Genomic DNA, 71,524 nt, shown 5'->3' with positions numbered 1-71,524 from the left:
GGGCACCTGGGTATCTCAGTCGGTTAAGGGTACAACTCTTAATTTGGGCTCAGGTCATGATCCCATGGCTCGGGAGTTTGAACCCACATAGGGCTCTGGGCTGACAGCTCAGAGCCTGCTTGAGATTCTCTCTCTCCATCTCTCTCTGCCCCTCCCCTGCTTGTGCTCTCTCTCGAAATAAACATTTAAAAAATTTAGTAAATAAAAAACAGGGGCGCCTGGGTGGCTCAGTTGGTTGGGCGACTTCAGCTTAGGTCATGATCTTACAGTTTGTGAGCTCGAGCCCTGCATCGGGCTCTGTGCTGACAGCTCAGAGCCTGGAGCCTGCTTCCGATTCTGTGTCTCCCCCTCTCTCTACCCCTTCCCTGCTCACACTCTGTGTCTCTCTGTCTCTCAATAATAAATCAAAAAATGTTACAAAAAATCAACATAAATTTTTTTAATTTAATAAATAAAAAATAAAAATAAGTAAATTGGCTACTGATACTGACATGAGTACAACTTATGTATGTACAAAGATAAGCATAAACCTATTAATACTTAGCATATCAATACTTTAATGATTAAATCAACACTATTATATCAGGTGCTTTGTTATTTTAATGTATTAATACTTACAAAACAGATATTTATAAACTAAATTTCTACTATTAAAACATCTGCCTTTCAGTTCTACATGATATTTAAATATTTAAAAGAAATAATTTTATTGTTCAAAATGACTGAAAACCACAGGATCATGAAGGTCTACTCCAATCCAATGTGGGGCAGGACCAAGTTCCCCTCCTGTTTACATCTTTTATTTCTCCCCGTGCTCACTCCTGGTGTAAAAGGGCCTTTTAGTGATGCTTATGTTCATTACCTTGACTGAAGTAATCACCTCAAAGTGTATACATATGCCAAAATGATAAAAGTATATACCTTATTTTTTAATTTTTTGAGGAGAGAGAGAACATGTGCACGCGAGTAGGGAGAGACAGAGGGAGAAGGAGAGGGAGAGGGAGGGAGAGGGGGGAGAGAGAGAGAGAGAGAGAGAGAGAGAGAGAGAGAGAGAGAGAGAGAATCTCAAGTAGGCTCTAAGCTCAGCATGGAGCCAGACTCGGGACTTGATCCCACGATCCTGGGATCATGACCTGAGCCAAAATCAAGAGTCTGATGCTTAACCAACTGAGCCACCCAGGCACCCCGAAAATTATATACTTTAAATATGTGCAGTTTATTGCATGTCAGTTATAATGCAATAAAGCAGCTAGAAATTTTTAAAAAGATAAAATACTACACACTCCTTAAAATACTTTAGGCAAAAAAAAAAAAAAAAAAAAAAACACACACATATTAAACCTGAATCTGATAAAGCCTCTCAACTTCTCCATTTACAGGAACAGCAAGAGACAGTAGAATATGTTAACTGACACTGTTCAGCAAAATCTAGACTGTAGGAGATGCTCTAAGACAAATGACTCTATTCCTTCAGCAAATTAACTGCAAAAACTGATTAAAAGAGATGCAAGAGGGGCGCCTGGGTGGCTCAGACAGTTAAGCGTCTGACTCTTGATTTCAGCTCCAGTCGTGATCCCACCCTTCGTGAGTTCTAGCCCTGCATCAGGCTCCACACTATCAGCAGGGAGCCTGCTTGGGATTCTCTCTCTCTCCCTATCTCTCTGCCCTTCCCACACTTGCAATCTCTCTCAAAATAAATAAATAAACTTTGAAAAAAAGAGAGAGATGCAAGAGACATAATTAATTTCAACGTATAGACTTAGATCCGGATTTAAATAGTCTTAAAAATTTTACAAGACAATCATGATAACTTGACATTTATCTAGATATTTGACAATACGAAGAAATTATGATTTTTTTAGGTGCAACAATGGTATCATAGTTACCCTTATTTAACAGTCCTTCTCTTTTCTTCATTCACAGTGAAATGCTTATGGAAAAAATGATAATGATGCCTCAGATTTCATTAAATCCAAGTGTAGAATATCAAAAAAAGGGTTGGCCGTGAATTGATAACTCTTGAACATGGGTGACAGGTACAAGGGGGCTCATTATACTATTCTCTTTAATATGTGTCTACCTTTTTCTGTAACAAAGCTTTAAAAGTTCTTTAAATTTTAGGGGCACCTGGGTGGCTCAGTCAGTGAGGCAACCAACTCTTGATGTCAGCTCAGGTCATGATCTCACAGTTCGTGAATCTAGTCTGGCTTGGAGCTCTGCACTGACACTGTGGAGGCTGCTTGGGACTCTCTTCCCCTCTCTCTTCCCCTCCCCTGCTTACGAGCACATGCACGTGCACTTGCTCTCTCAAAATAATTAAATTTTTTTTATGGAACCAGAAAAGACCCCGAATAGCCAAAGAAATCTTGAAAAAGAAAACCAAATCGGGAGGCATCATAATCCCAGACTTCAAGCTATACTACAAAGCTATAATCATCAAGACAGTATGGTACTGGCACAAGAACAGACACTCAGATCAATGGAACAGAATAGAGAACCCAGAAATGGACCCACAAACGTATGGCCAACTCATCTTTGACAAAGCAGGAAAGAATATCCAATGGAATAAAGACAGTCTCTTCAGAAAATGGCGCTGGGAAAACTGGACAGCGACATGTAGAAGAATGAACCTGGACCACTTTCTTAAACCATACACAAAAATAAACTCAAAGTGGATGAAAGACCTCAATGTAAGACAGGAAGCCATCAAAATCCTTGAGGAGAAAGCAGGCAAAAACTTCTTTGATCTTGGCCGCAGCAACTTCTTACTCAACACGTCTCCGGAGACAAGGGAAACAAAAGCAAAAATGAACTACTGGGACCTCATCAAAATAAAAAGCTTCTGCACAGTGAAGGAAAAAATCATCAAAACTAAAAGACAAACAACAGAATGGGAGAAAATATTTGCAAATGACATATCAGATAAAGGGTTAGTATCCAAAATATATAAAGAACTTATCAAACTCAACACCCAAAAAACAAATAATCCAGTGAAGAAATGGGCAAAAGACACTTCTCCAAGGAAGACATCCAGATGGCCAACTGACACATGAAAAAATGCTCAACATCACTCATCATCAGGGAAATACAAATCAAAACCACAATGAGATACCACCTGACACCTGTGAGAACGGCTAACATGAACAACTCAGGCAACAACAGATGGTGGCGAGGATGCGGAGAAAGAGGATCTCTTTTGCATCGTTGGTGGGAATGCAAGCTGGTGCAGCCACTCTGGAAAACAGTATGGAGGTTCCTCAAAAAACTAAAAATAGAACTACCCTACGACCCAGCAATGGCAGGCACTACTAGGCATTTATCCACGGGATACAGGTGTGCTGTTTCGAAGGGACACATGCACCCCCATGTTTAGAGCAGCACTATTCACAACAGCCAAGTATGGAAAGAGCCCAAATGTCCATCGAGGGATGAATGGATAAAGAAGATGTGGTATATATATATATATATATATATATATATATATATATGTATACACATACATACAATGGAGTATTACTTGGCAATCAAAAAGAATGAAATCTTGCCATTTGCAACTACGTGGATGGAACTGGAGGGCATTATGCTAAGTGAAATCAGTCAGAGAAAGACAAAAATCATATGACTTCACTCATATGAGGACTTTAAGAGACAAAACAGATGAACCTAAGGGAAGGGAAACAAAAATAATATAAAAACAGGGAGGGGGACACAACAGAAGAGACTCATAAATATGGAGAACAAACAGAGGGTTGCTGGAGGGGTGTGGGAGGGGGGATGGGCTCAATGGGTCAGGGGAACTAAGGAATCTACTCCTGAAATCATTGTTTCACTATATGCTAACTAATTTGGATGTAAATTTTAAAAAATAAAAAATAAAATTAAATAAATAAATAAATTTTTTAAAACTTCTCTAAATTTTAAACATTTAAAATGATAACATATAAAACAGAAACTACTAAATGACTAATTTCATTATATATATATATGTGTATATATATATATATGTATATAGTATTCACATCTGCATACATACATAAAAATCAAAACTATACACTATATATGCTCAATTAAAAAGCATTCCACCTGTTTTACAATGTGGAGTTTGCTCCCAAAAATGACTTTGTCAAACTTAAATATATAAGCTCTTATGGATATGGATGAAAATAGCCAAAAACTATTCATAGTATTATATTCATTCCTTATTTATTATACATACCTAACATCACATTTAATATAAACCAAATATTAATTTAGAAATACTGCTTTTATCCCCACTTCATGTTACACAAAAACAATTTTCTTGACATTCTTCACATGCTTGTGATCACCAGAACCATGTTTTGAATCTTCTCACAGTGAGACATTAGAATCTATACTAGATTCTAGAGCCTGAATCTTCAAGCTCAGTTATGCATAGACCCAGGAGTATGCTAAGAGCTCTTCAAGTGGCACATGGTGACAGACAGTTTTAAAAGAATCAATTTCCAGATCCTCAAATTTCTATACTCTTTGAAAACTGAGCTCCTACAAGCGTATCTATGGTAGAGGAACAGGTTTTCTGTTTGTACACCCCCTTTGACAATCCCCTATTTCTAAATTTACTATGGCACATTGCTCCAAGGTGCCAAACAAATGGACAACTCCAAACACAGTACAGGCAGTGGCATTAAGACAATGGAAGACGTTCGTGGCTAGATAACAAATTCTCTTGCAAGTATAGTGGTTTCCAAAGCTTCATTCTCAACAAAATTGAAGGAGGGTCAAATGGAGCTGTCAGCCACTAGATGATTTAAAATTAGTTTGGATGACAGAATGCCACGTGATTCTTAGCATCTAAGTAGGAGAGAATTCAGAGAATTAAGCGGCATGGCTATAAACAAAAACTGCTTCCATCCCAACCTTTTTATTTACATGCACAAGTTTTCTCAGAGCCTAAGCCTATAAAAAATGAAAACTGATAATATAATTGATGTCAAACCCTGTCTCATTCTTGCAAAATTAATATTTTTAATTTATAAATTGAGGAGAAAAAGTCTCATCTACCTCAACGAGAGATTCTTCTCCAATATAATCTTGTAAGTTTGATAAGCATTTACCAAAATGTGTCAAATATCTGTGATTTTGACAATTGTATAACTCTATCTAGAATCAACCTGCTAACACATATAGCCTCATGGTCATGAGAGCATTTTTTTAACATTTCAAATATACTCATACACACACACACACACACACACACACACACACACACACAATTCATTTCCAAGAAATATGACAGAAGTCAATATAATACTTTCACACATAAAATGTGTTACATTAGGATAAAATTCTGTGGGGAAAATTGAATGCAATTATTACTTCATAGTGAATGTGTAACAATATAAATTTTTAAAGTAATTTTTTAGTGGAAGATGGGATTATCAAATCACTATAGAATTGAGATTTCATTAAATGCATTTAAAGGAATGATATAAAATAGTTTTATTCTAAAATGTCAATATTTATAGTATGCTAGAATTGCATCCTTTGTAACCAATTAGACTTACAATTAAAAATTTTAAATGTTAATTTTAAATTATTAGGAAGTATACTGTTTCCAATATTCTTTTAGAGGCTTGACGAGTAAGCAAGTTTGAAGACCACAATTCTAGAGGCCTCATCTCCATCAAATCCATTCTGTTTCAGACAAATAATTATTTGAGCCTTTGTATGATGTCTGCACTGGAAATTTTATCCCAGTTGATTGAAAGTGTCCATTTCTTTTTTTTTATGTTTATTTATTTTTGAGAGAGACAGAGAGAGCACGCACAGGGGAGGGGCAGAGAGAGAGGGAGACACAGAATCTGAAGCAGGCTCCAGGCTCTGAGCTGTCAGCCCAGAGCATGATGTGGGGCTCAAACCCACGAACCATGAGATCGTGACCTGAGCCCAAGTGGGGTGCTTAACCAACTGAGCCACCCAGGCACCCAAGAAAGTGTCCATTTCTATAACACAGGGATGTTGAATTTTTTCATTCATCTTGTGAGAGCATACTTATGCCTTATACAAAAAAAAAAAGTTGATCTTTAACAACATCTAATATATGCTAATTTGAATTCATACACCCAGGCCTAATTACTCAATCTGTGCTCAATTTCTTTGGTTCCATTAAACCAATTCTATTAGATGACTTCTAAACACATCCAAGACTATCAGTAGTTAAGATCATTTCAAACTGATGTATCTTCCTCAAATAGAAGTCATCCCATAATGAAGAGGTTTTATAAGAACTCACAAATAAGGTGATACCTTCCTTTCTGAGGAATAATTTTAAGAGAAAAACCTCATTTATATTTGGGTGTACATGGTACAACAAAATATAAATATTGACGGTCTCTATGTTATTTGTGGTATCTTCCAAAATCTTCACTTATACAATGAAAACATATTATCTTTCTCATTGGAAAAAAGAATGTACTATTAAGAAGGATGGATGCTGGGGCGCCTGGGTGGCGCAGTCGGTTAAGCGTCCGACTTCAGCCAGGTCACGATCTCGCAGTCTGTGAGTTCGAGCCCCGCATCGGGCTCTGGGCTGATGGCTCAGAGCCTGGAGCCTGTTTCCGATTCTGTGTCTCCCTCTCTCTCTGCCCCTCCCCCGTTCATGCTCTGTCTCTCTCTGTCCCAAAAATAAATAAACGTTGAAAAAAAAAATTAAAAAAAAAAAAAAAGAAGGATGGATGCACCCAATAATAATGAGCATCCCAGGAACCAGAATGTAATCTCTAAATACCATTTTCCATTAAAAAAGAAATAGCAAGGTCAGGAAATGTACAACAGGAGCCTGCATCATCTTATATCAGGAATCAAGGAAACTATAATAATTCTGGTGTTGTGTCAAAAATACCAGGGCACCAGCGCACTTGGGTGGCTCAGTCAGTTGGGCGTACAACTTTGGCTCAAGTCATGATCTCGCTATTGAGTTTGAGCCCAAGGTCAGGCTTGCTGTTATGGGCACCGAGCCTGCTTCAGATCCTCTGTCCCCCACTCTCTCTATCCCCCCTCGCTTGCAAGCTCTCTCTCTCTCAAAAATAAACATTAAAAAAAAAAAAAAAAACTAGGGCACCAACTTAAAGAGTCTCCTATTGACCAAGGAGGAGATCATTTCAAAATCACTAACAATGAGGGGCACCTGGCTGGCTCACTCAGTGGAGCATGTGACTCTTGATCTTGGGGTTGTAAGTTCAAGCCCCATATTGGGCCTAGAGAATACTTAAAAATAAAATCTTTTTAAAAATTATTAACAATGGACTGTATTTACATACATCAAATACTTGAAAATCCATTGGTTCATAAAATTACTCAAATAAGGGGCGCCTGGGTGGCTTGGTCAGTTAAGCGTCCGACTTCGACTCAGGTCATGATCTCACGGTCTGTGAGTTTGAGCCCCACGTCGGGCTCTGTGCTGACAGCTCAGAGCCTGGAGCCTGTTTTGGATTCTGTGTCTCCCTCTCTCTCTGCCCCTCCCCTGTTCATGCTTTGTCTCTCTCTGTCTCAAAAATAAATAAACGTTTAAAAAACCTACTCAAATAAAAAGTATACAATATATATAGAATGCAATATTACACAGTCATAAAAAATGAGATCATGTCATTTCTAACAACATAGACAGACCTAAAGGGTATTGTGCTAAGTGAAATAAGTCAGGCTGAGAAAGGCAAATACCAAATGATTTCACTCATAAATGGAATCTAAAAAAATGAATAAACAAGCGAAAAGCAGAATCAGACTTATAAATACAGAGAACAAACAGATGGTTGTCAGAGGGGAGGGAGGTGGGTAGTTGGGCAAAATAAGCGAAGGGAAGTGGGAGACACAGGCTTCCAGTTATTGAAGGAATAAGTCATGGGAATAAGAGGTACAGCATAAGGAATACAGTCAATGATATTATAATAGCAATGTATCAGGAAAGATAGTAGCTACACTTGTGGTAAGCACAGCATAATGTATAAACTTGTGGAATCACCATGTTGTACACCTGGAATTAATGTGGCATTGTGTGTCAACTATACACACACACACAATTTTAAATTTTTTTTTTTTAACATTTATTTATTTTTGAGACAGAGAGAGACAGAACATGACCGGGGGAGGGGCAGAGAGAGAGGGAGACACAGAATCGGAAGCAGGCTCCAGGCTCTGAGCCATCAGCCCAGAGCCCGACGCGGGGCTCGAACTCACGGACCGCGAGATCGTGACCTGAGCTGAAGTCGGACTTTGACCGACTGAGCCACCCAGGCGCCCCACACACACACAATTTTAAATCCGAATGATCACCTTTGGTGAATGCAAGAGAAACAATTCATTTGCATGAAAACTGGTAAATAAAGCAAAAGAAACAAGCATTTATTTTGCCTTTCTTTACAAAGACTACCTCAGAGTCACCAAACAGTGAATGAGGGGAAGTTTCTCTTCATGGAAGTACTTCAGCTAATAAGCAAAGAAGAAATGACAGAAATACCCCCTTATTAATTAGTGGACCTTAACAATGACCATTAGTTGCTGGTAACATCACTGAAAGAGAAACCAACAGATATCATGTGCCTCTTGGATCCAACTCTATTTATGAAATATTCTTGCCAAAGAATCAAACCTGAATCTCAGCAAGCCTCTATATCTAACTACCAATTTACCAATTTACAGGAAACACAGGGGACATAGAAGATGTTAAATGACACTGTGGAGATGCAATTGGTAAAATCTAGACTCTGAAGACTTCTACAGGTCAAAAACCCAGATTCTTCAACAAATAAGAAATTCAGAAAAATAAACGGATTTGTGGATTAAAAGAGAAAGAAGATGTATCAATGAATGGATCTTATTTGAATCCTGTTTCAAACAAATAGACTGTTTAAAAAAAGATGTGTATGGCACAGTTAGAGAAATTTAAACACTGAATATTTGATGATTTTAAGAAATTACTGTTTTGTAGGTATGATTATAGCAATGTGCTTATGCTTTAAAAAGAATCTTTGCGGGGCACCTGTGTGACTCAGTTGGTTAAGCGTCCGACTTCGGCTCAGGTCATGATCTCACACTCCTTGAGTTCAAGCCCCGCATCAGGCTCTGCACTGACAGCTCAGAGCCTGGAGCCTACTTCAGATTCTGTGTCTCCCTCTCTCTCTGCTGCTCCTTGATTCGTTCTCTCTCTCTCTCTCTCTCTCTCTCTCTCTCAAAAAAAAACATTAAAGATTTTAAAGCAACAAAAAAAGAATCCCTATATTATAGAGATGCATAGTGATGTCTGTGATCTGCTTAAAAATATTCAGGGTGGGGAAGCAAATGACGGTAAAGATTAAACAAGAATTAGTAACTCTTGAATCTAAGTAATGGGTTCGTGAAAATGTATTATTCTAGTTTCTCTACATTTATTTTTTTAAGATTTTAGGTTTAAGCAACCTCTACACCCAAAGTGGGGCTTGAACTCACAACCCCGAGATCAAGAGTCACGTGCTCTATCAACTGAGCCAGCCATGTGCCCCCAGTTTCTCTACTTTTAGATGTGCTTGAAAATTTCCATTTAAAAAAAAAAGAAAGAGGAAGAAGAGAAGGAGGAAGAGAAGATTGATGCACATTCTGCCATACGATGTCCAGGTTAGCCCAATAAGGCCCTTCACTTTGAGTCACTCAGCCAGTAACTCTGCCAATCCTGGCTGGGGCTGAAAGTCTATGGGGGCATCAGGATCCTAAGGAAATAAGGCCTGGAATTATGCATGCAGCTATCACGCCAGGATCCAGAGTAACTCTGGTAATAACTGGACACACCCAGCTCTAAGGATAGTCCTTCCCTAATCCCTGCAGAATCATCCATACAGAGGTACCTGTAATCTCATTTTCTTGCTATCCTAGCTCTCACCCGGAATAGAAGCCTATTCTGAAGCTTTACCTACCTGAGACCTTCCCACGCTTTCTCATTCCTACCTTCTCCCTTATAATCCCAGCCTCTGGGGTCACCCGGGTGGCTCAGTCGGTTAAGTGTTCAACTTCGGCTCAGGTCATGATCTCACAGTTACTGAGTTAGAGCCCCGCGTTGGGCCCTCTGCTCTCAACGCAGAGCCAGCTTCAGATTTTCTCTCTCCCTGTCCCCTTCCCCCACTGGTGTTCTCTCTCTCTCCCTCCCTCCCTCTCTCTCTCTCTCTCTCTCTCTCTCTCTCTGTCTCTCGCTCTCACCCTCTCAAAATAAACTTTAAAAAAAACTTATAATCCCAGCCTTTGTGTTCAATTTCTCCAAGAGCTAATAATAATAGTAACACTGAAAGAGTACTCGTTGTGTGGCAGGAAGTCTCAAATGCATTATCTACTGGGTGTTTCATCTTCACAACAGCCCTATGATTTTAGTTCCATTTTAAACTCCACTTTGCAGATGAGGACACTGAGGCATTCACTGGGTTAAGTCATACACCCGAGCTGGTGCTGCTAAGGGAGGGGTGAGGTCGGGATTCAGATCCCCATACTGAAGACCCAAATTCCTTGGTTTTCCCCCATATTGGTGACCTGTATTTCTCACAAATAAAACATTCAAGGGGTGCCTGGGTGGCTCAGTCGGTTAATCATCCCACTTCAGCTCAGGTCATGATCTCGTAGTTCATGGGTTCGAGCCTCACGTCGGACTCTGTGCTGACAGCTCGGAGCCTGGAGCCTGCTTCGGATTCTGTGTCTCCCTTCCTCTTGGCCCCTCCCCTGCTCATGCTCTGTCTCTCTCTCAAAAATAAATAAACATTAAACAATTAAGAAAACATTTCATATCACTTTCTAACAAATCCAGCTTAACCCACCCTTGGTAAATTCCTAGGGCTCCTGAGGGCTTTATTCAAAGTCAAGGGCCCTGCTGGTCAAACAGCTGGAATTAGAAAACCGACAGCCAGAGAAGCTCTGCTATTGATGACAGAAACCCTGGCTCCCTCAGAGGGTTCTGCACCTGTGCTGTGATATCCCCAGCCCTTGACCTATGAGCAACAGGGTGCATGAGCTGGGAAGGCCATTCTGAACTGCACACCAAAGGGTACAGAGAACAGCTGATACACCTGCAGAGTTCGCTGTAATGCGACTTGACCGGGGCTAAAAGTGTCCCACCGGAAGTAAGAATGAATATGGGTATGCTGAGGGCGACACAGAAAAGGTACATGATAGTGTGACAGATGGAAATGGATTTACGGAGACATTAATAGTATCTAGACAAGTTTTCCGGCACACCTGGGAATATATTACTGACACATTACGAGAATACACCGACACACTTTTATTCCCAAAGCATACCGAACAACACTTTAACTTTACAATCCAAAAGAAAACTGCACTCCAATGACACCCAAATCTTTTAATTTTGTCCTCTGGACTAAAACTAAATTTTTGCCAGTTTGGGGCATCATTGGTAAAGGGAAAGTATTTTTGACAAGAATTCACCAAGATCAAGTCTTTCTTTTGCTATCATTTCAATGTCATGTGGCTTATTAGTAACTTGCTAATCCTTCCCCTAAATAATATACGTTTATGTGTGCACTTGACCCTTGAACAACATGGGTTTGAACTGCACAGGGCCAGTTATACGGAGATTTTGTTAAATAAATACAGTGTTGTAAATATATTCTCTCTTCCTTGGGATTTTCTCAATATTTTCTTTTCTCTGGCTTGCTTTAAGAATACGATACAATATATGGGCGCCTGGGTGCCTCAGTCAGCTGAGCATCCAGCTTAGGCTCAGGTCATGACCTCATGATTCATGAGTTCGAGCCCCGCATCAGGCTTGCTGCTGTCAGCTCGGAATCTGTTTCGGTTCCTGTCTCCCTCTCTCTCTGCCACTCCCCATGCTGTGCTTTTTCTCTGTCTCAAAAATAAATAAAACCATCAAAAAAACCTTTCTTAAAGAATACAATACAATATATAATACATATAACCTACAAAGTATGTGTTAATCGACTATTCATGTTATCGGTAAGGCTTCTGGTCAACAGTACGCTACGTGTAGTTAAACGTTTGGGGAATCGAAAGTTATATAGGGATTTTAAGATTTTATTTTTAAGTAATCTCTACACTCAACATGGGTCTCAAACTTATATCCCTGAGATCAAGAGTTGCATGCTCCACCGACTGAGCATATAACCCCAAAAGTTGCATGGGGATTTTTGACTGAGTAGGGGGTTGGCACCTATAACTTCCATCACATTCAAGGGTCAACTGTACACATATATATTTATCTAACCATTAAAATGTTAAATCCATGCAAATGTATTATACACGCCCCACATTTTTACATATATTTACATATACAGTTAATACAATCCCAATCAGAATCCTAAGCAACTATGTTGGGAATGCTGGAAAATGACTTTAAAATTTATACGGAAGAATAAATGGCTATAAACTGATTGCCAGGTCATTTTCAAGAGGAAAATTAGTGAAGGACTTATCTTACCCAATATTAAAAATTACTGGAAAAACAAGAAAATAAAAATAGTCTGGTATGAATACAGTAATAGATATATAGGTCTGTGGAGCATAAATGGATCCAAACATATATAGGAACTCACCACACAAGCAGAAATCCCCTAAACGTAGATTTCCACACACTTCAATTTCCACAAAGATGGAATTTCAAATATTTGCCAAAAGGGTGGATTTAATATATGGTACTGCTAACTAACCAAAAGGAAGCAAAACTAAACCTTTACCTCATATCATGTAATAAACACAAGTCAGAATAATAATAAAAGAAAATTTAACATAGTTTTATATTATCTTAGGTAGAGAAGACCTTCTAAAGCAGATCGGTAACTCAGGACCCATAAAGAAAAAATTAGACATAACTACATTTTGTAAATCTTACTTTTTTTTTTAATTTTTTTTTTCAACGTTTATTTATTTTTGGGGGGACAGAGAGAGACAGAGCATGAACGGGGGAGGGGCAGAGAGAGAGGGAGACACAGAATCGGAAACAGGCTCCAGGCTCTGAGCCATCAGCCCAGAGCCTGACGCGGGGCTCAAACTCACGGACCGCGAGATCGTGACCTGGCTGAAGTCGGACGCTTAACCGACTGCGCCACCCAGGCGCCCCTAAATCTTACTTTTTTAAATGTTTTAAGTTTATTTATTTTGAGAGAGAGAGAGTGCACGCAAGCAGGGGAGGGGCAGAGAGAGAGGAGACAGTGAGAATCCCAAGCAAGCTACGCACTGCCAGCGCGAAGCCCGATACGGGGCTCAAACCCATGAACCATGAGATCATGACCTGAGCCAAAGTTGGATGCTTAACTGACTGAGCCACACAGGCGCCCCTGTAACTCTTAATTTTTTATATAGCAAATGAGACCATAGACAAGGTGAAATATTGGGAGGAATGGGCAAAGAATAGGAATAGGACATTTAAATAGCCAAAAATTACATAACAGGTTGCAAAGACTCATTAGTAGTCACAGAAATGCAAAATACAATGCGTTTTTACTCATCAGATTGGGGGGCAGGGTGGAGATTAAAAAGTATTTATATCTGGTAACACTGAAGATTTGGAGAAACAGGCACTCATATATTGTTGGTGGAAACATGTTACAAATTTTTTGGAAAGCGTGCAATGGTAAAAAATATTTTGGGGCACCTGGCTGGCTCAGTCGGTGGAGCAGGCAACTCTTGATCTCAAATCAATGCTGTAAGTTCAAGTCCCACAGTGAGTGTAGACTATTTAAAAATAAAATCTTTAAGAAAGTGTTTTAAATGTCAAATAAATGTCAGTAACCAAATGTCAAATAAGTAAAAAAAAAAAAATGTCAAAATTAAAAATATACAGCCTTCTCAATCTACGTCGGGCAATCTATTCGTCAGAAATAAAAGCATCAGGGGCACCTGGCTGGCTCAGTCAGAAGACCACGTGACTCTTCACCTCAGGGTCGTGAGCTGAAGCCTCGTGTTGGGTGTAGAGGTGACTTAGATAAGTAAATAAATAAACAAACTTTAGAAAGAAAGAAAGGGAGGGAGGGAGGAAGAAAAGTATCAGTATTTCAGAATACTTAAAACACAAGAATGCTCATTGAGACATTTCTTTTTTTTTTTTTATTTTTTTTGAACATTTATTTATTTTTGAGACAGAGAGAGAGAGAGAGAGCATGAACAGGGGAGGGTCAGAGAAAGAGGGAGACACAGAATCTGAAACAGGCTCCAGGCTCTGAGCTGTCATCACAGAGCCCGATGCAGGGCTCGAACCCACAGACCACGAGATCATGACCTGAGCCTAAGTAGGATACTTAACCAACTGAGCCACTCAGGCGCCCCTCATTGAGACATTTCAATGGCAAAAGAACAGAAACAAATTGAATCGCCACCAACTAAGGAATGCTTGAATAAACCCTAGTTCTTTATCCACATAAGCAGGCTATCCAATGTAACATTACACCTTTTTTTAAATGAACACAAAGAAAAAAGCCTACTTTGATTCGGTGGTCACTACTTTAACCAAGTTATCAAATTATTTAAGAGTGGGTCAGTCTGATGTTATACAATAGAAACACACAGAATCATCTGCAAACTATTCTTACCAAATATGGAGGAGTTTTTCTACTTACAGTCATTGCCAAATTTGGGGCCAATGTTTTGGCCAAAAAACAAATTCCAAGACACACAGGGAACAGAAGAACAAGTTACACAACACTCCAAGGAAAATCACTCAAATACAGAATGTGGTATATTCTGCAAGACAACTGATCTAGTCTTTTCCAAAGGTCAGGATTAAGTTTAAAAAAAAAGGGGGGGAACTATTCTAAGTTAAAAAAGACTCAAGAGGCATAAAACTAATTGTAATGTGTGACGTTTGATTGGAATCTGGTTCTAAAATAACTAGCTATAAAGAGATTTTAGGCAGGGGCGCCTGGGTGGCTCGGTCGGCTAAGCATCTGACTCTTGATTTCGGCTCAGGTCGTGATCTCACAGTTTGGGAGTTCAAGCCCCGCACTCTGCACTGACAGAGTGGACCCTGTTTGGGATTCTCTCTCTCTCTCCCTCTCTGTGCCCTTATGTCATCTGCTCTGTCTCTCTCTCTCAAAATAAATAAACTTTAAAAATATTTTAAAAAACAGATTTTAGGCATAATTGGGGAAATGTGAATATAAACTAAATATTAGAAGATAGTGAATTGATTTTTTAATTTATTTACTTATTTAAATTCAAGTTAGTTAACATACAGTGTAGTGTTGGTTTCAGGAGTAGAACCCAGTGATTCATCACTTAAATATAACACCCAGCACTCATCCCAGCAAGTGGTCTCCTTAATGCCCATCACCCATTTAGCTCATCACCTGACGCAGCTCCCCTCCCCAGCAATCCTCGGTTTGTTCTCTGTATTTAAGAGTCTCTTGTGGATTGCCTCCCTCTCTGTTTTTATCTTAGTTTTTCCTTCTCTTCCCCTATGTTAATCTGTTACGTTTCTTAAATTCCACACATGAGTAAAATCATGTTATCTTTCTCTGCCTGACTTATTTCGCTTAGCATAATACACTCTAGTTCCATCTACATTGTTGCAAATGGCAAGATTTCATTCTTTTTGATGGCCAAGTAGTACTCCATTGTGTATATATATCACATCTTCTTTCTCCATTCATTAGTTGATGGGCATTTGCCCTCATTCCATAATTTGGCTGTTGTTGATAGCACTGGTATAAACAATGGGGTGCATGTGCCCCTTCGAAACAGGACTCCTGTTTCCTTTGGATAAACACCTAGCAGTGCAATTGCTCGGTCATAGGATAGTTCTATTTTTAATTTTTTGAGGAACCTCCGCACTGTTTTCCAGAGTGGCTGCACCAGTTTGCATTCCCACCAACAGTGCAAGAGGGTTCCCCTTTCTCCTCATCCTTGCCAACAGCTGTTGTTTCTTGTATTGTTAATGTTAGCCATTCTGACAGGTATGAGGTGGTATCTCACTATAGTTTTGATTTGTATTTCCCTGATGATGAGTGATATTGAGCATCTTTTCACATGTCTGTTACCCATCTGGATATCTTCTTTGGAAAAGTGTCTATGCATATCTTCTGCCCATTTCTTCACTGGATTGTTTTTTGGGTGTTGAGTTTCATAAGTTCTTTATGGATTTTGGATACTAACCCCTTATCAGATATTTTGGATACTAACCCCTTATCAGATATTACTTTTGTTGACTGTTTCCTTTGTTGTGCAGAAGCTTTTTACCTTGATGAGGTCCCAATGGTTCATTTTTGCTTTTGTTTCCCTTGCCTTCGGAGACATGTCAAGTAAGAAGTTGCTGCAGCCAAGGTCAAAGAGGCTGCTGCCTGTTCTCTCCTCTAGGATTTTGATGGTTTCCTGTCTCACATTTAGGTCTTCCATCCATTTTGAGTCTATTTTTGTGTATGTTGTAAGAAAGTGGTCCAGTTTCATTCTTCTTCATGTTTCTGTCCAGTTGTCCCAGCACCATTTGCTAAAGAGACTGTCTTTATTCCATTGGATATTCTTCCCTGCTTTGTCAAAGATTAGTTGGTCATACATTTGTGGGTCCATTTCTGGGTTCTCTATTCTGTTGCATTGATCTATGTGCCTGTTTTTGTGCCAGTGCCACACTGTCTGGATGAATACAGCTTTGTAATACAGCTTGAAGTCCAGAATTGTGGTGCCTCCCACTTTGGTTTTCTTTTTCAACATTACTTTGGCTATTCAGGGTCTGTTCTGGTTCCATACAAATTGTAGGATTGTTTGTTCTAACTCTGTGAAGAATGCTGGTGTTATTTTGATTGGGATTGCATTGAATGTGTAGATTGCTTTGGGTAGTATAGACATTTTAACAATATTTATTCTTCCAATTCATGAGCATGGAATGTTTTTTTCCATTGATTTATATTTTCTTCAATTTCTTTCATAAGCTTTCTATAGTTTTCAGCATACAGATCTTTAACCTCTTTGATTAGGATTATTCCTAGGTATCTTATGGCTTTTGGTGCAATTGTAAATAGGATTGATTCCTTGATTTCTCTTTCTGCTGCTTCACTATTGGTGTATAGAAATGCAACCGAATGAAGCACCTGGTTGGCTCAGTCAGTTAAGCGTCCGACTTTGGCTCAGGTCATGATCTCGCGGTTCATGGGTTCAAACCCCACGTCAGGCTCTGTACTGACAGCTCAGAGCCTGGAGCCTGCTATGGATTCTGTCTCCCTCTCTCTCTGTCCCTCCCCCACTCGTGCTCTATCAAAAATAAATAAATGTTAAAAAAAAAAAAGAAATGCAACCAATTTCTATACATTAACTTTATATCTTTCGAGTTTGCTGAACTCATGTATCAGTTCTAGCAGTTTTTTGGTGGAGTCTTTTGGGTTTTCCATGTAGAGTATAATCTCATCTGTGAAGAGTTAAAGTTTGACTACTTCTTTGCCAATTTGTATGCCTCTTATTTCTTTTTGTTGTCTGACTGCTGAGGCTAGGACTTCCAGTACTACGTTGAACAACAGTGGTGGGTGTGGACATCCCTGTCATGTTCCTGATCTTAGGGGGAAAGCTCCATTTTTCCCCATTAAGGATGATATTAGCTGTGGGCTTTTCATATATGACTTTTAGGATGTTGAGGTATGTTCCTTCTATCCCTACTTTCTTGACAGTTTTTATCAAGAAAGGATGCTGTATTTTGTCAAATGCTTTTTCTGCATCTATTGAAAGGATCATATGGTTCTTCTTTCTTTTATTAATGCAGTAAATCATATTGATTGATTTGCCAATACTGAACCAGCCCTGATGCCCAGGAATAAACCCCACTTGATCATGGTGAATGATTCTTTTGATGTGCTGTTGACTTTGATTTGCTAGTATGTTGGTGAGAATTTTTGCATTCAGATTCAACAGGGATACTGGCCTGTAATTCTCCTTCTTAGTGGAGTCATTGGTTTTGGAATCAAGGTAATGCTGACTTCATAGAATGAGTTTGGAAGCTTTCCTTCCATTTCTATTTTTTGGAACAGTTTGAGAAGAATAGGTATTAACCCTTCTTTAAGCATCTGGTAGAATTCCTCTGGGAAGCCATCTGGCCCAGGACTCTCTTGGCCTGTTCAAATTTTGTATTTCTTCCTATTTGAGTTTTAGTAGTATGTGAGTGTCTAGGAACCTGTCCGTTTCTTCTAGATTATCCAGTTTGTTAGCATATAATTTTCATAGTATTCTCTTATAATTGTTTGTATTTCTGTGGCGTTAGTTGTGACCTCTTCCATTTCATTTGTGATTCTATATATTTGGGTCTTCACTCTTCTTTTTGAGAAGTCTGGCTAGGGGTTTATCAATTTTGTTTATTCTTTCAAAAAACAAGCTTTTAGTTTCATTGATCTGTTGAACTGTTCATTTTGTTTCTGTATCATTTATTTCTGCTCTAATCTTTGTTATTTTCCCTTCTTCTGTTGGCTTTGGGATTTATTTGCTGCTCCTTTTCTAGCTCCTTTAGGTGGAAGCTTAGACTGTGTATTTGGGACCTTGATTGCTTCTTGACAAAGGTCTGAACTGCAATGTATTTTCCTCTTAGGACTCCCTTTGCTGCATCCCAAAGGGTTTGGACTATTCGTGTTTTCATTTTCATTTGTTTCCATATTTTTTTTAATTTCTTCTTTAATTTCCTGGTTAACCCATTCATTCTTCAGTAGGATGTTCTTAAACCTCCATGTATTTGAGGGCTTTCCAAATTTTTTCTTGTGGTTAATTTCAAGTTTCATTAACATTGTGATCTGAAAATATGCATGGTATGATCTCGATATTTTTGTACATGTTGAGGGCTGATTTGTGACCCAATATGTCATCTATTCTGGAGAATGTTTCGTGTGCACTCAAGAAATATGTGTATTCTTCTGCTTCAGAATAAAGTGTTCTGAATATATCTGTTACGTCCATCTGGTCCAGTGTATCATTCAAAGTTGAGTTGTTACATTTATGCTTAGATGATATGTCCATTGTTGTAAGTAGAGTATTTTTTAAATGTTTATTTATTTTTGAGAGAGAGCAAGTGAGCAAGGGAGGGACAGAGAGAGAGCATCCAAAGAAGTCTCCAGGCTCTGAGCTGTTAGCACAGAGACCAATGCAGGGCTGAACTCACAAACCATGAGATCATGACCTGAGCCAAAGTCAGATGCTTAACCAACTGAGCCATCCAGGAGCCCCTGTAAGTGGGGTATTAAAGTCTCCTACTATAATGGCATTATTATCAATGAGTTTCTTTACATTTGTGATTAATTGATTTATACATATGGGTGTTCCAAGTTGGGAGCATAAATATTTATAATTGTTAGATCTTCTTGATGGATAGACTCCTTAATTATGGTATAATGCCCTTCTTCATCTCGTTACAGTCTTCGTTTTAAAATGTAGTTTGTCTGATTTAAGTATGGCTACTCTAGCTTTCTTTTGACCTCCATTAGCATCATAAATGGTTCTCCATCCCCTTTCTTTTTTTTAATATTTTTAATGTTTATTTATTTTTGAGAGAGAGCAAGGAAGGGGCTGAGAGAGTGGGACAGAGGATCCAAGGTGGGCTCTGTCTAACAGCAGTGAGCCTGATGTGGAGCTTGAACTCCCGAACCACGAGATCATGACCTGAGCTGAAGTCAGACGTTTAACTGACTGAGCCACCCAGGTGCCCCTCCATCCCCTCACTTTCAATCTGCAAGTGTCTTCAGGTCTAAAATGAGTCTCTTATTGGCAGCGTATAGACAGATCTTGTTTTTTTATCCTTTCTGATACCCAATGTCTTTTGATTAAAACATTTAGTCCATTTACATTCAGAGTGATTACTGAAAGATATGGATTTAGTGCCATTGTGTTATCTGTAGATCTAGTGTTTCTGGTGATGGTCTTTGGTCCTTTATAGTCTCTGTTGCTTTGGTCTTTTTTAGTGGTCATGAATTCCTTTAGTTTTTGTCTGTCTGAGAAAGTATTTATCTCTCCTTCTATTCTAAATGACAGCCTTGCTGGATAAAGGATTCTTAACTACATATTTTTCCTATTCAAAACATTAAATATTTCCTGCCACTCCCTTCTGGCCTGCCAACTTTCAGTGGACAGGTCTGCTACTAACCTTATGTGTCTACCCTTGTAGGTTAAGGACCTTTTGTCCCTGGCTGCTTTCAGAATTCTCTTTATCTTTGTATTTTGCCAATTTGACTATGATTTGTCCTGGTGTTGACCTGCTTTTGTTGATTTTCAAGGGAGTTCTCTGTGCCTCTTGGACTTGGATGCCTATTTCCTTCTCCAGATAAAGGAAGTTCTCAGCCATAATTTGTTGCAATAGACCTTCAGCCCCTTTTTCTCACTCTTCTTCTTCTGGGAGTCCTATGCTACAGATATTGTTTAGTTTCATGGAATCACTTAGTTCTCTAAGTCTCCTCTCATGATCCAGTAATTTCCTTTCCCTTTTTAAGCTTCATTATTTTAGATTGTTTTAGCTTCTATTTCTCCTATTCTTTCCTCTGCTTCTTCAATCCTCACTGTCACTGTATCTATTTTATTTTGCATCTCTGTTATAGCATTTTTAAATGCATCCTGAGTAGTTTTTAGGTCTTTGATCTCTGCAGCGAGGGTTTTTCTGGTGTCTTCTATGCTCTTTTCAAGGCCAGCTAGTCATCTTATGACTGTTCTAAATTCTTGTTCAGATATATTGTCTATATCTGTGTTGAGCAAGTCCCTGGCTGTGATTTCTTCTTGACCTTTCTTCTGGGGAGAATTCCTCCATCTTGTCCTTTGGCTAATTTTCTGTCTTTTGAGTGTTTTGAAAGTCTGTTATGTTTCCTGCACCTGAGAGAAATGCTATATCAGAAAGGAGTCATACACTGTCCAGGGCCTGGCATTCCAGGAAGTGTTTCTGGTGTATGCTGTGTGCACTCTACAGCTGCGTTTTGGCTGCTCTTTCCCACTGGTCAGTCCTCTGCAGAGGACTGTGGGGGGATATTTGAGAAGGTACTTTCTTTTGAAAGTGCATACTGAAGTATTTATGGGGGAAATGCCATAATGTTCAATTTATTCTGTCTCAGATGATATAGAAAAATATAAATATTAGGTTCCACTATATCAAACTGCCATTTTTTGTATGTCAAAGCAGTTAAGTATTGGCAACTTTACACAGCTCAACCTAACACTGGGGGTAGGAGGGAGCATGAACACAAATATAGTCAAATGTTAACAATGCATGAAGCTAGACAGAGGTTAGATAAGCATTCATTACTATTATTTCACCTTCTCATAATAAAAATTGAAGGGAAAAAACAGATCTATGTCTATTGGCCTGGATGGATAGGAAATATATTATCTAGGGTTTTTTTTAAGGCTAGGAAACATGTATAGAAGAGGCTCAACAATGAGTAGAGAAACAATTTATGTTTTCATAGATCTGTCCATCAAAAAAAGTGTTCGTGAGAATTAAGCTATTAATATTGTCCATCTGATGGTAGTTAAAATGGAGGAAGTGGCGGAAAGATTAAGAACACTGTCACTATATATCTCAGAACTGTTTCACTTGCCAAATTAAGAAGGTTTTACTTGCATAATTTTTGACAATCTAATTTAAAATACACACACACAGGGGCACCTGGGTGACTCAGTAAAGCGTCCAACTCTTAATTTCAGCTCAGGTTATGATCTCACCATTTGTGAAATCGAGCCCCTGCATAGGGCTCTGTGCTGACAGCATGGAGCCTGCTTGGGATTCTCTCTCTCTCCCTCTCTGTCCCTACCTCACAAAATAAATAAATAAATTTTAAAAACCACACACACCCTAAAGAATCTCCCAGAGGGGGCACCTGAGTCACTCCAGGTGGTTAAGCATCCAACTTTGGTTCAGGTCATGATCTCACGATTCCTGGGTTCAAGCCTTGCATCAGACTCTTTTCTGACAGCTCAGAGCCTGCTTCGGATTGTGTGTCTATCTGTCCCTCCCCTACTCACACTCTCTCTCTCAAAAATAAATGAATAAGCCTTTAAAAAAATTTTTTAAGAAAAAATTCTCCCAGAAACGTGGGGTATAATTGTTTTTCAAATGGAAGTCTGCAAAGACAGCCCAAGAATTTTTCACGCTGTATTTTCATTTAGATCAGGGATTAGCAAACTACATCCATCGGCCAAATGCCACCTTCCATCCACTTTTGTAAATAAAGTTTTACTGAAACATAGCTAAACTCATTCTCTTATACGTCTATGGCTAATTTCACAATACAATAGCAATAGTTGAGGAGTTGTAAGAGATCGTTTGGCCATCAAAGCTTAAAATATTTACTGTCAGATACTTCACAGAAACAGTTTACTGATCCTTGATTTAGACGATCATCCAAACAAATGCCCTGGACAGTCTGCCTTATAGGAAAGGCTATTATTCTTTTTTAAGTACACTAGATTTCAGATGAACTTCTAGTCATTTCAGCCAGAATAAGACTGTCTGAATTATAAACTAGTGAATAAAGAATACCTAAAAAGTAGTTTCAGAAAAACATCATTCTTGTACGGAAACCAGTTTGACAATAAATTTCATACGGAAAAAAAAAGAAAAACATCATTCTTTACTTTAAATCGCTGTTGTTATTTTAAATTTTTTTTTTCAACGTTTATTTATTTTTGGGACAGAGAGAGACAGAGCATGAACCGGGGAGGGGCAGAGAGAGAGGGAGACACAGAATCGGAAACAGGCTCCAGGCTCCGAGCCATCAGCCCAGAGCCTGATGCGGGGCTCGAACTCACTGACCGCGAGATCGTGACCTGGCTGAAGTCGGACGCTTAACCGACTGCGCCACCCAGGCGCCCCCGCTGTTGTTATTTTAAATGTTATAGGGGAAAATGTTATGGGAATACAACTGCTAGTGTTTCATGTATGTTGCTTATTTTGCTTTATACTTGTATAAGAGGTAAAAGCAGGAGTTAACAACTAATAGTGTGATAGCATATAACCAAAATTATTTAAGTCAACACTAGAATCCAAGAGAATATTTTTGTTTTCTTAAGTAGGCTTCACACCCAGCATAGAGCCCAATGCAGGGCTTGAACTCACAACCCTGAGATCAAGACCTTGAAATCAAGACCTGAACTAAGATCAAAAATCAGACCCTTAACCGGCTGAGCCACCCAGGTGCCCTGATAACTTTTTCTTTTAAAAAGGTCTGACTGGAGCACCTGGCTGGCTTAGTCAGAAGAGTTTGAAACTCTTGATCTAGGGGTCCTGAGTTCAAGCCCCACGTTGGGTATAGAGATTACATAAATAAATAAAACTTTAAAATAAAATAGCATAACATAAAATAAAAGGGACTGACTATGTATATCTGAAAGCTTCCATAATAAAAAGTATATAACTGATTACATAACAAAAGGAACTATAATTTACTCACATTTGAGAATTATTTCCTCTTAGTATTGAAACCACAGCCAAGAAAACTGAAGGAAATAAAACTCTCTGTCTAGGCCTAATTATGCAGGATGAAGTACTGATTGAACGTAGTTGTTCGGGGGTACCTGGGTGGCTCAGTCAGTTAAGCGTTTGAATCTCGATTTTGGCTCAGGTCATGATCGCAGGGTCATGGGATCGAGCCCCGCACTGGACTCGATGTAGAGCATGGAGCCTGCTTCAGATTCTCTCTCACTTCCTCTGCCCCTCTTCTCTGCTTGTGTGCTCTCTAAAATAAAAATAATAATTTAAAAAATTATTTTTAAAAAGGTGTTGTTGGGGTGCCTGGGTGGCTCGGTGGGTTGAGTGTTCGACTCTTGATTTCAGCTCAGGTCATGATCCCACGGTTGTGGGATCGAGCCTTGGTCGGGCTCCACGCTGAGCGTGAAATCTGATTGAGATTCTCTAATTCTCTCTCTCTCCCCCACTTGTACACTCTCTCTCTAAAATAAGAAAAAGAAAGAAAAAGAAAATTGTTGTATTTGTTATATATTTAAATAATATACTAGAGTATAAAATGAAATTTCCTTCTTTGAATTTCTTTTTCTTTATTTTATTTCATTTTTTAATGTGTATTTATTTTTGAGAGCGAGAGCGAGAGAGAGAGAGAGAGAGAGAGAGAGAGAGTGCCAGTGGGGGAGGGGTCGAGAGAGAGAGGAAGACACAGAATCCGAAGCAGGCTCCAGGCTCCAAGCTGTCAGCACAGAGCCAGGCGCAGGGCTCGAACTCACGAACAGCGAGATCATGACCTGAGCTGAAATCAGACGCCTATCTGACTGAGCCACCCAGGCGCCCCAAATTTCTTTTTCTTTTCCTTTTTCTAACAGGAAAATCAAAACTGCTTTGAAAGTTTAGCCCATCTTCCCCTCTGATTCAGGAAGTGGCCTATGCTAAATCATTTCCAGACTCTCACCCACATTTTTGAATTTATGACTGAGAAATAAATTCTTTTTACCTTCACGCACAATCCAAACACTTCACACGCAATTCACGAACACCAAATTCAACTGATGTTCTAAACTCAATGAACACAAATGCTTTGAGCTTCTAGCAGAGATATTTTAAGGCTTAGCTTCTTCTCAAACCAAAAGGCAGTATTTTTTAAGGCCATGATACCTGAGCATATTTTAAACACTTGTGAAATGAGCACTGGCAAAAATTAACTTCCAAAATGACCTTGTAACAAACACACCCTGCAAAATGCAGCCGAATTGCCCCGGCTCTGACTCTCAGCACACTGCTCGGCTGGAGAAGCCAGAATGATGCGAAAGCAAGATGAAGATACAAGTCTGCAAGGAAGATGATGCAATAATCATGTGTCTACAATGCCATTATGGTGTAATTAATCTTAATTACACATTAAATTCTGCCTGAATTAAAAGACTCACATGGCTTGAATCTTGTTTGTGTTGCCTGTAATTTTACTGTGTTATTTTGAGAAATGTAAAATAATAAACCTAAAAAAACCGGTTAACTTCCAGGACCCTGTTCTTAGGGGCTGTTACCGCTTGGCTGTAGTCAGCCCAGCCCACTGTTCCCATGTGCACAACACCAGGAGAGAAGAGAGCGTTTTGTGTCCTTTCTCCCATCCCCACGTAGGAAGCAGTCAGTGCGTGGGAAAGGAAGCGGGGAGTACACAGCCAGTCACCTGACAGCAGGGGGCGTCACCCACACCTCTCCCTGTGCTTGTGTTTCTCCACATTGTTCTAAAGGCAGACTAGAGACTTGGCGCTTGCCTCCTTTTCCGCACACCATTGTGAGAATTTCCTGGGTTCTCTTTCAATCTTCCTTCTCTTACTACCACAGGCACTTATTAACCTTTTTGGAGCTTCTCCAGGCACACCCAGCAATTCCTCTGCGAGCAAAGGATCTTCTGAGAAGGCGGAAAGCTGCACCTACAGCAGCACCTTTATTATGGTACAATTCAGACACAGCCTGTATTATCTGTGAGGCCACTATCATGAGATCATTCTTCCACTTGTACCTATTGAGCCATGGTGCAAATGAGGACCTTTTTTTCCCCATGGAGATAGGAATTCCAGGGTTCTACATCTTGCTCTGGGGAAAGAAAAATATCTGGAACTGCTAGAAAAACTTGGTCTCTACAAACATAAAAACCAAAGCATGCTTTGTACCTTTTAGCAGGGCACAGTTTGACCCTGAGAAGGACAAATTTTGCTTCCCTTTGGAACAAGAAGAAAACGTTCGCTAAGAGCCCTGCACCTTAAGTGGAAGGCTATAAAAGGCACGGTGCTTTGTGTTATACTGAAAACTCTCCACACGAGAACTGGAGCAAAAGTGGCAAGAAATGATAGCCAAAGTACCTGTGGAAGAAGACCTGGAACACCTGCAGACACAGGGTGAGGAAAGCATGCAGTGCCTAGAAAACTGGAGGCTCCACATGAAAGCTTCACCACTCCATGAAGTCCAGCAGCACACCCACATCTTTCCCAGGCAGTATGGTGTAGTGGGACATCTACTCCATGCAGGGACCACCAAAATTCCAGAGAAATGTATGAACTTAGTCTCTCTTTTCTTGATTTTCCTGTGTTTTCCCGGGAGGCTAATGAATCATAAAGTTTCCCTTTATAAAAGATATACCATGTTCATAGATTTAAGTACTCAGTATTGTAGAGATGTCAATTCTCCCCAAGACAGGCCAGAAACAGACCCACACATATACTGTCATCTGACTTATGAAAAACACAGGGGCTACTGGAGTACCGTTAAGGTGCTGTTCCTTGATCTGGGTCCTGGTTGCATCAGAGTGACAAGTCTGTGAAACTTTAACAAGCTGTGTGTTTATGCTACGTGCACTTCTCTGTTTATATATCATACGTTCAACTACAAGTTTGTTTTCAATTCCTTTGTTAAGAGTTTGAATGACATTTTTCAAGAATTTAACAGTTGTTTAAAAAAATAAAGAAACTGACTCTTCAAAGCAGAAAAATAAAAGAAAATTCAAAATCTGGAGGAATTCAATGGTGATTTGGTTCATGGTTTCTCTTTTGAAGAGTTCTCAACACTTGGCCTCTTTTAAATATCTAGATACTGTGCAATACGCTGGTCTCGTTTCTTGGGCTGTGTATCTTCCCTATTCTTTTTCCTACCCATATATTTTAAGGCAAATGGAGAGCTATTGATTAACACGTCTTTTGTATCACACAATTAAACCTAGTGCCCCGGGATCCTTTGCTCCAGCCACTGTATCAAGCTTCTTCACAGAAAACTAGAACAACTGCACTGAAGGAAAAATATAATTCAGTAAGTGTTAAAAAGCCTCACCTCAAATGTTTCCTCTTTGCCAGATGAGAAGAGAAGTTCTTCCCTTATTTTCACAGGGAGCACAGAGTTCTTCCTAAAGGCCCCTGGTACTAGACCTGTGATACTTTCAGTGGTGAAGTTACTTATCTTTAGCTGAATGCCTTCATGGATAACAATTAGGTTTGCAGGGCACCTTGTAAGCAAGTAATGATCACTTATTACTCAGCTCCATTTGGAAATCTGCAACCCAAGACTCACTGAAGTCAATAAATAGTGGAAAAAAAGGGCATTCTGGCATGAAGACTGTTTATATGTTACACTGGATTTGTGCTCATATTCCATTAAACTTAGTGGAGAGACTTGGAAATCTGATTGTTTTCTATTTCTGAAATTCTACTCACCTAGAGAACCATCTGCAAACAGCAAGATGCGTGGCTCTACATATCATGTGTGCCTCTGTAAAATGAGGGGCACAGACAATGGCAACACAAAGATATATTAAAAAATACATAATGTAACTTGTCTTAATATACTTTTCTGAGTCTAAAAATATGCCAGACCAAAAGAAACATATTTACATAAAAAGCAGACAAGGTCAAATAACAAAGAAAGCCCTTAATTAGTTGTAATCAACTTTAATTTGCATACCGTATATAATTCCTAAATGATTGTTAATAATAACTTTATATAATGGACTTCCAATTTTCATGAAAATGGCACATTTTGATAAGCAGACACAAAACCCTAGTACTAATAAGGTTTAATTTGCATACATTAGACTGATTATCCAAACAAAAGGATTACAGTATTACTTCTCCATACCTTTATGTCCTTATTATGCACATTTATTAACTTCACAAAAGCTAGCTGTTAGTGACAAACAATAGCCACGGTTGAAAGAGAAATCTAAGGAATGAATAAGGTACATTTTAATGCTAAGGAGCAAAGTTTATACATCATAAATGCCAAATTTAACTGTTTGTTGGCTGAAAGGGCTAGAATTCCAGAAAGGGTGCCTCATCATCTGAAAAAAGCAGCTTGCATTTGTTACCTGAAAAAAGAAATGCCCTAACACACTTTATCACTCAAATTTCATAATGGATTTATCTCAAGCTGGGAAGCCCCAACACTGTAGTGTGCTGAGAATTCATGAACAGCCACAGAATTAAGCTTTAAATGTGTATGTAGTTCGAGGGTGCAGTGTTAATAAATATATTTCAACAAGCTTAGTTTTCAGCCGAGTAAATAATAATATAGGTGGCATTAGTATTGATATCGGTTCCTAATGGTATCATTTATACCCTGCAATTAAAGTTTAAGCACTAAATAAAACATTATTAGGAGATCTGGGTTGGCTTTTCTTATATGTGAACACAAATGAAGCTCACGAGCGTTTGGATAAGAGCCAAAAAACTTGAAACTTCACCACAAGCTACTTCCGGGGTTTTCCTCCCAGCTTTCACTCCTTGGCAAGATACAGAATTAGAACACCAGGAAACGGTTTCTAAAGAAGGCAAGAGAAAGTGGAAGCCCCAGGAATTGAACCGAACACCACCGGGGTTAACTCTGACCCTTCCACACATAGTATCAAATGAAGAGCCACCTGGTAGAAATTTGGACACGTCAATATCCGGTCAGATTCGTGCTGGTGTTGTGCTGAGTGTTCTGCGCTTCAAGTAAAAGAGCAGAACACTTCGCTGCTGAAGGACAAAAGGCTCTAAACCTTCCCGTGCTTCCCAAGAGCGGATGCTCCCTTCACAGAGCTCCAAAGCACTACCAAGGACCAGGTTAGAAAGTAGGTGCCTTTTACCTAACAAGCCTGTATGGAACCAGGACTCACCAGCTTTCCCCCTTGGCCTTGCAGAGCCTACAAAACACCTGATTCAATGGATGAATGAGTTCAATGCCCACTTGTCAAATGACTGAACGCTGTGCAGGAAACGCTGGCCCTGAGATGCCCTGCCCCGCTCCCCACCCCAGATGTGGCTTCGCCAATACATGACCATCATCTTTATCTGATCAAGTGTTCTAGGAGCTGCCTGAAACTGCTACAAGTATTTGAGGGGAACCATCTTTAAGACTGGAAGGCTAATAGAAAGTGATGCTCGTTAAAGTGAACAAAGGAGTTCCAATGAATTTTGGTTTTCCCAACATAACCCTTCAAATCGATTTCAAACTCAACAAATAGTAGCAAAAAACTCTCTGCCGTTTGGTATAAGAACCACCATACAGGACCCAGAACAAAAGAATGAAAAAATGCTACTGCTCTGAACAGAGCCATTATCACGATGCCAAATTAGGGTAGTTAGAAAAATTTCAAAATATCACAATGAAACAAGAATTAATTGCTTTTACGTCTCAGTTACTAAACTGACATAAAATGGTGATAAGTGTCTCTAATCACTGCTATTTGGCCAAGCCAAAGTCAGTATCTGAATGTGCCCAAGATGCTTCCACTGACTTCAGCAGGGTCACCTAACATAAAAGAAGAAGGTGGCTGGGGCGCATGGGTAGCTCAGCGGGTTGGGCATCTGACTTTGGCTCAGGTCATGATCTCACGGTCAGTGGGTCAGTGGGTTCGAGCCCCTCATGGGGCTCTGTGCTGACAGCTCAGAGCCTAGAGCCCATTTTGGATTCTGTCTGTCTCTCTTTCTCTCTCTCTTTCTCTCTCCCCCTCACTCACGTTCTGTCTCTCTCAAAAATAAAAAAAAAAATTTTTTTTAATTTTTTTAAAAAGAAGATAGAACTTTGGTCCTGAAAATAAATAAGTGCTATACTAATAGCTTATCCAAAGGAAATATTTAGCTGACAACTTTCTTTCAACAAACTCAAAGGCTTAGCACGTAAATCATATTATTATGTTCTCAATTATCTCTCTCTGTATGTGGCTTTTCAAAATGGGTAAACTCCGGCCCAGCCTGCCTAGGGGCATATTCCTTTTAGCCGGGCAGAGCTGCAGCCAGCAGGGAACCCTCCTCCCTCCCAGGCTGCTCCACCCCTCGGCGAAGTGGGAGGCTGCGGTCTGGACCCAGACCCAGCACAAACACAGAATACGGCAACGCGAGACAGGAGAGACAGGAAACGCTGGCTGTCGCGAGGCAGGAACACAACTTCCATTAGCATTTCCTTTGCTCAAACTGATAGCACACACTCCCGAAGAAATAAATTCACACTCCACTTCTCTTTCTACCTTTTCTCTGTACATTGTGGAAGAGAAATAAAGATCTCTTTGTCAATTCAGATGTGCTGCTTTTCATGTGCCAGGCTGCAGATCCCAGAGCGCTTCAGATTATGCAGAGAACAAAGGCCGGCTTGCCTACTTACCTGATTACTGAGAAATGTCCATCTTTAGCAGTGTCTTCTAATGGTACATCAGCCGCCACCGCGACGCAATCACATTCCAGCAAGACTTCTCACAAAGGTATGAAACCCAACTCAAACTTGAGAACATAAAAACTCACCAAATGAAAACATGTGTGAATTATTGTTCTGTTAATCTCACCCACCTATCCCCAAATCGCTACAGCCTAAAGGGGCTAGCTAGAGCCGTAGCCAGGCTCCAAATGAATCCCCGAGACATTCAAATTCTGTGCATACCATTGTACCTCATCTACTTGCATGAGGATATAAACGCACTGTACATTAGTCTGCCAGGGCTACGACACCACTGAACCTACCATCTTTTGCGTGCTAATTCCATTATTTAATATTTTCCCCTCCTGTCAGGGAAGACTCACCCAATCTTTTCACCTGCCACAGTCTCCTCTAAGAGTCAAAAACCAAATTACTTCATTAGAGTTGAGAACACTAGCTCAAAGCACATCCTTCTGTTGAATTTCTAAATGCCCTTTAGAAGCAAGAATGGGAGCTAGAGATGGTACCTTGTGTGTTTATTATTTTCTTGCTTTTCACTTAGGCCAGTATTCCTGTTTGTGAAACTGCTGTGTCCTTATAACATATCCAAGTGAACAAGTTTTTAGGAGAAGAAAGCATTTTGCACACATAGATTTGAGGTCACCACACCATCTAACAAATCAATGATATATCTAGTGACATTTTACCTATGCCTGGAGGATCACGGGTTCCACTGCACCCAGGACAGTCCTGGGTTTTGCCTGTTGTCCCAAAGAACTGTTAACAGTGCCCCGTTTCACACGAAAAAGTGTCCGGGCTTGGATGATACATTAATTAAGCGGTTTTCTCATCATTAGCATATGGAAGCAAGTACTGAGTAACCTAATTTGTGGATATCCGCGGTGAGGGTCCTTCTCAACTTTTACAGCAGCAATTCAACTTTATATTGACATGCTTTACTATACCAATTATTTCATATCCATATTTCATATTGACACTTTGACATTTTTATATCACTTTCAAGTACTTTCATTTTTTTTGGGGGGGGGGATCTGTACAACAAGCCATATAGTGTGAGTAGATATATTAGTATCCTCATTTACAGCTAAGACAAAGATGAATGATTTGCCTGAGACCGTACATAAGGCTTCCTTATTCCTATTCTGGAAGTACTCTTTCTATTAAACCCTAATACAAACCTATAGAATTGAGATGTGACGCTATTTGTTACACCCTTCGGTTTATTATTCTAAGTTTTAACTCAAGCTTACTTTCCTAGCAAAAGGAGGCCTTGGAAACAATTCCTACAGTGTTTTGTGCATTGACAATAATTCCTCCACAAGAGGGACTGAATTTCCTGTATCTCTGGATCAAATCAAATTACAATCCAAGATTAAAACAAGATATTTTGGGGGGCCGCCTGGGTGCCTCAGTCAATTGAGCGTCTGGCTCAGGTCATGATCTCGCAGTTTGCGACTTCGAGCCCTGCATAGGGTTCTGTGCTGACAGCTCAGAGCCTGGAGCCTGGTTCAGACACTGTGTCTCCCTCTCTACCTGCCCCCCACCCCCCACACACACACGTTCTCTGTCTCTCTTTCTCCAAAATAAACAAACATTTAAAAATATTAAAACAAGATATTTTTTTAAATTTTTTTAAAGTAATCTCTACACCCAACATGGGGCTTGAAATCACGACCCAGAAATCAAGAGTTGTATGCTCTACTGACTGAGCCAGCCAGGTACCCCTAAAACGAGATATTTTTAATTATAAAGTCAATGAGGTTGGGACAGTGGAAGGAAAGGAATTTATGACAGAGTTTATAAGGCTTTCCATTAGAATGCAAACAAGTCTTTAAAGTCTTGAAGCTCTGTCCTCTAAAGAGAAAGGGACCACAGCACAAACATTTTCCGCCATGGGCATTTCCAAAAACATTATCTACCTAATAGTATTTGCTTTACGTCCATTCTAGAAGCACTGGGTCCTGGTATACCACCCAACTCTGAAGCCTGAACGACCTCTTGTCTTGGTTTTCAGGACACCATGCTCCCCTGCTCTGACCTCTCTGGTCACTCCACATCCTTCTCTACCAGACCTGGAATTTCATTCCGCTGGATTCCTCAGAGGCTTGATCGGACACACTCTTCCCTTCCCACCCATCGACAAAAGCTATCAACTGGCAGCATGGGAGCCACTTACAACACATTTTTGTTCTCTTTGACCCAGGTCAATTCTTAAAATTAAGCCAACATTTAAAACCGAGACATTTTGTAGTAAAAGCCAGATCCGGACTTCAGTTGAAAATCCATGCAATAACCACATGACATTGTATGTCTGGAAAAGAGAAGGCAGTCTCAATCATTGAGTCAAACAAAATATACATCTGGCCTGCATGTTACCTGCCTGGCCCCTATGGGCAATGGAGCTTGCAATCTCTGTTCCATGTACCTAGTGTGGCTTCAGGGACCATCTCTCCACACACTAACAGAATCCATTTGGACATTTTCTGAAGTCCAGCTCCACACATCTGCATGTCCTGAGGTCCAGATCACATACCTGCATGTCCTCTAAAGTCCAGGCCACACACCACATGGCCCCTGCAGTTAACTTTACTCACGTATGTCCTCTGTAATCCAGGGACATAGCCAGCTGCCTTCCAAAAATCTCCAACTGAACAATAAAAAAACAAGAGCACCTCATATTCAGCATCTTCAAAACCACTTCCTCCCGAATCTGACCACCAGGATGGTTTATCTGAGAATACAAATAATGACTTCAAGCTGAGAATCATCTGAGAATCCTATCAGACACCTCCTTATCATTCAACCTCTACATTCAATAATCACCCAGGTTTATTGATTTGCCTTCAAAACATCTTTCCAGTGCTTCCATGTTCACTTTATCCACCTTGGACCATAGCACCGTCAGTTCCATCCTAGACCATTCCGTCATTGCCTAATTGGTCTTCCCACACGCATATTTACACGCTGCCAAACCATTCCCTTGATGAAAATTTTTCACTGCTTTCTCATTGTTTTGGATACTTAACGAGGTCTTCCAAATCCTTTACCAGCTGAACCTCTACATTCTCTTCGTACCATCTAACCAGACCCTCTCCTGTACACCTTCGCTGGCCTTCTCTTCAGTTCTCTGAACATGCAGCCGTCTTCCCTGCTGCAGAGTCCTCAGATAAACTCTTCTCTTGACCTGACACTAACCACCTGCCCCTCCCCATTTGACCAGGCCAGTCCTTCCCAACTGTTTCCCTATCACAGTAAGTCAGCATGAAGTCTGCAGAGCATGCTGGGGGAACGGACGAGGCTATCCACTGCTAGAGATGAGCATCCTTGGGTACTGCCTCAGCCCCCAATTTTAACTGCCCCTGAGAGCTGAAGAGAACCAGTCCTCAGCTGACCTATAACCCACCTTCAGCACTGCGCCCCGCCACACCTGTTGGGAGATATGGCCCAGATAAGTGGTTCCCAAAGTGTGGTTCCCCAATGGCAGGCAGCATCAGCATCACCTGGGAACAGGTTAGAAATGCAACTCATCAGTTCCACCGCAGATCTACTGACCGAGAAACTCTGGAGGGAAGCCCAGCCATCCGTGTTTTACAGGTGCTCTGGGTGATTCTGATTCACACCCAAGTTTAAGAACCACTGGCCTAGATAGCATTGTAGATAACTCCTGTTCATCTCTCAAGTCTCTCATTTCATCAAGGAAGTCTTCTGTGACCCTCACAATAGGTCAGATCCCCCTGGTGTTTATTTCCCCTGCACAACAGGTATGCTAACTACTACCTAATTTTTTGTGTAGTCATCTGGTCCAGGTCTCCACGACACATGGTAATCTCTTGGACGCTAAAGACCAATTTGGTCTGATGTCCTTTGATCCACAATGCATGGAGAAATGCAGAAATAGAGCAGGGGAGACTAACAAGAACAAGGAAACACTCTCTCCTTTTGACAATCCCTCAAGGCTTTTAAAATATCGGTCTAGGCATGCTCTGCGCCTAGGCCGATGGCAGCTTAAGCCCAAAGTCTTATTTTACATTGAGTGCACAGAAAGTACAGCTCAAAGGAGCGACTCACCAAAGCTGAAATCACCAACTGAGGCTAGCGGCGGAGACACAGCAGTGTGATGTGGCTTGCTGCGGGCAAGGGAACAGAGGCTCCACCACGCCGGCCGGCCTGCATGCTATGGAAATGCACGGTCCCTTCGGTCACGTTACGTTAAGGGCCTGGCACAGGGGGAAACCCAGGGCACTTCCCGCGCCAGGCCCCATGGGCACCTTTGGGCCACCATCCTTTTCCTGCACTTCTGGCAGATACTCCTCCGGTCACAAACATGCCCACTTGATAGGGTTCCGCGGGTCATTTGGTCCCCCAACCCGCCCGGCTGCTGGGAAACCAAGAGCTAACCCGCCTTCGGCCTGCCCGCACGCTGTGAAAATGAGATCCCGTCGGGCGGTATTACAGGCCTGGACTGGCATAGCGGGGAAGGAACTCTCGGCGCTGATAACCCGCCCATGCGATGAGGTAGTGTGAGCCGTGGCGGCCACCATCCTTCCAGCCTGCTGGTGCATCCACTGCCTTTCCGGCTACCGATGCTCCTCATCGGGGGAACTCGATTGGAGGCCCTCTCAGCCACGAGCCGGCCCATAAGCCCCCTACCTGCGGATTCTTCAGGATCCCAGCCTGCAGCGGAACTGGAAACTAAAAGGCCTTTCGCCCTCAAGCCTCTAGAGAGCTATGAAAAACTCATACCTTTTATAGTGATGGTCTTTCCTGCCCTCTGGTGTCTTACAGGACCTTCCGGTCACCAACCTGACTCCCCGCCAGGGTTCTGCAGGTCGTTTCGGACCCCCGGCCTCCGTCTGTACTGGGGAACCATGGGTCATACCAGCAATTCTCCTCCACGTGACTGTGCAGCTGAAAGCCCTTCTGGCCACCAATTCGGCTTTGAGTGCTACCGAGCCGATGGCCCAACGTGCCATAACAACTGCTGCGTTTTGAGGAAAAACGAGCCCTTTCGACCACCGTCCTCACAAGGTGTCCCGCGTGACCTTCCCGTCTGAAACCTGGCCACCCATTGGGCTTCCACCAGTCATTTTGACCCCATTGTCCTGGGAAACATAGAGCAAACCAGCCATCGGGGGACTACTAGCTCTGAAAGTGGGAGCCCTTTTGGCTGTCATATGGGCCTCACAAGCTACAGAGCTGAAAGGCCTTCTAGCCCCAGGCCACATGTTCACTGTGACAGAATCCTTTGGGCCACCATCCTTCTGCGTTGGTTGCAAGGACTCTTAGGGTCACAAACGGACCCACCCACCAGGGTTCCATTGGTCATTTGGTCCCCCAACCGGCCTGTGTGCTGGGGAAGAGAGCTAACTGACCTTCAGTCTGCCCACGCGTTGGGGAAATGAGATCCCTCTTGGACACCTTACAGGCCCGGCACAGTGTGGAGCCATCAACTTTTTCGCTAGCAAACTGCCAGTATACTGAGGGAGTGAGAGCTCTCTTGGCCACCATCTTTACATCTTGCTGGTGCATCCCGTTCCCTTCCTACTCCCCACTTGCCATCACCAGAGAACAAGACTTGAAGCCCTTCTGACCACACCCAGCCTGAAATCCCAATATTCTTAGATGCTTCAGGACCCCAGCCTGCAGTGGACAGAACAAAACACTTTCCTCCCTCAGGCTTCAGAGTGTTGTGGAAGACGAATGCCTTTTGGTGACCCTCTTTCTAGGTGTTCCAGAGGGCCTTCTGGTCACCAACTTGGCTTCCTATGTGGGTTCTGCGGGTCGACCCTGCACACAACCTTTCTGCAAGATGGGGAACCATGGGCTATTCTAGTAATTCTACTGCCCTTTTGGCCACCATACTAGCCTCACATGCAGTAGAGTCGAGGGCCCTTTGTGCCTTTGCACCAACTCTGTTTTGAGGCAGCAAGAGCCCTTTTGGCTACTATTCTACTCATGTGCTTAAGCAATCTTTCCATGAGAAACCTGGCCACCCACGAGGGTTCCATGCATCACTTGGTTCCGTTCCACCCTCTGACGTGCACACACACACACACACACACACACACACACATGCACGTGCCTGCCTTGTGCTGGGCAACAGAGGGTCATCCTGCCATCAGTCTGCCCATGTGCTGTTGGTGAGCACTTTGGCAACTGCACAGGTGTTCGGCACTGGGAATCCTAGGGCTTCTCTGGCTGTTCACCTGCCCGTGACCTATTGAGTCAACAGCTCTTTCAACCACCATCCCTACTGTGCACTGGTCACCCAGGGGCCCTTCCAGTCACTGTCTGGCCTTGCACTGGAGCCATCGGGTCCTCTGGGTCACCAGCCTGCCCACATTCCTGGATTCCACCTGTCCTTCAGGCACCTACCTGCACGTGTGCTGGAGACCCAAGGATCCCTCTGGCTGTCAGCACATGTATTCTAAGGAATGAAGGTCCTTTTCAGCCATGGGAGGGCCTTCCCACCTAGCAGCCCCAAACCTACCAGCAAGATGGTGCTGAGGGGCCCCTTACCACCTGCACATGTTTTGGAATCACAGGTGAATGGGAGCCCTTGGGGCGGGGGCCAGCCCGCTTGCTGTGGAATCTCGAGCCCTATAGGGAAGCAGCTTTCCTCCTGCTGTCTCTCCAGGGCCACCATCAGTCCCTCAGTCAGTCTTTTGTTCGGGTGATGTGGGGGAAGCTAAGGCCACCAGCCAGACCACACACTAAGGTACCAGGGGTCCTTTTGGCCATCCGACTGTATACTTTCTGAGGAACCAAGGGCCCTTACTAGTGCAAAAGCAGCCATTGACCACATGTAGAGGAATGGGCATAGCTAGACTTGGCTCACAGGAGCTAGGTATGACCATGTGTCTAAGTTCTGGTCACTGAGATATAAAAAGAAGCAATATGGGCAACCACTAACCCATGCCCCAAAACGGAAGAGATGTGACCTCTTCTTCCCCTTCCTTCCTTCCCACTGCCTGGAATGTTGAGAGCCGTCTTGGGCCATACAGATAAAGGCAACATCCTAGGGACAGAAAAGCAACAAGATACAAGGAGACTGGGACCTTGATGATTTCCTAGAGTAGATCTACTATATCACCTCCAATTTTTTAAATATAATTTACTGTCACCTTGGCTTACATACAACACCCTCCAATTTTTGTTTAAAAGAGAAATAAGCTTCCAACTTGTTCAAACCACTATTGTCACTGAGTCCCATGCACTCCAATACACATCCTAACAAACGTGCCTGATTTCACCAAAGATTAAGGAGTTACTTCAATTCAACCTCTCAGCGACAAATAAAAAACAAAGTCAAGGACCCACGCCCAAGAGTGAGAGTGAGAAGTAGCACTTCTGTGTCTCACTTCTCTGCTAGCATCTTCTCTTTCAGATCACCGCCACTTGCCAGCTTAAAAACTTCAATGGTGGGGGCGCGCATGAGTGGCTCAGGCAGTTGAGCATCTGACTGTTGATGTTGGCTCAGGTCATGATCCCAGGGTTGTGGGATTGAGCCCCACGTCCGGGGGCACTGAACGTGGAGCCTGCTTAAGATTCTCTCTCTGTGTCCCTCTGCCCCCTTCCCTGTGCTCTCTCTCTCTAAAAAAATGGGGGGAAAGGTAAACAAACAAACAAACAAATAAAAGCTTCAGTGGCTCCCAGGGCTTTGAAAACAGACAAGACTCACAAATGTGAGCTGCTCATTCTGTCACGTGCTGCCCTCTCCGGCTTCGTTCACACCTAACTCACTTCCTTCTGGCTCCACCCACATCATCTTTCCTCCCATTTTACTTGCCGTGCCTCCCTACGTGCTGTGACCTCTGCCCGGAATGGTCTTCTGTACCCTCATCGCTGAGTTCACTCGCACCTGCTTTTCAGACCTTAGCTCAAACATCACTTCCAGACCCTGACTCCTTGATTTGGCAAAGGCCGCACTCTGGGCTCTCCTGGCATCGTGAGGCTGTCTGGCAAGGGCTGGTCATAGTTATAGTTTTCCACGTGCTTTGTGATTATTTGATTGGCCGTAAGGTGTGTGGGCATAGGGAGCTGTCTGATTTTGCTCATAATTGTATCCCGATACAGGAATTCCCAAAAAGTAGGTCAATGAATCCCTGGGACACAGGCTCCTATTGCAAAGGCAGGTAACAGGCTTCATAATGGACTTCAGTCTTGCCCTATGTCACATACGTTTAGGGCCTGCCCCGTCTCTCTCTCTTTTTTTTTTTAATTGTTTTCAAATGTTTTTATTTATTTTTTGAGACAGATAGAGACAGAGCATGAGCAGGGGAGGGGCAGAGAGAGAGGGAGACACAGAATCCAAAGCAGGCTCCAGGCTCCGAGCTGTCAGCACAGAGCCTGATGCAGGGCTCAAACTCACAGACTGCAAGATCATGACCTGAGCTGAAGTCAGACGCCCACCCGACTGAGCCACCCAGGTGCCCCATGCCCCCCCACCCCGCCCCGTCTCTCTTAAGGTGACTTCCTGGAAACACCACACAACATGTCCTCATCCAGATTTTACTCAGATTGGCCAGTCTTCCCTGAAGGACAAGCCAAGAGATGGGGCCTTTCAATTGCACTACAATGTGCCCAGGTACAAATCAGGATTTGGTTATTAAAGGCCAAAGAAGCACCCTAAAACTTAGTGGCTTGAAATAACAATTAAAAACTACATAAAACTAGGGGCTTGGTCGGTGGCTCAGTCAGTTGAGCATTCGACTCTTGATCTTGATCTCTGCTCTGGTCTTGATCTCAGGGTCATGAATACGAGCCTCACGTTGGGCTTGCATTGGGCACGGAGCCTACTTACAAAACACACATGAGGGCGCCTGGATGGCTCAGTGGGTTAAGCCTCTGACTCTTGATTTTGGCTCAAGTTGTGATCTCGTGGTTCGTGGGATTGAGCCCCACATCAGGCTCTGTGCTGACAGTGTGGAGCCAGCTTGGGATTCTCCCTCTCTCTCTGCCCTTGTCTCTCGCTCAGGAAAAAAACAAAAACAAAAAAAAAAAAAAAACTTAAAAAGAACCATAAAACAACAATAAGCATTTAGTTATTTCTCATGGGTCTGGGGGTTAAGTGGGCTCAGCTGGGCAGTTCCTCCACCGGTCTCACCGCTGTCAACGAAGATGCTGGGCGCTCAAGCCTCTCTCCCTCCCACTGTGGCCTCACAGCCTCCCCTCTCAAATGATCACGCTCCCGCGAGGGAGCCAAAAACACAGAGCAGAAGCTCAGAGCCTCACAGCTTGGGCATAGTGTCATTTCACCACCTTCCACTGGTCAAATCAGTCATAGGGCCAAGTCCAAATCCAAGAGGAAGAGAAAGAAACTTCTCTGTGAGGGCAATGACACAGAATTCGCAGCCCTCTTCAACCCACCACTAGGAATGTGGCTACTTGGAGGCGATTAGCAGTCTTCCCCTCGTGTCCCTTCAAGGCAAACCATCTACCAGAATAAGAGAGGACCACTGCTACATAAAATGCATGACAAGAAACACTGGCTTAGAATGTAAAGGAAAAGGGAGTAAGACTAATGGCCATCCTCGTAGTCACCCTCATGCCAGCTATTCATAAAGCCCTAGCAAACTTTTAAAACATTAACTGTGGGTAAAATAATCTGGGTACAACATTAACAAGCAATTGAGAACATCATTCGTAGGAGAGGAAATGCAATTGCCTATTGTCTCATGAAAAAGTACTCGATCTCACTAATAATGAAAGAAATGCACATAAAACAATAATAAGCGATTAGGTTTTGTTCATCAGACTAACAAGGTTTTAGAAGATTGAAAATACCCGGTGTTATTGGTGAGAGTGTAAATTGGTGCAGCCACTGTGGAAAGCAGTATGGAGGTTCCTCAAAACATTAAAAATAAAATTCCACTACTGGGTATTGATGCAAACAAAACGTAAACACTAACTCAAAAAGATACAGGCACCCCTATGTTTATTGCAGTATTATTTACAAGAGCCAAGATACAGAAGCAGCCCAAGTGTCCATCGACAGATGAATGAGTAAAGTTGTGGTACGCACACAATGGAATATACTCAGCCATAACAAAAAAGATGAGATCTTGCCATTTGGAATAATATGGATAGACCAAGAGTGTATTGTGCCAAGTGAAATAAGTCAGACTGAGAAAGACAGACGCCATTCGATTTCACTCATATGTCAAATCTAAAGACAAAACAGAACTCAACTAATGAATAAACAAGCAAAAAGCAGAATTGGACCTGGAAATACAGAGAACAAACTGATGGTGGCCGGAAGGGAGGGGGTGGAGGTGGGGCAAAATGGATGAAGGTGAGTGGGAGATACTGGCTTCCAGTTGCGGAATACATAAGTCACAGGGACGAAAGGTAGGAGGTAAGGGATACAATCAGTGGCATCCTAACGGCGATGTGTCAGGACAGTTGGTGGCTGTGCTTGTGGTGAGCAGAGCATAACCTAGAGACTTGTTGAATCACTGTGTTGTACACCTGAAACTAATGTGACATTGTGTCAACTATACTCAAAAAATGTCTTAAAGAAGGAAAGAAAATGTCCAGTGTTCTCACTGTTGTTTGTAGGAGTATAAAGCGGAATGATCTTTTTAAAGATTTTATCTTGAAGTGATCTCTACACCCAACATGGGGCTTGGACTCACAACCCTGAGATCCAGAGTCACATGCTCCACTGACCAAGCCAGCCAGGCGCCTCCTGAATGATCTTTTTAAGGGGCATTTTGTCAATATCTATGAGGTTGAAACTGTACATACCTTTTGGTTTTTTTCAAAGTTTACTTACTTACTTTGAGAGAGAAAGAGCACGTGTGAGTGGGGGAGGGACAGAGAGAGAGGAAGAGGGAGACAGAGAGAATCCCAAGCAGGCTCCACACTGTCAGTGTGTAGCCCGAGGTGGGGCTCGATGTGGGGCTTGAACTCACCAACTGTGAGATCATGACCGGAGCCAAAATCAAGAGTCAGACGCTTAACCGCTGAGCCACCCAGGCACTCCTAAATTGTACATACCTTTTAGTGGGGGCAATTCCAGTCCCAAGTCTGTATTCCATAATTGTATGAGTATTCAAAAATGTGCATAAAGTAATGTGCATTTTAGTACTCATACATCACATGAAATAAGCTAATTTTTACTTAGCATTTATAGTGTGCCTGCAGGTCCTTCTCTAATTCCCCCCTTTCAGGTGAGGAAACTGAGTCTTGTGTGTGTGTGTGTTCATAATTTAAATTTTTTTTTAAGTTTTTAATTTTAACTCCAGTATGGTTAACCTACAGTATAATATCAGTTTCAGGTGTACAATATAGTGATTCAACACTTCCATACAACATCCAGGGCTCATCACGACTAGTGCTCTCCTTAATCAGCTTCACCTGTTTCATCCATCCCCCCCGCCCCCCCGCACCGCCCCTCCCCTCTGGCAACAACCATCAGTTTGCTGTCTGTAGGTAAGAATCTGTTTCTTGGTTTGTCTTCCCCTTTTTTCCTTTGTTCATTTGTTTTGTTTGTTAAATTCCACATGAGTGAAATCATATGGTATTTATCTTTCTCTGACTGGCTTATTTTGCTTAACATTATGCCCTCTAGATCCATCCATGTTGTTGCAAATTTCATTCTATTTATGGCTAAATAATATTCCATTATATATATATATCTCACATCTTCTTTACCCATTCATCTATGGATGGACACTTGGGCTGCTTCCCTAATTTGGCTGTTGTAAATAGCGCTGCAATAAACCTCAGAGTGCATATATCCTTTCAAATTAGTGTTTTTGTATTCTTTAGGTAAATACCTAGGAGTGAAATTACTGGATCAAAGGGGAGGTCTATTTTAAACTTCCTGGGGAATACTCCATACTGTTCTCCACAGTGGCTGCACCAGTTTGCGTTCCCACCGACAATGCCCAAGGGTTCCTTTTTCTCCACATTCTGGCCAACGCTTGTTTCTTGTCTTTTTGACTTTAACCATTCTGAATGGCTATTAGGTGCTATCTCAAGGAAACTGAGTTTTAAGAGGTTCGTTTCATTGCCCAAGGCCAAACAGCCAGGAAGTAGTAGAAGGAATGGAATCCAAGCCAGGCCTCACTGATTCCAGAGCGTAAGGTCTTAGACACTACCTTCTGCCACAGATGTCTTCCAAAGCCTTCCCCAGTGTGGCTTGATATGCCCTGTTTTAGGATTACCTTTCTTTCCCGTTTATCTTTGCCATCTTAATGGTATTTCAAGGCACTCCCAAGGTCAAGAGATAGAACTGCTGGGTCGAGGGCGGCACATTACCCAGTGTGGAGTTAGAAGAACTAAACTCAAGTACACAGTTATTTAAATTAACAAACTGGGGTGGGGGGCAGCTATAATACCTAATATTGGCAAGATTACACTAAAACTGGTACATTCATATCTTGCTAGTGGTGGTGCAAATTGGTTCAATCAGTTAGAGAAATTTTTGGCACTATTTCAAAACACACATTAAAATGTTCACGTTCTTTAACCATTAATGCCATTCTTAGGAAAGTAGTTAAGGGAAAGAACGCAAAAGAGTAAGTTAGGTGCACAGAGGTTCTCATTCTACTGTTATTCATCACAGCAAAGACACCTAAACTAACCGGAATGTCCAATATGGGGGCGTGATTCAACGATGATTAAGGCTTTGCGTTTGACAAGAACCACAGCTGTTCACCTTTTATCTCAGAATCCTGTGGCTCTTCAAGCCCCCATCCTCGCACTGCCCCGGGTGCTTGTGTTAAATAAAACAACAAGAGCAATCAGTAAGGCACATTTTAGCTCTGCAGAACCAGAATGAAGTCAGCCCAATGTTTTCTTCACATTAAAAAAAACTGAGAACGAGCTCCACCTGCCCTCTTTTCGCTCTGCATAAGTCCCCACTCTTTAGCACATTTGCTGTTTACGGTTGCAACTCCTTCACAGTTTTCTCGTCATTTCCAAAATGTTTTCTTCTCTGAAGTTGTGCATAAGCTGATGGCATTCAGGATGCCCGCCAGGACTCTGACAGGCACTGGGGCCTCCCTCTCGCCCGCACCAGCATGACAGAGGCCAAATCACAACTTTGCTAACCGCAAAGCCCTGCCGAGAGATGACCTATAATTATAAGAAATACTTCAAATAGTGATTATTTTCATTGATGTCAAGCTGCATTTCTACAATGAGCTGTGTTCCGAGAGAGCATTCTTTCCTGGCCAGGGCCCAGCTGAAGCCGCTTACAAACTGTATGCGCGGAGTCAAATCCATTCTCAAACTTTTCTGTGAAGGGCCCATGAGAAGCTGTTTGGAAACACTGAACACTGCAGGGGGCCGCCAGTTTTGAGGAGGGTGTGAGGTAGAACAATGATCGGCATGATTGAACAATTATGGTATCAGAACAATACCCCAAATGCTTTTGAGAGTTAAAACGTTCCCTGCCTAATGGCCACATGTTCCATATAATTATTTTCTTTGGTTATTGCAATTTTTAAATTGTCTTTCATTATAAATTGTGTTTACAATATAGGTGACCTCCTTTTTCTCCATGTTCTCTTACTTCCAGGTAGTGATGATATGCGTGTCTGAATATGGTATACATCTTTATCTTGGATATTATCTCTTTTTGCCCCCTTAATTTTATCTTCAAGGTTGTTAAAAAGTCACCTTGTTTTCCACAAGAACTCGTTTTTTTTTTTAATGTTTTTAATGTTTATTTATTTGTGAGAGAGAGAGAGAGAGAGAGCACAAGTAGGGGAGGGGGAGAGAGAGAGGGAGACGCAGAATCCAAAGCAGGCTCCAGGCTCTGAGCTGTCAGCACAGAGCCCACGCGAGGCTCCAACTCCCGAACCGCAAGATCGTGACCTGAGCCGAAGTCAGACTCTTGACGGAGCCACCCAGGCACCCCCACAAAAACTCTTTTTTATAGAAGTAGAAAGGGGGTGGATTCCCAAGTCCCAAACTGTAGCATCCCGCCTGTCACTAGCTAGCTGTGACTGTGGACAAGTCAGTTAATTTCTCTCTGACCCTCAAGTTACTCATCTGCAAAATGGACAAGATTTACAGAGGGAAGGGCTGCTGACTTGTGTCAGATCACCTGGGTTCACATCCTCCCTCCAGTTCTGTGTCTCTGGGCAAACTAATCCTTCCCGTGCCTAGGGTGGTCGACCACCCCAGTTTGTCCAGGATTGAGGGACTGGCTAGGACATAGGACTTTCTGTGTGAAAACCAGACAAACCTCCGGAAAACCGGGACCATCTGGTCACACGTTCCATGCCTCAGTTTCCTCATCTGTAAAAGAGGGATTACGACAGAACCTTCCTCGTCGGGTTGTCAGGAAAACAGTCAGTCCATGTGAAAAGCACTTAGGGTGATGGCTGACACACACAGTCAATATTCAGGATTGTCCTCTGCAAGGTGTCTTCCGCCTTCTCTATTCCACCCCCCTCATTTACTGTGTCACCATCTCCCTTTCTCCTCTCTTCTGTTTAATAGCTGAAAGTCTTAACTATGAGCATAGTTAGTATTAAACCCGACATGCTGTGAAATCCTTTGTTTCACTTACCACTACAGACAAGACCAATGATGCCTTCAAAATGTTTTTAAGCAATTTAATATAGCTCTCATTGGAATGTCACAATTTTCAAAGTTATAGTTCAATCTCCCTTTAATGTAGTGCATTAAAAAGGTTACTCTGATGTCGTTTCTTTTACATAAATAACATCAAAATGCTCCCGCCCCAAAGCTGATGAAGATATGAGGAGGGTTAGCAGAAGCAGGCGGGAGCTGGTCCACGAGGAGATCAAGGGGCAGCCGTCTCCTGGGCCAGTTTCCCTCCCATCTTCCACAAAACATTCTGGCTGAGATCCTTTTGCGTTCTACGCTGGGGGAGCCAGGCCTGGTTGATGGGGTGCTTGGAAGGTAGGGGAACTTGTAGAAGGGGTGCCTGAGAACGAAGGATGCCCATGAGCCTCTGCGAACGAGGCCCATCCTGGAGGAAAACAGGCGCTCACCAGACGCCCGCTGCAGAGAGGCCTCGCGGGGAAAGAAGAGTCCTGGAACAGGTCTCGGCCTCTTCCCTCCCCATCCTGTGATGCCTAATACCTAAGTGGGCCATATTTTTGGAGGAGATAAAGGGAAGTGGGTGAAAGAAACGACAGGCATTTTCTTTGATGAGCGGTCCCTTTTGCAGTTGGCAGAAAGTTGAAAAGCCCTTTCTGGATATTTTTGCCTGGGGCCCTAGAATTCCAATCAGTCATTCTTTGTTTACAACCCTCTGTGTGGGGTACACACCACCCTACTCCCCAAACCAGGCCTGGATAGGAAAGAAAGAGAGAAAGCAAGTTGGGCTGGGAATTGATTCTCCTGGGTAGAAGACTGTCTACAACTGCATTTTCTATTTGTACTATTTAAAAGATAGTGTTGGTGGTCTCTTCCCTTCTCACAAAAGGGAAATTTTACACCTGTTAGATTATAGTCTTGGAGCTATTAGAGAGAACATACAGTGACAGATAACACCAACTCTCTATTATCCATGAAAAGAAATAAGTACAAATCACTCCTAGGGCTCAAATTCACTTGAACTGTGGGTTTCAATCTTTGCAGCCTTTTTGGGATTCTCTGAGCAGAATACATTGGTTTTAATTTCTTCTTCATCTTTTGCGAGCGTTAAGTTGGGCGAATCATAAACAATGAAATGGCCGCAATAGCAGTAACAGGGGAATTGAGGAAAGAAAATGAGGCCCAGATTAAAAAAAAAAAAAAAAAAAAAAAGGGAGGAGAGAGGGGGGAGGGAGGTGAGATCAATCAGCCCCCACCCTCACGAGAATGAAAAATCAATTGCCATTTGCTCAAATCAAATATCCTGTATCCGCCCACAGCCATCATGCAGTTTTCAGGACAGAAAGGCTATACTAAGCTGCTCCCGGGTGCCAGAAAATGTGCTAAGACCGCAAAGTCTAAAGTGCGGGAAAGAATGTGATGTTCAGAGGGAAGAATGTGATGTTCAGAGGCATGCAACACAACATTTCAGGCGATTGTGAGAAATCTGCGATTTCCCACTCAAAAAAAATCTGAGATCAGCTCATTGGATCCCCAAAGAAAAACTGCCAAGGCTCTCTTTCGGTGTGCATTTGCTTCTGGGCAGATTGTTTTGCTCTTGTCCCCCATTTCCTGCCCCGACTCTCCGCTCGCATCCACCACCGCTGACGTTTTCGAGGGCCGGGCGGTGTCGGGGACCCGAGGTCCCGGCGCCTCTCCCCGCAGGCCACCCCCCGCCCGCGCCCTCTCGTGGGCGCCCTTCCCGCTCCGGGCGCTGACCGCCCGCAACCCCCCCCCCCCCCCGTCAATTGTCAGCGCCATGGGGCTCAGCTCCCCCGGTCCCCGAGAGCCCGGAGGCGACACGACGTGGGGGCGCCTCCTTCCCGACGGGGAAACCGAGACCGCCCGGGCCGAGCGGTGCCGGAGGGCTCCTGAACGCAAAGTCGCGGCCGGTGAACCCGGCCTCCGCCGCCCCTAGGCCGGAAGGGTCCCAGCTCTCTGCCCCACCATCGCCCTCCTCGCGGCTGGGGAGCCGCCCTTTTCCCCCCAAAGATGCTGAGTGTCCCCGAAACGGATCCTGGGTGGGCTGGCAAGTCCGGGGGCAGAAGGGGGACCGTTGGGGGAGGACGCGACTGCCCCAGATTTGGAGGAGACGCCTGTCAACGCGTGGAATGCAAGCCCTTTTGCGCAGTTATTTTTATTCCGGGGGCCTTTCTTCCTCGTCCTCGTCCTCGTCCTCGTCCTCCTCCTCTATTTTTTTCCCCCTTCTGTTCAGCTATTTGTGTTTTCTGATCGGGTAAGTGATTTGCGGCAGGAAATTAGATAGCTTTATTCCAGAGGCAGTGTAGTTCTAATGGTATCTATTGCAGAGAGCCGGCTCTGTCTTACTCGCGGGCTTTTCTTTCTTTCTTTCTTTTTCTCTTTCTTTCTTTCTTTCTTTCTTGCAGGTTATTTTGTGACGAAGGGAACAGAACGCTGCTCGGCCTTGGCATCTTCTCTCCTCCCTTCAACACAATGCAACTCTTAATTAAACACGGGGACATCCACGCCTCCCTTCCCATAGGACCCCTTCCATCTGCTCCCCCCACTCCGAAATACCAGCCTTTTCTAGGCAGGGAAAACCTGGTGTTGAACTTCCCAATTAGCGAGACACAACGCAAAAAAAAGAGACTGTAAAGAGCCGTTATCACTCCTATTTTTGGACCCTCCTTTCTAGGCCTTACCCATTAAATGTTTTGGTGGCCTTAGCATGACTTTAAAATCCTGCAGGGCTGAGGACGTATGTATGTAGACACTCCACATCTTGAGAAGCTCGATTTGTGTTTTTCTGATTGATGGGTGAGGTTTAACACACTAGTGCAAAAGAAATACCAAGTTATGGATTGAATAGAATAATTTTTCATCTTTGAAAAGTCTTCATTAGTAACTTTTCACCAGAGGTTCTAAGAGCTTCAAGAAAACTCAACATTTTCAGATTGATCCAAAGGGGATGGACATGAACCCTGCATTTCTCTTTTCTGCATTTCTGGCCAGACCAAGTGGGAGTAGGTGATTTGGGAGTAGTGGAGAGCGGTGGAATCTGGGGTAGAGGATCTCCCGATGCAGATGCTGCCGGAGGGAAGTGGTGCCTGGGGAAGGGGAGCAGGGCGGTGGTCAGATTCCCTGAGAGTCAGAAAATAGGGGGCCGTCAAGTCACGGGTGTGGGACCGAGTCAGAAGGTGGAGGAATCATGAAGACAGAAGGGAGGGTGATAATCACTGAGGCAAAAACTGGAGAATCCTATAATCCGAAGGTGGAGTATTCTAGAGTCAGAAGGTGGGAGGGGGTCGCAGAGCCAGAATGTGGCGTTACAGAAATATTAGAGTAGCTACCTTCAGATGACCCCTTACCAGGGACTGAGGAACCTGAGGGCACAGGCGGGCAAGACCCCATGAACACCCCAGCGGGCAGATTCAGATCTCAGGCTGGTGTTGCAGCCTCCGCATGCTTGCCTTCCCCCCACCCCCAATCATTCCACTTCTCGGGCCAGTGTTTCCTGAGGTTCGCCAGCAAGAATCCACCCAGCAATTATCTCCCCTCTCGCGCGCATGGGGGGACATTAACCACGAACGCGCTGGAGAAGAAAGGTACAGATGGGTCTTTTATTGCACACTTGGAAATGTTTCCAAGGCTTTTGTTTTCTTCCCCCATTCATTCCTGCCGTATCACTAGGATCTGCCAACTTCAGTGCCCAGAGGCTGCGGCTGAAGGGCCTGGCCCACCCGGAGACCCCGCTAGGGGGCGCGCTCTGGCCGTGGCGCCGAGCCGAGCCGAGCCCGCCAGGGGGGCTCCCCTGAGAGTACGCCGACTGCCGGGGTCGGCTGGGCCTCCGGACTGACGCCGGCATTGGGTCCCTCGCTGCTCCTTTACGTGAACTCCCACCCATGCCCTCCGCTCACCCGCCCCCCACGTCCGGGGACGCCAGGAACAGCTACAGAGTAACGCTGGCTGCACCCGGGACGCCTCGACCCTGGACGCACTCAGGGTCCCGCAGTCCGGCGGCATTGGAGAGGAGAAACCTGATGGTGATGATTACAGGGCGCCGAGAAGTTTCCCTCTCTGGTCTGGAAACCTGGGGAATGGTGCGGCAGGAGATGGGAGGGGCTCCCGCCGAGGGACTCAGGGTGAGAGCCCCACCGCTTGCTTCTCGCCGGTGGGAAGGGGGGGACCTCCCGCTCCTCTGCTCACCCCCAGCCACCCCCGCCTTCCGAGGGCAGATGTGAGCCTGCGACCATCTCGCCTGGCTTTGTGCTTAGAGCAAAGCTGAAAAATGCCTCGGTTGGCCGCCTGGGTGGATGATTGGGATGGAGGTGGGTCTGTTTTCTCTCTAGTTCTCCCTCCCCACCCCCATCCTTGCCTGCTGATGGGTAACCAAAAGTGGCGAGGTTTGCAAATAAGGGGAGCTGTCCTAACGCAGTGATCACACCCACACGTCGGTACCTTAGAGCTTGGCCATGGTTTTCGGGGCGCTTCCAAAAGCACTGCTTCCCCACAAACCTCTCACAGCTGAGCCCTGTTGGTGGAACCCAGGGTTCAGGCGGACGACAGGGCGCGTAGAAGGGGGGTGGGGATCAGCAAACACCAAGGAGTCTTCCTTGGAAATCCAAGTTACCAGTGCCTTTGGACCTTTCCGAAGGCTGATTCTTTGAAAACACATCAACAAACAAACACCGTCCACAGACAGATCCCAGCAGCCTTGGGGAGAACTGAGGCAGGGGTAGGGAGTGGAGGGCAAGCAGGGGGCAGAGAAGGCGAGGACCAAGAGCTAGGCAAGCGGATTATGTTGTATTTTCCGCCTATTACCAGACTGCCAGAAGGAGAGACCTCGATTTGTATATAAAATGCATACCCTGAAATGGATAAGACTCTGAAGGCAGCATTTGAGGAGGTTAACCTTAACTGGTTGGAGTTAAGGGGGGTGGGGGGGGAGGCAAATATTTCTGTTTATGCCCTCCGGCTCTTCCCAGCACCGGCTGTCAATCCCGACGCTTGTTATCCTCACAAGGCTTCAGTTTGTTTGCCTGATCTCAGCAAGGTTTTCTTCCACAAGTAGAACTATAATTGCTATAATTCTACTGTATCATTTGGATCATTGCAGTATTGTTGTTTTCTCTCCCTCTTTCTCTCCTCCTAACACTGCAATAACGCGCTCCAGTGTTAAATTAGCAGGTTGCGGAAGACCATAAATGAATGAAAGTTTGTTAAAAAAATTAAATAAATAAAACAGCAAAATTACTTGGCAAAGGGGATATCACATCACAGAGAATCCTCGAGTGTAATCAGGACTTATTGTCTTCCCTTCCAATGGCTTCCAAATTGGTCGCCAGAGTCCAACGAAGTTTATTTCTATTGTTTAAATATATGTTTTGAAGAGGTTGAGCATAATTTAAGGGGACCTGAGTGTCCGGTGAGGCTGAAAGCCCATCACTGCTTTATTTATCTATGCATATATTGCACAGTAAATTAAAACATCTGAAATGAGAAGTGTGCAAGGTTAACTCTCCTGCAAACATTTTCCCCCTGGATAATGACATCAAACTGCCACCCCCTTAGCCTGCATTTCTTGCAAATATAATTTTGAAACTGCAGTGTAGAATTAGTTCTCACCACGGAAAAGAAAGGAGTTTCTTCCATCTGCCTCTTCTAGGTAATTATTATTTCCAGTCCTGGGGACAAGCCTCGTCTTTCACCATAAACAACAGTTTTAAACACTTCTGACCCTCACTTCTGACCATAACTGTCATTTTTATTTTAGTGATTGATTTTAAAGGCAAATGAACTGCAAACTATTGTTTTCTAGGCAGCCCGGGGCGGGGGGGGGGGGGGGGGGTGACCAACAGTTACAGACCTCAAATACAAGAGGAACCAGGAGTTGTGAATTTCAAAGTACAAATGTGAAAAATGTTGCCAGTAAAATGAAATTACTTTGATTCGTGGGTAAAAGAGAGATGACAGTAAATATGAAATTGGCTAAACTAAAAGTTTTTATACACATCCTATAGCCCAATTCTTACACGTTTACCTACTCAACAAATCAGCTAAATTCTTCCTAGATATGAGAAGTATCATTTTTGTTTTCTAAAATAACAAATAGGAAGGGTGCCTGGCTGGCTCGGTTGGTGGAGCATGAGACTCTTGATCTCAGGGTTGTGAGTTCAAGCCCCATGTTGGGTGTAAAGCTTATCTAAAAAAAAATAAAATAAAATAACAAATAGGATAACATGTACACCTTAAACCCATATTCTGGTTAGACACTCTGGGGATGACAGCAGATTCTGTCTTCCAGGGGGTATGCTAGAAAAGTTTTCTGTTGTTGTTGTTTAATTTAATCTTTTGGGAATAGCAAGAGTCAATTGTAGATTTTGAAGTTGGTATTGAATTGTGACAAAGATTATCTCAGGGCTGCTGGGTGTAAAGTGAACTGGGTCAGGCCCTTTTCCCCAAAGTGAATGGATGTGCCTTCCCAATAGCGTCCTCACTGGGGAAGATTGATTAGAAATACCAAAAATAAACAAAATAAAATAACAAATCTAGTGTTTTCAAACAGGTTTCCCAAACAAACACATTATATTCTATTAATAGAATTAAATTCCAGGGGTCATTAAGTCAGAATCAGAAAGTCTATGTTAACCTCCCCTTTTACAGTGGATGATTAAAATTAGAATACACCCCAGCAGAAAGTCCGACTTCTTTTTTAAAAAAAGGAGAACAGCTGCAGAAGGGGGAGGAGAGAGACGGAAGCAAAGAAATCTTCCACCGAGAGAGTTGAAACACTGTTAGGCTCTCAGAAATGATTTGTACATTTGTGTCTCTTTTTGTTTAACACGATCTTTTTTGGACTCATTTTCAGCCCACTCCTTGCGTGTGCGGAGCCGACTCTGAAGTCACGGAGCCACCCAGCAGCCGGGTCTTGTGGATTTCCGACGCAGGGCCCTCCCGTGAGGGAAAAGTGCCTCTGTTTCTCCCAGCGACCAGCCGCTGGGACGCCCGCGAGGGTCCGCGGCTGGAGGCTTGGAGGAAACCGACGCGTCTTTACAGCTGCGTCCAGACCCGCTTCCCAGGAGTGGGCTCTCGCGGCTGGGGAGGGAATCGGCGTGCCGAACGTTAATCGAAAGCTGAATGGGACGGTATCAAAACGCCGAACTGTTGATGAGGATGGAAAAAGGAGGAATGCAGGAAAGGCAGAATCTCCCAGGTGCCTTGGACCAGCAGGCAGGGCTTAAAAGAAAATCAAACGTCAGAGATAGCTCAGGGACTCCTCCGTTCCCGGGTCCGAACATCCAAGTGTCAGAAAAACTGGTGAGAATCAAGCTAAAAGACAGAAAGAGAGAAGGACACAGAGAGACATATTTTTCCTCTTGCCTTTAATAGTAGTAGTAATATCAGCATTAGTATTAACAATATTAATATACCCATTCCCAACCCTTCATCCTCCTCAAGTCGTATCCTGAATGCTCCAGCCAAGCCAGCTCAATCTGTCGGCCGCCCACCCACCCGCATCCAAGAGTTATGCAGATGTTTATGGCTGGAAAAAAAAAATCCCAGTTATGCATTCTTGTATTTTTAAATACTGACTGTAAGTGATTCAAGTATAATCCTTTGTAAAACGCTTTTCTCTTTGACATATTGAAGGGGGTTGAGAGAGGAAAACCCGGCGTGGATTCCCCCTCGCCGGTCCCTGTCCCACCCACCACCCTTGCCCCCACCCTGCCAGCGTCGGGGCCCCTGGCAGTCCCTTGAGCCCAGCACCCAGAAAAAGTGGGCGTTCGTGCCAAACCCTCGCACTGGCTTGGCCCAACTTCAGTCACAATTGGTCTCGATTCTCAGTGCTGGACACGCAGTAAGTTGTTTGGGAAGAAACGCGTTCGTTCAATCATAGGCTCACTCTCTTACCTTTGCTAATGGGAGCCGGGCCCTAAGAATTCAGAAATGTAGGCGCTCAGACTTGGTAGCAGCCGAACCTGGGTCTTTCCCACCCTGGAGCACTCAGGGCCCCCACAGTTCCGCTCCTTGCATGAGATTTGGGAGCGTCCGACCTCGGGGTGACAGCCTAACTAGTGGAAGCGAACTTGCGGAAAGAAGAGAGAAGCGAGTCTGGGGAGAAGAGGGAGACTCCCAGACCCCGCAGTCGACACTCTCCTGTCCCTTTTTGCCCTGTAACTGCTCTAGTGAAGGCCGCGCTCCACTGGCCGAGCTTTGTCTTGAAGCGGACTTTTCCCAGAGTTAAAGACGGAGGTAAGAGAAGTCGGGGGACGCTGCAAACCAGAGAGCAGCCTCCCGGCTCAGAGTGAAGACTAACTGCTCAAGGCGTTGGGCCACAAGACAAAAGTGAGCGCTCAAACAGCGGTTGTTTGCTGGCGGCCATCCCCCTGACACCTCGGAGGCTCGTCCGGCCTAAAGAGGACGGCGACTGGGCGCCACTGAGGTCGAGGCGCTGTCCTGCGACCGCAATTCTGGCTTTGAAAAGTACCAAGTCAGTCTGAACGCGAGCCTCCAGGCCTCGCCTCCAGGAAGCAAGGTCCCCTGGTTGGTGGAAGGGGCGCACGGCGCCCAAGGGGCACCCACAGGCCTGACATCAGAATAAGCTAGAGCTTCGGGCCAGTCTTGAAGGGTTAAAGGGGAAGCTGCGGGACGAAGATGGATAAGTTAGAAAGTTGTTAGTTAAAAACAAAAAAAGAAAAAAATGGTTTGGGTGACAGCTTGCTGTCCCCTCATCCTCCGCACCGCCCCCCCCAACCCCTCGCCGGCCTTTCCGGACTCCAGTCCAGGCTTTGCGCTGAGCCCGCAGCCCGGTGCAGCCCGGCCTCTGGCGAGAGCCAATCACAGTGCGCCTCTCAGCACGTGGAGGAGAGAGACTCCAGAGCTCAGCGCTCGCTGCTCACTACACTTGTTACTGCCTGTCCTGAGCGCGGAGAGGGCGAGCTCCGGCCGCGGGCAGGGCGGGAGGCAACAGCCGGCAACCGAGGGAGACAGAGGCGCAGAGACCGCAGTAATATCCACTATAACCAGCCATCTAACCCCACCCCCCAACACACACCCATTATCCCACCCTTCAGGAGAGGCAGCCAGCGGCCCCGCTCTCTGCGCCCAGGGAAAAAGCCCCAGCCATGAGCAATCAGTACCAGGAGGAGGGCTGCTCGGAGAGGCCCGAGTGCAAAAGTAAATCTCCAACTTTGCTCTCCTCCTACTGCATCGACAGCATCCTGGGCCGAAGGAGCCCTTGCAAAATGCGGCTGCTGGGAGCCGCGCAGAGCTTGCCCGCCCCACTGGCCAGCCGCGCCGACCAGGAAAAGGCCGTGCAAGGTAAGGTTGCGCTCACCAGGCACCTACAAAGAGCGCTGGGCACTGGTTTGGATGTTTGATGTTCGGGGGCCAGGGGCCTGGGGTTGTCAAGGTGGACATGGAGGAAAGAGAGAGAACAACTCTGAGGCCTGGTGTCTCAAAGAGCGGCAAACATCTCGCCAGGGGCTGCCTCTTCCTCTTTGCTTCCAGAAACAGAGGCCAAGCATCGCTTTGGAGGGGGTGGGGGCTTAAATTCTCGGTATTGAGGTCGTTTAAATACCCGCTTTGGTGGCCTTGGGAGTGCTCTGAAGAGGGGCGACAGGTCAGAAACAGCAGGTGCCTGGTGGACCCTTGTAACAACAACTTGAAGACAAGAACCCCTAAAGCTGTGAATAGGGGTCTCCAGACAGACTGAGCCTTGGTCTTTCCTCCCTGGAGGATTTCTTTATATGCGGTGTTCTCCCCACCCCTCCCCCCGCCCTTTCTTTCTTTTTTTAATTGTAGATTACTTGTGACCTTTTAAACCCAAGCTTCGCAGAAAACATCTCCCTGGGATTACCCAAATGCTCCTTATTGTATTTGAAATGTATGAAATGTGAGGCTTCTGGGTACTATTTTTTCTCTGCTGTGTTATTTTTAAAAATAGAGTTGAAATATTTAAAAGGTTTTATTTTTTTTTAATTAAAAATTCCAAAAGAACCGTCGTTTTGCCCCGAACCTGTTACGCTCAAGTTTCGCCTTGAGCTGACTGCAGAGGTATCACAGGGAAAGAATTGTTGATTTCTTTCAAAATCCCAAATCCAGCGGTCCAGCCGCAGCGCCACTTGGAAGACAGGAGCAGATGGCAGAGAAGGGGCCGTTTAAAATAAAACTGACTTTTTCCTTTTCTTTTTTTAGCCTGCAGTGGCACCTATGCCAGGCGCTTCCTCGAAGGGAAAGAGCGGCCTGTGCGTGTTGTACCCCCCTTATGCCCCCTCCCAGGCCTTTCGGAGCCAATTTTCTCCAGGACGATTTTTCTTTGCCTTTCTGTGCAAGGAGCCGTCGCCCCCTCCAGCTGCGGGCGGTTGGGGCACGGCCCGCGCTCAGGGCCACTGGGCCGCTTCCTCAGCCCCCCCAGGGGTCGCTCACAGGGCAGCGCCCCTCTCGCCAGCCTGGGCCTGCGTGGCAGAGCAGCGGCAGAGGTCGTGCGCAGAGTTTTCAGGGTGGTAGTGATTTTTTTTTCCAAGTTGTTGAATGTTTTCAGGTTCTTCCATGCCCCGAAGTGAGAGAAAGAGCAAAGGGAAAGAAAAAAGAAATGAAGAAAGGACGAGGAGAGAGAGCGCGCGGAAAGCGCACAAAAAGGAAGGAAGGGGGAGAAGAGAAAAATGAGGAAAGAAAGGGGGGACGGTAGAGAAAGAAAAAGAGAAGGAAAGTAACAACGAAAGGAAGAGAAAGAGGGAGAGAAAGAGGTAAAAGGAAGGAAGAAAGGAAATAAAGGGAAGAGTGGGAGAGGGCAAGGAGAGAGGCGAGGGGCGGAGGAGGACCGAAGAAAAAAAGAGAAAGAAACAAGAGAAAGAAAAAGAAAAAGCAAGAAAAGTGGGAAAGAGAAGGGGGTCCAAGTCCGGTTGCACGCGGGAGGGGGGGCCGGGGCCTAGGCGCCGAGAAAGCAGTGGCGGGCCGGCCTCGGGCGGCGGCTCTGGCGGGGACGCCCGGCTGACCAGCGCGCTGACCGCTCTCCCTTGCCCGCAGGCTCCCCCAAGGGCAGCGGCGCCCCGTTCGAGGCTGAGCTGCACCTGCCGCCCAAGCTGCGGCGCCTGTACGGCCCTGGCGGGGGCCGCCTCCTCCAGGGCGCCGCGGCGGCGGCGGCGGCTGCGGCGGCGGCGGCCGCGGCGGCGGCCACGGCCACCGCGGGTCCGCGCGGGGAGGCCCCTCCGCCGCCGCCGCCAAACGCGCGGCCCGGGGAGCGGCCGGACGGCGCGGGGGCCGCCGCGGCCGCCGCGGCCGCCGCCGCCGCGGCCTGGGACACGCTCAAGATCAGTCAGGCACCGCAGGTGAGCATCAGCCGCAGCAAGTCGTACCGCGAGAACGGGGCGCCCTTCGTGCCGCCGCCGCCCGCGCTGGACGAGCTGGGTGGCCCGGGGGGCGCCGCGCACCCGGACGAGCGCCTCGGCGCGGCCAGCGGCCCCGGTGGCGCCCCGGCGGCGGGTGGCGGTACGGGCGCCGAGGACGACGAGGAGGAGCTACTGGAGGATGAAGAGGACGAGGACGAGGAAGAGGAGCTGCTGGAGGACGACGAGGAGGAGCTGCTGGAGGACGACGCCCGCGCGCTGCTCAAGGAGCCCCGGCGCTGTGCCGTGGCCGCCACTGGCGCGGTAGCCGCCGCCGCTGCCGCCGCCGTGGCCACCGAGGGCGGGGAGCTATCGCCCAAGGAGGAGCTGCTGCTGCACCCAGAGGACGCTGAGGGCAAGGACGGCGAGGACAGCGTGTGCCTGTCAGCGGGCAGCGATTCGGAGGAGGGGCTGCTGAAGCGCAAACAGCGGCGCTACCGCACCACGTTCACCAGCTACCAGCTGGAGGAACTGGAGCGGGCCTTCCAGAAGACGCACTATCCAGACGTCTTCACCAGGTACGTGAGGGGAGGGTCGCGGCTTTCGCGGCGGTAGCTAGTGGAGAGCTCACGCGGGCCCCAGGGAGGGAAGGCGGGTGGGCAGGGGCTTGGCTCCTGGACTGTACCCAGGTGTGCCCTCGCAGTGCACCCACCCCTGCTCACCAAAAACTACCCACACCCAACCCCACCCCTACTCCGGGCTTTAAGTTTGGACTGGGATGATTTCTTTCCTTCCCAAAGTCTCTCCAGTTTAATTTTTTCAAATTACGAGTTTTAGTTAGAGAAGAACGGCCTCTCCAAAGGGTGCCTGAACGCACCACCTTGGAGGCACGCGTACCCCAGCGCACATACTCAGGACCCCGGGCGCTTCGGTCCCGGCCAGGTCCCGGGCGAGGCGCAGGAAGCGCTGCGGGGCCCTCTCGGCCAAGGCAAAAACAGGGGCTATTTTTGGCCACTGTGTGGTGCGCTCGCCACCCCCGCCTGATGCCCCAGGAGACTGGTGGGTATCAGTTACGCTGTTCGCTGTTCACAGTAGAGCTGGAGCCCGTGCCTGCGGAGAAGGCCTTTAAAAAAGAGTCAAGTTCTGTCGTTTGAGGACTCCTAAAATAACGGCAGGAAGTCAGCACTGGACAGGATTTGGTATCTGTACATCTGGGGGGCAGCAGGCAGAATCTTCCCCTCTCATTGCTGTCCTCTCTTCCCCCCCACACACATTAAGCCCAGCGTTCATTTCATGCACACGGGTTTACAGGGGTGGGACATGAATGCTGGCAGCCAGGCAGACAGTGGACCAAACAGCTGGGGGGATTTTTCTCTTCGGACGGCTGTCCGGCCAGGGTGTTCCGCCTGATCACGCTCCAGTTCCCTCTTGCCCGAGTGTTTTGAGGAAAGAGGTGAGAGGACTGAGCCCCTGGGCCCCAGCTTATCCATCCAACCTGGAGCGCTGGCTGCCTGGGGGCCTTCCTCTCCCACCCTACAGCCAAGATCTGGGCTCAGGCGAGGAGCCAGCGTCTGGGCAAACTTCCTACAGTAGGTCGGGAGAGAGGGCTGGGTGTCTGCCTGGCGCAGGGCTTGTCAAGCTCCGGCAGCTTGTTCACTCAAGACGTGTGCAGCTTTTCAATATGCATTTTAGAAGCGGAAAGCTGCCCACCCTTTTGAACCGCAGGAGACATTGCTGCTCAGAGCTGACGAGGCCCGAGCCAGCTCTAAAGTGTTGTTGATCTGGCAAGTAATGGCCAGACTCTCTCCTAACCAGTAATGGAAAAGAGTTGATCTGGTGCTGGCATACACTAAACTTGGTCATCCCTTGAGCTAAAGTTGGTCCTCCTTATATCATCCAGTCCCTTCATTTTCTTTAAAAAAGAACACAAAATTTAAAATCTGTGTGTGCTGTCCAATAGCTAACTGGCCGACCTGCTTTTTGCATTTATCACACATGTGTGTTTCAAAAGAAGAAAATGATGTGGTGTCGATTGGCACCCAGGTCCGCCCTTTTTTACCTTCTCCGGGGGGAACCATAGTATGTGAAAGGGGGCAGCTCCTCTTCACTGCCCCGTGCCCACCCCTTCCGACTGGGGGTTACTTAGAGCTCCTTAGTTCGGGCAGGGAGCCAGCCAACAGTGAGGTTTTAGATTTGCTGGTGCTCACTGCAGCAGGGGGGCAGCCGAAAGCGCTGCGCTGCTTGGTGAGCCGGTTTCCTCCTGGTCCTGAAGTTTCAAGTGTGGACTGGGGGGCCTGCCGGCAGTGCGGACCCAGGTCCCAGGCTAGGGCAGCCCCCGATCTTCCATATTAGCGGGGGTACAGCCAATTATTCTCTCAAGCTCAGATTTTCGGTAAACAGGTCGTACGTAAGGCATTTTACAGCATCTTAATGGTTTCCTATTTGCCTTAATTGTCGCAGTAATAACTGCAATGACGGGGTAGGGTTTCAGTTAAATCGACTTCCCCTGAGATGGGCAGGGTTTGTAGTGGGCACTGGAGTCAGGAGGTGCGCAGAATTTTGTTTAATCAAAAAATTACCCCACTGAACTCTTAACAAGCTTAACATATCTCCAGAGGGTAATGGGGAGTATGACCTAAGGGAAGAGGGAGGGAGGGAGGCGGAGGAGAGAGAGAGAGAGATGAAGGGAAAGGCGGAGAGCTGGAAAGAGAGGGAGAGAGAGAAAAGAGGGGGCAGAAAAAAAAATTTTAAGGCAGAAAGAAACCAAGGGCACGAAAACAAATTTGTGGTTGAGTGCTGAGTTCTTCTCGCATGTAATATGAGGACAAAACAGGGTATGAGCGTTGTGTGCCTGTGTGTTTCTTGTCTAACTCTGGCTTAAGGGAGAGTGGGGGCGAATGCGAGTGCCCAGTTCGACTTAGAGACTCAAGAAGCCACGCTTGTCACTCTTGAATATAGGATGATACACTACAACATCTTACATCAAGCAACGTGTCGTGTGTTTTTATGTTTTCAATCAAATAGTAGGCACTTGAGTGGTGAAGGGATCACGATGCCCATATGTTTGGGGGTGAGGGCAGGCAGGCAGCCAGGAGAGGCCCTGATGGAGGAAGCCTGCCAGAAAGGGGAAGGTGGCTGGGAAGGTTTGCTGGAGCCTGCTGTGACCTCCTGTCTGTGTGTTACTTTCTTATAGGGAGGAATTGGCCATGAGGCTGGATTTGACTGAGGCTCGAGTCCAGGTGAGCTGCGCTGCAGAGAGCGGGGAGGCAGGGGTGGGGGGAGAGTGGGAGAGAGGGGAGTTGATGAACTGGTGTGGGTTGAGACCCCCTTTGTAAAATGAAGAGGAGCAGAATCAGAAAAGCAGATCCAAACACACATGCCCCAAAAGATTAAAATATGGAGACCTGGGAGGTTGGAGGGGAAGGTTTCTGGGTTTGGGAGCCTTGAGGGAGGAGTCCGGGATCAGAAGAGGAGTTTCAGGGCCCCTGAAATGCAGTCAGGAGCCCCCTGGTTCCACAGCCCCTGTAGGAAACAATCGGAGGAGTGACTTCTCCTGATTGAAATAATGGGATGGAGCATGGATTTGGTTGTTAGACAAATCCGCTCAGCTCCAAGCAGGTATTTGGCTGCGATTAAGTCTCCAATCGGGCTTCATAAAAGCCCACTTAGTGCTAGAACAAACAGGGCCATTTGAAGGCAAAATGCTGTTTGATTTCCCCTCCGCCCGCACAAGGAGCTGGCTAATGCTATTTGATTTCCCATTTTTTATAGCAATGAGCCCACATTGATCTAATAGGGAGTGAGTGCAATGCTATTAAAGGTGTTTGCAGCCCCATACCAGAGTGCATTTCCGAACCCAGGCCTCATAACCAGAGAGACGATCAACACTGGGCAGCCCCGACGGCCAACAGAAAACAGATGTCCCTGGGTTAGGAGCTGAGTGAATCACTTTACAGTCAAAATCAAGCGCTGATAAAGCACAATAAATTCCATATGGCTCATTTAATACACAACAGCTTCTTGCATTAGAGGGCTAATGATGAGGCCTGTCCCCTCCCTTCTGTTGACACATTTCTCCATTGTCAAACAGAGATGTGACAGCAACTCCGTGTTTTCAGCTCAGGGGAACGAGTCGTGGGAAAGTTAAATAACTTTTAAAAAGAAAGAGAGCGCCCCCTCCCCTTCTCCTCTCTCCCTATTCACTGGAGAAGATGTAATTAAGTGAATATGAATTATTAGAGTCCTTTCGTTTACCTTTGGGGGGCCTCAGAGGTATTAATTCAATAATGAGGAATTGCAGGGGGACATCTTGATAATTGCAGTGGAGCCGGGAGAGATGATCTGTCTGTAAAAGGTTTCCACGTTCTTTGAGGGCATTCTGCCTCCCCTGCCCCCCTCCCGTCCTTTACTCCTTTCACTGCCATCGAAGAGTGGCGGATATTCTCGTCTAGACAGATTTGGATACACAAAAGCTGCCCACCCAGCCTGGTCCCATCTAGTCTTACTTTTTCAAGCCTCTGAATTTCCACACTAGAGTGTTTCTCCAATTCACAAATAGATTATTCCAGGGCTGTGGAATGTTATGGATGGGCTCCTGCGCAGCAGGATTTTAAATAATCAAACGATTTGGATTCTCGATTTTTCTTGCCGTATGTGGCTGTCTAGAAGTCAAGCCAAGCTTAGATACTAGTGCTAGTAAGACAGCCTCCAGTGTATCTATATGAAAGGCGTGGATGTCTTTAAAATAAAAAAAAAAAAACCCAAACAAATTCCTCCAGGATCATTTACATTATGTTTTTAATATAACTCTGTATAGCCCCGGAGTTCATTCTTAATTTTTAGACTTGTGTGCAGGCATAAACCCCAACCTAAAAATATTAATGCCTTCAGGGGAGAAGGAGCATATCTTCTTAGCTGTGGGTGTGACGAACAGGTCACGTAAAAATAATTTCATGCGCCTGGGAGTTATTTTTAGACTATGGTAGCTGCCACATTTCAGGTAAAGGTCTCTACTAAAACTGCTTTCTATTAACAATTAGGAAGATACCTTGTACTAAAAATCTCCCCCAAACCTAGAACTATCTTATTTAAATAGCCTATTTAAACCACATCCTGCAAAGAAAGAAAGGCCTGTTAGCTCTGAAGACGTGTAACGTCTACAGCTATCCTGCACTCTCATTTCGATTTGTCCAGGTTGCTGCATACCTGGTCCGCACAGTCAGCGCCTTCCTGGGTGGAGCCGGGCCCTACACAGGGCCCCTGCCCATAGCAGGCCGCCTACCCCGTCTTTCCTTTCACGGAGGACTGGCCCCCACAATGCAGGCTTGTTTGCTTGTGTGTTCCTTCCCTCCCTCCCAGCTTCCCCCAAGCCTCAGAATCCAGCTTAGTGCTCTTAGGTGTTCAGTAAATATTTCTGGAAAGAATAAATGAACAGCCTTCCTGAGGTCCCCTCTTCAACACAGCAGAGATTTTGCCAGCTCTTGGGTAAACCTGAAATCCGCGAGAATAGCTGATGGGCAGCGACAGCCTGATACCTACTCATCTCTGGGTGGCTGCCCATAGCCAAGAGTCCCTATCCAGCCGAGCTTTCACATGCTTTGTGCTACTCGTCGCACATAACAGCCTTATGAGTGAACTTTTATCATCACCATTTTACAGATTAGAAAAACCAAGGTTGAGAGAGGTTTAAGTGACGTGCCTAAAGACGCACAGCAAGCAAATGGCAGCGGAGACGTTTAAACCTCGGTGTCCCCATCTCTAAACACACGGGACCATTTTCTTCCAACTGGGAAAGGAACGAGGCTATTTGAAATACGCACTGGAAAGGGTTTGCTTGTCCTGTATTTCCTGCTGGCCTTAAGTTTGGGCTCCTTTTCGCCTCTTGTTTGGCCCTAGAGGTGTCTTTGAATCACCCGAGGCCAGTGAGGAGCGAGTGGGCGCCGGCCTCAGCGGAAAGGAGGAAAGGTTCCCAGCGGTGGTGGTGAGGGGGGGGGTGGGATGGGGAGGGGGCGCGCGTCCGGAGCCCCGCCGACCCCGGCTCTCTCCGCCTTGCAGGTTTGGTTCCAGAACCGTCGGGCGAAGTGGCGCAAGCGGGAGAAGGCGGGCGCTCAGACCCATCCTCCGGGGCTGCCCTTCCCCGGGCCGCTGTCGGCGACCCACCCTCTGAGCCCCTACCTGGACGCCAGCCCCTTCCCCCCGCACCACCCTGCGCTCGACTCGGCCTGGACGGCCGCCGCTGCCGCCGCCGCCGCCGCCTTCCCGAGCCTACCTCCGCCTCCTGGCTCGGCCAGTCTGCCGCCCAGCGGGGCGCCGCTGGGCCTGAGCACTTTCCTCGGAGCCGCTGTGTTCCGACACCCGGCCTTCATCAGCCCTGCGTTCGGCAGGTAACGCGCGGCCTCGGGAGTCTGTCTGTCTGTCTCTCTAATACACACAGAGAGCCTGGGGTCAGGGAGGAGCCGGAGACAGGAGACAGGTAGTGGCTACACCACATCTTTGCTCTTTGGCCAACTCTTAGAGATTTAGTCAAAGAAAATACTCTCTAATTTTGCCTCAATGTGGATCTTGAAGGGAATGACTTGGGGCCGAGTGGCATAGGGGAGGGCGGTGGCAGTAACAACAACCATGACAACTGGGAGTGTCCAGTGGAAGCTGTGAAAGTACCATTTGAAGGAAGCACCAGCTCAGGCCATAGGTGGTGTGTGTGTAAACGTGTACACGTGTAGGCTACAGAGCTGGGATGACTCTTCAGATTTTGCCAAAACCCTTCCCCATGCTTCAGGGCCTGGCAGAGCAACACAGCCCTGGCTTCTACAGGAATCCTGGAGCCAGGGGCCCTCTGGGTGCAAAGAACTCTTTTTTCTTCCCCAGACTCTAACTTCCCTGTCACTCAAGTGACCCGCCGCCAGCCATCCCCCATATGTGCAAGCCCCGACCCTCACTGCGGCACAAGACAACGAAATAAAAGAAACCGTTCATCGTATATTATAATTCCCTTTCTTTAAATGAACATCGAATGATGAAATAAAAAGTCTGTATAATCACACAGACAAAGAAACAAAGGAGGGATGTATTAAGTTGGAAAGTGCAGTGAAAATAAAACTGAATGCAGCTTCAATGATCTCTCTTTGGGAGAACAAAGAAATAATAGATTCATCCAACGGCGCAGCCACTTAACAAAAAATCATCTTAGAGAAAATTTTTTAAAAAAGACACGAAGGAGAAGTAGTTTCACGTAACAAACCGATAAAATAAACAGCAAGTGCACCGAAGTGTGTAGTTAGTGACTCAGTTTACCTAGTGGAACCAGAGCATCTTACGCCCCCTCCAGGACACACTCTATTATTTTTTCTGAGCAAACAATTTTAAGTCCTGTGTACCTCGCGTCCCCCACCTTTCCCTTCTGACAAGTGGCTCATAAAAGCCGGCAGACCCCGGCTGGAGCGCCTGAGAGATTTGGAGAGGCTGGAAGAGGAGTGCGGTGGGGGTGGCATGAGGGGTAGAAGGTGGCCTGGGAGAAGCGGGAGGCTCTCCTCGAATCCTGGTGGGCTCATTTCTAATGACGGAAACTGAGAATTAGCCCTGCAGGAGCCCAGAGCCAAAACCATGGGCGTGGGGCGGAGGTGGGGGGGGGGCGGAGGAGGGGAGGCAGGTAGGGTTGGGGTGGTAGTTGGGGTGGGGTGGCCGGGGACGGCTCTGGTCTCGGCTGCAGGACCGCTGTGCCGTGCGAAGGAGGTGGAGGGAGGCGCCGCGAGAAGCAATCCCGGCGCCGACTGGAGGCGGTGGCACGGACTAGGGTCCCGGGCTTGGGCGTCGCCGTGCACCGCCCGCGGGGGTCACGGGTTCGGGGGGGCTCTCTGGGGCGAGAGGCTGCAGGACACAGGGAGGGCGATGGGGAAGGGGTGTCGTTGCACCCGGACGCGGGGCGGCGGGCGGGTCCGAGCGGCCTACCCAGCGGAAATCAACAGGCGGGCGCCCCACACCCCCACCTCGCGGTCATTGGCTGGGCACGGGCAGCTCAGTCTGGCGCGGGAGGGCGGCCTTGTCGGCGGGAAGGCCGACAAAGAAGGCCAGCTCTCCCAGGGCAAAAGGAGTCCCCGGCCGAGAAGGCGCCCTAGGAAGAGTACAAGGTCTGCAGCCTAGGTCTTACTCAGTTTTAATGCCACCTTCTCGCTTCTTTCTCTTTTTTACTCCTCCATCTCTCCTCTTCTTTTTCTCTTTGTCTCTCTTCTCTCTTCTGGCAAGTGGAGCTCCCGGTCTGGGAATACAACCCTTTCTTAGGCGAAACCACAGAATGCAAGCAACTGGGCCGTGGGGGTTTGGGTCGCAGGACCTGCCTCCGCCCCGGCTCTGCTCCCTTCAGGCTCTCTGGCCCCATGGCCTTTTTTTGTTTGGTTTTTTCCCTCCGGTTCCCTGCTCTAGTAAAGGCCTCTCAGAGCACCCCAGCCTAGCGCCCATGCTCCCCAGCCCGTGGCCCACCCTAGCCCTGCGACTCCGGGCTTCTGCGGCGGCGCCCGTCTGCGTCCTTCTGTGGCCCTCCGCTCCCCTGGTGAGAGGCGGCGGGAAACGCCGTCCCCGGCGCCGCGCTCAGCTCCCGAGGCCGTGACCGCGCTGTTTGCTCTCCCTGCAGGCTCTTTTCCACCATGGCCCCCCTGACCAGCGCGTCGACCGCGGCCGCGCTCCTGAGACAGCCTACGCCGGCCGTGGAGGGCGCGGTGGCGTCGGGCGCGCTGGCCGACCCGGCCACCGCGGCCGCAGACAGACGCGCCTCTAGCATAGCGGCGCTGAGGCTCAAGGCCAAGGAGCACGCCGCGCAGCTCACGCAGCTCAACATCCTGCCGGGCACCAGCACGGGCAAGGAGGTGTGCTAAAGGCTGCCCTCCACCCTCGCGCCCCGGGCGCACCCCGAAAGGTCACCTCACTCAGCACCACTCAAGACCAAATGGAAACAGAGGACCAGCACACTCCCGAGACGGCACTGAGAGAGCGCGGCCGCCTTCGCAGCAGCCCGGATGCGGGCAAGGCAGCCCCTGGCGCTACCGGACGTGGCACCTCCTCGGCTGGCTGTCCACCCGCCCCTGCCCCTGCCCCTGCCCCTGCCCCTGCCAACCTCGCTCCGACTCTGAACATCCACTCTCTCTCGCTCTTTACTGAAAATATCGGGGAGGTTTTCTTTCCAAGACGCCTGGTATTGAAGTTAAAAAATTAAGAAACCCAACCTCTCTTCCTCCTGACACCCCACTTAGCTTTTTTTTTTTTTTTCTTAAATAGCATTTTGGCGCTCTAAGTTGATCCCCCCAGCGTGGGCCCCGGTGTGAAGCCAGGGCCAGGGAAGCGAATGCGAATCTGTAAGATAGCTAACAGTGCACTTAACGGAAAGGGGCGTCTTGTTCTTGTTCTCTTCTTTATCATACACCAACCAAGGTTTTTATATCAAACCAAAGGGAAATACTCTGCTAGAATATGGACTGTTGAAGTCACCAAACTGTGATTATTGATTCTGTACATACCATTGTTATTAAAAAAAAAAAAAGAACAGAGCTTTGTATATTTGAAATGTTATAACGCAATTGCACTCAGCGTGGTATGGTAAAAGTTTGTCCTCCTGTAGATTCTTACTGTGTTGTAGATACGGTAGGGTTCCTAGACAAATATTTATGTACTCAAGCCCTTTATTTAACTTATTAACTGTAGAGGCTTCTGAAACCTTCAAGATAAAGGCAATGGTACAGTACTTTTGTGTAATGTGTAATTGTTATCACTTTTCCTTGCTATCTAGTGGAGAAGTGTCACGCTCAAAATAAAAAAAAAAATTATATGTTTAACAAAAGGAAGTGTGAATGCTCTATGCAAGCGCTGAGGGGACAGCGGACAGGCCCCCGCAGAGGCCGGGGGGGGGGGGGGGGGGGCGCTCTGGCGCTCCGGCACCTCTTCGGTTTATTTGCATGCGCGTTTTCCTGGCAGAGGCCCTTGGTTTGAATGTGATCCTCAAAGGGATTCGGGTTTCCTGCAAAAGTTAAGGACGCCGCCGCCGCAGTTTCCTCCCGCGTCTCGGCTCCCACGGGTCGTTCCGCAGCGGGAGCCGAGGGTCCCGGGCTACGGACGTGGGGTGGACTCGAGGGTGGGTGGCCGTACCGTAGGCGTTGTTGATCGTGGAGACAGAAATTTGAAGCGAGCGGGAGTCTTAGCTAGGAAGGCGAAGGAAATTGTTCGTGGAAAGTGCCACGTAGCAAGGAAGTGCGCGGTCCGAGATGACAGGTAATGGCGAGAGCAAGAAGCCGAGGCGCTGGCTTCCGAGGGGGGCGGGCTCCAAGGTATACAGGGTATACCCTCGGGGAGGAGGGTGTGTGTGTGTGTGAGAGAGAGAGAGAGAGAGAGAAAGGAGGAGAAGAACGCAGAATCGGTGATGGAAAGGCAGCAAGGGGGTATCCAAGTGGCAGATCTTAACTCGACAAATGTCATTACATCACTTATCCAGACACTGGGAAATGTATACATTTGAAAAAAATCTAAACAACTCAGGTTTCCGGAGGAGACCAGAACAGATTTGCAATCTGTAACCCCCTTGGCGCACTCCTCCCCGCGCGGGGAACCGTAGCTTCTCCCTCCCCCCCGACCCCCCCCCCCCGACCCTTCGTGCGCCACTCCCGGCGACCGCGGGGTAAGCCCGCCCGCGGGGGCTGGGTCTCGCCGACGCTCCCAGGGTGATGGGAAAGGGAAGAGAAGCTTAATTAGTTTCAATTTGTAGTAATTAGCTCGCCGGACCTTTGGGGAGAGGGGCAGGCGAGGGGGAGGGGTGCTGCCGCGGCGTGACTACCGGGCTCGCAGAGCGGGTGCCCGCCGCCCCGCCAGGCCGTGGGCCGGTCGGGCGCCGCGGGGGGCGGGGGCGCGTCTCCGGTCCGGCCGTCGGGCTCCGCGCGCGCTCCCGGGCCGCGCCCCGCAGAAGGCGGGGGGGCCGGTCCCCGTGCGGCTCGGGAGCGCAAGTGTGCGCGGCCGAGGGGCAGGTGCGGGGTCGGGTAGAGGTCGGCGGCAACTCCGGGGTGGGTAACCCGGTCGGCAGCTGCCGCGCGCAGGCCCTGGCGTCCTCCGCTCGCCGACGCGGCCCGGAAAGCCGGAGACCCCGCCTGCCGGGAACTTTGGGGAGCGCGCCCACGGGCTTCACGGGCTTCACGGGCCGAGGCTGCTCTCCGGCCCTTGGCCGTCGGGTGGCTCACCGCCACCCTGCTCCGGCTCTGGACTCGCGCGAGGGGCGCTGGCAAGCAGGAGCCCCCCTTGCCTGGGGCGTGGGGAGCAGGCTGCCAAACACCTTTCGTCGACCGTCGTGGTCACGTACTCCTTCCTGGACTTCAGCGGGCCCGGCGGGAACTTTGGAGGACAGCCCCAAGATCTGAGTGTCTCAAACCTCCAGGCTCCACAGGATCTCCTGTGGCGAAAGGCCCTTTCCTGGGGGTGGGCAGGGTTACACTGGAGTTGGGAAGTGAGGATGGGGGAATGCAGGAAGAGCGTGAGGGAGAGGCTTTCTCTTCTTCTTCTTCTTTTTTTTTTTTTTTTTTTTTTTGGTGGTCAATATCAATTTTCCGTCGATTTTGGCTTTTTGTTTAGGTACGGCTTTTTTCCCCCTCCAGGCTGCCGGTTGGATGGTATACGAGAAACAGTACCATTCTTCCTGTTAATGAACTCTTTTTTAAGTCATTTTTTCTCATTTGACCCTTCCATGGAGCAGAAGCAAATTGCGTGAAATTACCTCCAAGGATTACATTTATTACCGGCCAATGAGAACCCCTCGCCTTGTTTTACAAACTCTTAATCCTATGTCATTCTGATGCCGCAAACAAGCCCGGTCCTGGGCCTCCTATTCTTTCAACTTTCCCCAGCTGGAGGGACCTCATTCTGCACTTAATATTCCCCATAAATATCACACGCTAAAGACCCCTGACTTCCAGCAAGTCCACATTAAACATGTGACATGTCACGCATGACAAACTCTGAGTATCTTTTCAAAGCAGCATTAAAAGCAAAGAAACCAATTTTCTTCTCCTTCCAAACCTCCCCAAGTGCTGAATGATGGGGATTGGAAAGAGCCACTGGAGCGTACTTAGGGGGATTTTATGAGATTTTCCAGAATGATTTAATCTTATTGTGAGCATTATTAATGAATGGGCAACCCAATTTGGCCCCAATATCTGGGAACGAGGTCACAATGCTGGGAGCGGCTGACCCCCCCCCCCAACCTTAAGCAAACCTCTTCCACCGTGGAGGAGGACGTGCGGAGCCCAGGGGAGTTCAGGAGAGCCCCTGTGATGGGGACATAGCTGTCCCCTGCACACTGAGGGCACAATGCCCCACCACCTGCTTTCCCAGGGCCACCCCTACGGTGTCTTGGGATGAGAAGTGATTGGGAGCCTCTGTGGGAAGGATGAGGGGAAGGGGAAAGTGAATTTGCTCCATTTTCAGACAGGCTAGCCAGATCTGGATGAGGCCCTGGAAGGAAACGCAAGAAGGGAGCAGTTGGCCTAATAACGTCCCTGTGTTGTCACCAACGACTCAGGGTTGGGCTGCGGTCAGGGCGGCCACCGTAGGTTTGTGGTGGGGCAGCCAGGAGGTCCATGAGCTAGAGAGAGGGACTACTGGAGAAGGTTTGGGATGACTCGGGACTTGAAACTGAGACTTTACGTCAAGTCACGGGTAGTGGCGCCGGTCAGTTTCCCACTGTCGTCTTCTAGTAGCGCCCTCGCCCTCCGTAATGGGGGCAAACATTTATTATTATTGTTTTCGATTTGTAAAACCCAGAGGGACAAGGCACCCGCAGTTCTCTTTTTCGTGTCGTTCTGAGTGAGGAGATCTTGCTGGAATGGAAGCGGGGGCTGATGTTAGAGGGAAGGAAATCACACACGGGTTAGGTGAACTTGCGCTTGGAGGAAATAATGTGTATGTGAGCACGTGTGCGCGTGTATACACAACGGTGAGTGTGGCTGGATGAAGGGGATCTTCAACGGGGTCGGAGAGGGGATTCTGGAACCCCGAGTTCTGCGGAGCAACTGTGTTATTTCACAGCCAGTGGCAGGCTGGCTGGGGGGTGGAGCGGGGGTGGGGGTGGGGGGCTGCCAGCCTGACAAGGGGAAAAAGCATTTTTCAGAGGAAAAAGTTGTGTTGCCTCTGGACGTTGTTAACTGTCCAGTTTGAAGCATACATTTTTTTCCCTTTAAAGAAAAGAGAGCGATTACCAGTTATACATTAAGAAATGTCATTCAGTCATTTTTATTCATTCTCCGGAAATCTTCGTAAAAGCCTGAATCATACTTCTACAAGCAGCAATTTTGTTAATCCAGGGGGTTATTACTCTGGGCCCTTATTAGGTTCTACACCACTGCCAAGCAATCCTATAACCCTCTCAAAAGAAGTTTACCTCCCTGTTATAAAACCAGTAGTGGTATTTATACTGTGCAATAATTAGTGTATTACTTGAATCCACTAACACGTTCATTTTATCTCTGCACAAAACCTCTAGTCTGCTTATAGAAAGCTTGTGCCTCCTTTGGTGCTGGTAAAGTGGTGAAAGACTGAATTGAAGGCTGGTTGCACTTTCTGCTTTTGCCTCGCCTTAATTCCCATCTCTTTTTGCTCTCATCCAATTAGCACAGTGTATTAAGCGGTTTATCATCTCATAGTCAGCTATTGAGAGAAACAAGGCGAGCACTTTGCAATAGAACCTGCACTCCTTTGACACCCTCAGGTACTTACATATTCCACTGTGCTATGAATAATAGAGGAAGAATGGAGCGCTAATTCCCTCATCAAAGAATGCCTTGTCTGCTGCTTTGCTCAACAACACCATTCTGATCAAAAGAAAAGCAATAAAGCTTAGCATAACAAAACGAAACCTACTTATTAGCTTAGTGGTTAAATTAATGCAGAGCCGCTGCTATTCAAAACCAAGGTTTGAAAACAGCCTCCAACAACCTGATAATGCTGCCTTCGGGATGAAGGAATTTTAATCTGAAATTTGAGGCTGGCTCAGATGAGTTAATCTATTAAACTGCTATAAGGAAGCTCCACAGCAAACCATTCAATTAAGAAATATTTAGGTGAGGAGAGACACACAGAGAGAGAGAGAGAGAGAGAGAGAGAGAGAGAGAGAGAGAGATTGAGAGAGAGAAGGGAGGGAAAGGCAAGGTGGCTTGAAGTCTGGGATGGGAGCACTGAATTGAGGGGCTGGGGGGTTCTGACAAGAGGATCTGGGACTTGGTGTGTTTTTCTTAAAACAAGATAGGGAAATCTGTTTTTAGAGTTTCCTTATCTTTGCACCTCCTACCAAACTAATTGTAGGACACGTTCGAAAAGGCATGTTGAGGTGTCTGTGTGTGTTTTGTGTGCTGGGGAGAAGAGGAGGGGGATGGTGGTGAAGGGCAGTGGATTCATCCTCTTTCAACATCCTCTCCCAAACTCCAATCTGTGAACTCTGGTTAGCCCCCCATGTCTTGGGCAAGAGTCAGAAGATTAACTCTGTCCGTTTCCCGGATAAATTAAAATCTTGAACATGGTCTGTGTAGGATTTTCAACTTCTGACCTCCCCTATGCCCCTTTATATGAAAGAGAGTGGAGGGTTAGCAAGTGGTGTCCGAGATCAACGGGCACCTTGTTAGAGGCAGATCCTGCTTACATTCAACAGGAAAGGTGCCCTTTGCAGAGGCACGGGCCCGCAAGAGAGCCGGGCCGGGTTCTCCTGGGGCCCCATTTCCCAACTGGCCCAGATAAAACTTAGCCCGGAGGTTTAGTTAGTCTGGCCCAGTGCTCAAAATTTTATGCTAAAAAATTCACTGCCAAGTTGAGAAATGGAGACGCTTTATGGAGTATCAGGATTCCTGGCTTCTCTTGAAAACCAGATTGTGTGGCCACCCTGGGCCCCATCCCTCCCAGCAGCCCTCGGCAGCCTCTTCCCTCTTTGGACAGTCCCTGCCACTCTTCAGTGTGAACCTGGCTTGTTTCAGCCGTTCACTTTTAGCACTTGAACTTCGGATCCATGCCCGGGAGCCTGCGGAGACACACGGGTAGGCTCCCCCTGACAGAGAGGTGGGTGGCGTTTCTGCACCCCTCCCAACCAATGCCCCATCAACTGACAAAACTCAAGGAGTCGAAACCTTTCTCAGAGAAATGGGAGTATGCTATGTGCCAACGTTCTGACAGAGAGACCCATGGGAATTCTTCATGAAAGTTGCAGTTTCAATTTTGTATGAAATTCTGGACTCTGTATGTGCCTCCCAGAAAAGCCCCTTCAGTAACCTGGAGTGACAAATCTGAGTAAGACCACATCAACTGCTGCATGAGCTCTTTTTGGGGGGCTGGACCATGAAACGCCGGACTTTCTATCTACAGAAACAGTTCCTGCCCTCACAGTGCTTACTAGCTCGACGCAGAGACAAGAAACAGAGCAGTCAGAAGTGATCTGAGTCTCCCGTTGTTTCTTGATGACTAAGTTAAGGATAATTCTCTGTATTTACCATAACCCCAGGTTCCAGAAACCAAATAAAACACGCCTTCTCTTTGGAAAGCAACGTGGGGGCACGGGCTCCGGAAGCACACACTAGAGAACTATCTCTAAAACCTTATGTGATAAAAACGTTGAAAA

The 71,524-nt window shown here is 46.1% G+C and overlaps 1 protein-coding gene and 1 long non-coding RNA gene across 3 annotated transcripts; one reads left to right on the top strand and one right to left on the bottom strand.

Moving 5' to 3' along the window:
- Positions 1–19,919: 19,919 nt before the first annotated feature.
- On the bottom strand, positions 19,920–41,444 carry LOC123594932. The gene is made up of 3 exons (XR_006710950.1): positions 41,294–41,444; positions 24,443–24,447; positions 19,920–19,931 (listed from the first exon to the last, which is right to left on the bottom strand). It is a non-coding gene; the product is annotated as an uncharacterized LOC123594932 (long non-coding RNA).
- Positions 41,445–47,407: 5,963 nt separating this feature from the next.
- ARX (aristaless related homeobox) lies at positions 47,408–65,728 on the top strand. Of its 2 annotated transcripts, none has more exons than XM_045471477.1 (6): positions 47,408–48,717; positions 51,444–53,896; positions 55,604–56,480; positions 59,096–59,141; positions 61,957–62,285; positions 62,770–63,016. In XM_045471477.1, the coding sequence occupies exons 2-6, from the start codon at positions 53,701–53,703 to the stop codon at positions 62,774–62,776; spliced, it is 1,455 nt and encodes a 484-aa protein (XP_045327433.1). In that variant the 5' UTR covers positions 47,408–48,717; positions 51,444–53,700; the 3' UTR covers positions 62,777–63,016. The 2 variants fall into 2 exon arrangements, with proteins under 2 accessions (XP_045327433.1, XP_045327432.1); XM_045471476.1 differs by lacking the exon at positions 62,770–63,016 and adding an exon at positions 64,529–65,728 and having other exon boundaries at positions 47,434–48,717.
- The last annotated feature ends 5,796 nt before the right edge of the window (positions 65,729–71,524 follow it).

This window comes from Leopardus geoffroyi, chromosome X (genome assembly GCF_018350155.1).
Source record: "Leopardus geoffroyi isolate Oge1 chromosome X, O.geoffroyi_Oge1_pat1.0, whole genome shotgun sequence".
Classification (NCBI taxonomy): Eukaryota; Metazoa; Chordata; class Mammalia; order Carnivora; family Felidae; genus Leopardus; species Leopardus geoffroyi.
The sequence above is the reverse complement of the archived record's forward strand: the minus strand, read 5'-3'. Positions and strand labels throughout refer to the sequence as shown.

Excerpts from the sequence above, each read along its gene's own strand:
- ARX (XM_045471476.1), top strand. The coding sequence starts at position 53,701 with ATGAGCAATCAGTACCAGGAGGAGGGCTGCTCGGAGAGGCCCGAGTGC. Across the intron at positions 53,897-55,603 it reads CCAGGAAAAGGCCGTGCAAG|GCTCCCCCAAGGGCAGCGGC; the intron begins GTAAGGTTGCGC and ends CCTTGCCCGCAG. Across the intron at positions 59,142-61,956 it reads TGACTGAGGCTCGAGTCCAG|GTTTGGTTCCAGAACCGTCG; the intron begins GTGAGCTGCGCT and ends TCCGCCTTGCAG.